This window comes from Rutidosis leptorrhynchoides, chromosome 2, assembly GCF_046630445.1.
Source record: "Rutidosis leptorrhynchoides isolate AG116_Rl617_1_P2 chromosome 2, CSIRO_AGI_Rlap_v1, whole genome shotgun sequence".
Classification (NCBI taxonomy): domain Eukaryota; kingdom Viridiplantae; phylum Streptophyta; class Magnoliopsida; order Asterales; family Asteraceae; genus Rutidosis; species Rutidosis leptorrhynchoides.
The window spans coordinates 211880150-211952238 of NC_092334.1; positions in this window are offsets into that span (position 1 = coordinate 211880150).

Consider the following 72089-nt stretch of genomic DNA (forward strand, 5'->3'; position numbering starts at 1 on the left):
CCATATATCGATGCATATAGCAATATAAAGACACGGGAGAACTAAAAACACTATAAAACCAAGAGTATAGTAGAAGTAAATAGATTCTTCCGGCGGTAGATGAAAAAGAAGAATGACAGATATGAAAGTTAGGAGTATATCAAGAATCAGAACTGGATGGAGCATATTGATGAATGATTTAAAGTATGAATTGAGGGAGGAAGAATAGAAGTTGTGAGCTGTGGAAATAAGGAAACGAAGAGAGTGGATTTATAGTAAAATATCCGACAGATCAATCGAAATAGATCATTGCATTTAACCAAAGAAGATCCTAATTTCCTTAATTACCGAAGAATCAAATCGTATTACGAAAATTTTCTCCAAATCCCTTGAACTCTGGAAATCAACCCTATCTACGTCAAAAGATATGACGAAACTTTACCTCTCTCATTTCACTCTTTTGTGATAACTTCACTCGTACGCTTCACATAAATAAATTGTTTTATCCATATTACTCGCTGATGATAAAACTCCAATTTTCAGCTCATATGCGTCATGAAAACATACTTATTGTTAGCCATGACCATCCCAATCAAATTTCGGGATGAAATTTCTTTAACGGGTAGGTACTGTGACAACCCGGAAATTTCTGACCAAATTTAAACTTTATCTTCATATTATTCCGACATGATAAGCAAAGTTGTTAAGTTAAATCTCAAGAATTTTAAACTGTGTTCATACATTCATTTAACCTGGACCAAACTCCGATGATTCATGAACCAATATATAAATGGATATGATTATATGTGTATATATGTTATAACTTGAAAATGTAAACAAAGTATTAGGTATAATACTTTACATGATCGTATTTATCGACGGAATTAAAAGATGATATCAAATGATTGAGTTATCGAGATTCATGATTTACGTGTCTCTGTTGAGAGGTCCACTTTGATTTAGGAAACCTTTCATTTTAACGATATTTGGAATAATTGGTAAAGTGATTTTACAAATTGGAATAAAGTATCATTAACGAGAGTTAGTCAAAAGTTAGTGGAGGTTCCCGTTTAATTTTCAAAAGCATGATTTACAGTGATTGCTTCGTGTCACCTGGTAAATTAATTATTTAGTTTACATATTATTAAAAATATTATTTGATATAATAACTTCTATTATTTAAACGAGTTAAAAATATATAAAACAGACTTTGAAATATAATTGGTTTTGAAAAACTAAATATTATATTTCAATTATATATAAATTATATTCCTAAAATAAAGATATATATATATATATATATATATATATATATATATATATATATATATATATTTAAAATGTAATATTAATATAGTTATAAAACGTTTTGATTTAAGTAATATTTTATATATATTATTAAATATATTTTAATAAACAACGAGAAGTTGATTTAAAGAAGCAAATGACCATAATACTCAAATGTATAAGTTACATTTCTTGAAATATTATTTATTGGCAAATAAGTCTAATTATTAATAAAGGTACGTGTTACGAGAAGTAGAGTACAAGTTTTCTAAGCGTACGAAACTTCGTTTGAAAAACCGTAACCGAGTCATAAACCATTTTCCAACGTATGAAAGGACCCGTTCATATCGATTATAAATGATTCACAATAGTTGATTACATCACGAGGTTCTGACCTCTATATTATACATTTTACAAACATTGCATTCGTTTTTAAAAGACAAACTTTCATCACATCGAAAGTTGACAGGCATGCATACCATTTCAGAATATATCCAATATATAATTGACTTAATAATAATCTTGTTGAACTCAACGACTCGAATGCAACGTCTTTTGAAATATGTCATGAATGACTCCAAGTAATATCTCTAATATGAGCAAATGCACAGTGGAAGATTTCTTTCATACCTGAGAATAAACATGCTTTCAAGTGTCAACCAAAAGGTTGGTGAGTTCATTAGTTTATCATAATCCATCATTTCTATATTTTTAATAGACCACAAGATTTAAAATCCATTTTTCATAAACATCATCTCGTATCAGGCATTTCGCACGGCATAGAGATAAAAGTCATTCATACGTAATATAAACACCTGGTAATCAACCTTAACAAATGCATATAGAATATCCCCCACATACCGGCATTCGGTCATGCAAAAAGCATACAAACAGGCCACTCTTTTAAATATGATGGTTGTGTACACCTCACAAACAGATCATATCTTTTAAAGCTGGCGGTTGTATACCAAAATCGAAGTACTAAAGCAGTTCAAATTCTCTGACTGGGGCTTGTTAGTGCCCATAGATCTATCTTTAGGATTCGCGTCAACTAGGGTGTCTGTTCCCTAATTCTTAGATTACCAGACTAAAAGGGGTGATATCCGGTGTACTCATAACTCATTTCGTAGAATGTTTTTAAGTATTTGTGTCTATTTCGTCAAACATTTATAAAAGTAGCGCATGTATTCTCAGTCCCAAAAATATATATTGCAAAAGCATTTAAAAAGGGAGTAATGAAACTCACAATACGGTATTTTGTAGTAAAAATACATATGACGACATTGAACAAGTATAGGGTTGGCCTTAGATTCACGAACCTATATCATTTGTATATATATTAACACACGTAATCGTAATCGAATAAGTTTATATATACAACTTACTAATGATATTATTTTTATATTAATAATATATTTATATTTCATATATTCCGTTTATATAATAAAATATTTTGTTATGTTATATGTGTTAAATATATATATTTATGTATTTCATTTGTTTATCCAAACAGTAGTTCTAATTATACTAAGTTAATATTAGTAGTGATAAAAATAATGATAATAACATTAATAATATACTTATGTTATTAATAATAGTTCTACTATTTTTTAAAATGATAATAATTCTATTTTTTATGAAAGTACTAATAAATTGTATCATTTTTATAATAATATTAATAATACTAATCATATTTATAATATTGATAATAATATTAAAATGGTAAGATTAATAATATTAGTATTTACTTTTAGTAATACTAATGATAATATTAATACTAATATTACTTAATAATAATACTAGTAATGATAATACTATTAGTAATAATGATAATAATAATAGTAGTCATATTTGTAACTTTTAATTGTTAGTAATAATAAATGGTAACTTTTATTATTTTCATCATAATACTAATAATAATGATAATCATAATAATAACCCTAAGTTTCATCATACAAAATAATAATACTTACAAATAATGATAATACTAACAATTATTAATTATAATACCAATAACAACAATAATAAAAATAATATTAACAATAATATTAATAATAGTAATAATAATAGTTTTTAAAAATTGAGAACTACCTCAAAAGCTTCCTCTAAAAATAAAACGCTCCGAACCGGGATTGAATCCGTGACCTCACGCTAACCGCTAACACCCCAAACCACTCCTCCGTATACGCTTTTCTGATTATTACCCATTTTAAAAATATATAACCAATCTTTTTCTGTTTCCCTTTCTCTTCTTCTTCACAGAATCAAATTAACCCAAGTACGATCCTAACATCAATCTAATAGTATGATTTATAATTTGTAAATGAAACATAAACAATCAGACCCTGGAGATTTAAATTACCAGGAAAGAAAAAAATTAAATAAAAAAAAAACACAGCAGCAGTGGCTGAATACGCGAGAGAAAAAAAACGAGTTCATAATTTGATTTTAAAATTAAGATATTTTGAGACCCCGATTCCTTCTTGAAATATCTTCCAATTCATCATCCTAATACTCTAGGATTATCAATCAAACCAGAAATAATGACACAGACTCAAATTTCTTCAAGAACAATACAGTTGACTTTTTGAATTAAAAGTTTGACTCAAAAATTCAAACTCGATAGAATAAATTGGACCCTGGAAACTTACGTATAGTTTGAATATAAGATTCTAAACACAATTGAATTTTTATATATTTTTCAAATTGATTTGAAAACAAGCTTTTGATACTTACAGTTTAAGAACATGAACTTCAACTTTTGAATATGAATTTAGGACTGTTTTAGATGTTAATTACTACATGAATTATGTGGAAAATCGTTTCTAAAATCTTCGGGGACCATCAGTTACAACAGAAACATCATTTAAATTACGAATTCAAAATAATAAGAATCGGTTGACTTTTTGGTTTAAAACTTTGACTCTCGAATTCGTAATCGATATAAGGAATTATAATTTGAAAATTTGCAGAAAGTTTGACATTAGGATTACTAACAAAATTGCATTTTTAGATTTTGAAAATTGGTTCAAAATCAAAATATGGCCAAAAAGAAACAAGAACAGAGGTTTACAGTGAAATGTCCCGTTCATATTGATTATAAACGTTCCATATTAATTGATTTCGTAGCGAGGTTTTGACCTCTATATGAGACGTTTTTCAAAGACTGCATTCATTTTTAAAACAACCATAACTTTTATTTTATCTATAAAGGTTTAAAAAGCATTACATAGATTATCAAATAATGATAATCTAAAATATACCGTTTACACACGACCATTACATAATGGTTTACAATAAGAATATATTACATTAAAAATAAGTTTCTTGAATGCAGTTTTTACATAATATCATACAAGCATGGACTCCAAATCTTGTCCTTATTTTAGTATACAACAGCGGAAGCTCTTAATAATCACCTGAGAATAAACATGTTTAAAACGTCAACAAAAATTTTGGTGAGTTATAGGTTTAACCTATATATTATCAAATCATAATAATAGACCACAAGATTTCATATTTCAATATACATCCCATACATAGAGATAAAAATCATTCATATGGTGAACACCTGGTAACCGACATTAACAAGATGCATATAAGAATATCCCCTATCATTCTGGGAAATCCTTCGGACATGATAAAAACGAATTCGAAGTACTAAAGCATCCGGTACTTTGGATGGGGTTCGTTAGGCCCAATAGATCTATCTTTAGGATTCGCGTTAATTAGTAGATCGGTTTACTAATTCTTAGGTTACTAAGCAAAAGGGGCATATTCGGCTTCGATCATTCACCCATATAATGTAGTTTCATTTACTTGTGTCTATTTCGTAAAATATTTATAAAACTGCATGTATTCTCATCCCAAAATATTAGATTTTAAAAGTGGGACTATAACTCACTTTCACATATTTTTACTTCGTCGGGAGTAAGACTTGGCCACTGGTCGATTCACGAACCTATAACAAATATATACATATATATATATATCAAAGTATGTTCAAAATATATTTACAATATTTTTAATACATTTTGATGTTTTAAGTTTATTAAGTCAGTTGTCCTCGTTAGTAACGTACAACTAGTTGTCCATAGTTAGATGTACAGAAATAAATTGATATATATTATCTTGAATCAATCCACGACCCAGTGTATACACGTCTCAGGCTAGATCATAACTCAAAATATATATATTTTTGAAATCAACCTCAACCCTCTATAGCTAACTCCAACATTACTGCATATAGAGTGTCTATGGTTGTTCCAAATAATATATATACATGGGTCGATATGATATGTCAAAACATTTGCATACGTGTCTATGGTATCCCAAGATTACATAATATATTAGAATACATGTATAATACAATATGAGTTAGCTAGGATATGATTAATATAGTTTTGTTACAATATTTCCCGTAGCTACAACAATAAAAAAATATCCAATCTTGTTTTACCCATAACTTCTTCGTTTTAAATCCGTTTTGAGTGAATCAAATTGCTATGGTTTCATATTGAACTCTATCTTAAGAATCTAAACAGAAAAATTATAAGTTTATAGTCGGAAAATACAGGTTATAAGTCGTTTTTGTAAAGGTAGTCATTTCAGTCGAAAGAACGACGTCTAGATGACCATTTTGGAAAACATACTTCCACGTTGAGTTTAACCATGATTTTTGGATATAGTTTCATGTTCATAAGAAAAATCATTTTCCTAGAAGAACAACTTTTAAATCAAAGTTTATCATAGTTTTTAATTAACTAACCCAAAACAGCCCGCGGTGTTACTACGACGGCGTATGTCCGGTTTTACGGTGTTTTTCGTGTTTCCAGGTTTTAAAACATAAAGTTAGCATATCATATAGATAGAGATCATGTATTTAGTTGATTTTAAAAGCCAAGTTAGAAGGATTAACTTTTGTTTGTGAACAAGTTTAGAATTAACTAAACTATGTTCTAGTGATTTCAAGTTTAAACCTTCGAATAAGGTAGTTTTATATATATGAATCGAATGATGTTATGAACATCATTACTACCTCAGGTTTTGTGGATAAACCTTCTGGAAATGAGAAAAATAGATCTAACTTCAAAGGATCCTTGGATGGCTTGAAAGTTCTTGAAGCAGAATCATGACACGAAAACAAGTTCAAGTAAGATTTCCACTCGAAATAAGATTGTTATAGTTATAGAAATTGAATCAAAGTTTGAATATGAGTATTACCTTGTATTAGAAAGATATCTTACTGTAAATAAGAAAGATTTCTTGAGGTTGGATGATCCCTTTACAAGATTGGAAGTAAGCTAGCAAACTTGGAAGTATTCTTGATTTTATGAAACTAGAACTTATAGAATTTATGAAGAACACTTAGAACTTGAAGATAGAACTTGAGAGAGATCAATTAGATGAAGAAAATTGAAGAATGAAAGTATTTGTAGGTGTTTTTGGTCGTTGGTATATGGATTAGATATAAAGGATGTGTAATTTTGTTTACATGTAAATAAGTCATGAATGATTACTAATATTTTTTTAATTTTATGAGATATTTCATGCTTGTTTTCAAATGATGGTTCCCACATGTGTTAGATGACTCACATGGGCTGCTAAGAGCTGATCATTGGAGTGTATATACCAATTGTACATACATCTAAAGGCTGTGTATTGTACGAGTATAAATACGGGTGCATACGAGTAGAATTGTTGATGAAACTGAACGAGGATGTAATTGTAAGCATTCTTGTTAAGTAGAAGTATATATATATATATATATATATATATATATATATATATATATATATATATATATATATATATATTGTAATGACCCGCATTTTTTCGATCGTTCTATACTTATAAGATTAATATTTACATAAATTAAACCTTACCAACATGATAAGCAATCCAAATTGTTGAGATTTATGTTTTCGAAAAGAGTTTTACACAACGTTTGACCGTCTAGTTTGACTGATGATATCACGAACTATATAATATATGATAATTATACGTTTGTGTATATATATATATATATACATACTTAACATGATCTAAGGATGTTTTAATACCTCATTTTGTATTAATAACAATAAGTTATAAGTATATTTTGAAACTACTAACTTAAGTTTTCAAAACAATAACCATACGTAACGTTATTTGACATAAATACTTATGACCTATAATGTTTATACATATATCGTATATGTAATGTATTTAATCACTTTTAAGGACTTAAATACATAAAAAAATATAAGTGTATTCACAAAAGATAGCTATATTTGAATCCTCGTTCCGTTTTCACAAGATTTCTATACGTATATCGAGGGTATATGTACCCGTATCATACCCAGCTTCTATACGTATTTACTATTGGTATATACACATCAAATCAACATCTAAATCAGCCATATTACTGCCCTACAAGAGAGGTAACCTTGATTGGATGCTAGCATGGAAAATTTCACAAGATTACAGCATAAAAATCTTGTTTTGTCCCCCCCCCCATTCACAAAATTTTCACCTTATATACCCCATCCATTTTTCAATTTTTACTACATCATTTCTCTAGCTAGGAACACACACTTACAAGCCTCATGCATCCCTAAGAAATCCAGCAAAAATCCTCTCAATAATCACCTTAATAACCACCATATCAAGATCAAACAAAAACACTACAAAATACTACTTTCATTTCAAGTTTATGTCCTAAGTTGCTTCCAATCTTTCATCCAATTCCATCACCCTTTTGGTTCTAGGTCTTTACTCCTCTTTTACAGCAATCTTGTCCAAGTAACTTGAGGTAGTAACTATGTTCATAACCTTATTCGATTCATATATGTATAGCTATCTTATTTTATGGTATAAAATTTTAACAACAAGAACATAGTTTGAATGTTTTCAAACTTGTTTGCAAACTAAATAGATCCTTCTAACTTAACTTTTAAAATACTTCAAGACCTGTAATATATCATAAATATATGCTAACTTAACAAGGTAAAACTTGGTTTTTTAAAGAACACCTTAAAAACTGAATTTACGACGTCGGAGTGCAACCGGGGGCTGTTTTGGGTTGGATAATTAAAAACTATTTTGAACTTTGAATTGGAGGCTTATTTTCTGGAAAATTGATATTTACTATGAATATGTTAACACATAAAAATTTCATGATTTAACTCAAAGTATAAGTATTTTTAGAAAAATAATCATTTAAGGTTGTTTACATGATGGAAAATGATCAACTTCATAAGTTTCACTAAAGTTTGACCTATGACCTGTGATTTCGAATACAAACTAAGGTATTTACAGTTCATAGTATTAAAGAGGGACTCGATCCAAGGAAGTGGCAAGTTGAATCAACGAAAACGGAGTTGTAACGAAGAAACTATGACCAAAACGAGATCGGATATCTAAGACTAGTTTAGCTACGAAAATAATTGGAGAAAATTAAATAAATCACATCTTTTTAAAATAACATGATATTTTATATATATATGTACTCATAATTTAATTTTATATGGTTCAGGATCACCCGTAAACAATACGAGAAGATTAATCATAAGACCTCATGTACGTACGCAACACGTCATTTGACAACACCGGTACTTTATGTACGCAACACGTCATTTGACAACACGGTACCATGGGTCAAGATTAATCCCGACCAATACAAATACGATGGGGGTTTTATTTATTTCGATGGGGGTTTTATTTATTTATTGAACACCTAAATATGAACCATTAAAATTGAATTGCTAACTACGGACTAAGAAGACATTAAAAGTATTATAAGTATATATACGTGACGATTGTTTAAAATAAAAATATATTGATATATTATATATGGATAGGTTCGTGATATCAACCGGAGACCAAGTCAAAATATATATATCTTCAAGGCAAAAGTGAGTATATAGTCCCACTTTTAAACTCTAAATATTTCGGGATGAGAATACATGTATTTTATGTTTTACGATATGGACACAAGTAACTGAAAAATATATTCTACGTTGAGTTGTACCACTGGCATACTTCCCTGTAGCTTGGTAACTACTATTTACAGCGGTATTGTAAACGCGAATCCTGTTGATAGATCTATCGGGCCTGACAACCCCAACCGGACTGGACGACCAGTATTCAACGGTTGCACAGTACTTCGTTTCGGTGACTACACTTGGTACGGTGTAGTAAGATTTCATAATAAAGGGAATATGCGACGTGATTAAATGTTAAGTATGGTTACCAAGTGCTCAACCACTTAGAATATTCTTATTAAAATGTTTACATATGAAATCTTGTGGTCTATATTTATATCGCTGCCGGCATTAAACCTATATCTCACCAACTTTATGTTGACGTTTTAAACATGTCTATTCTCAGGTGATAACTAAAAGCTTCCGCTGCAACATGTTGAATTTAAGCAAGATCTTGAGTATGCATATTTGTGTCAAAAATAAAACTGCATATCCGAGGAATTGTAATGTAAAATATGCTAGAAATCGTATTGTTATCATCACATGTAAAGTTTGTAAGTCTAAGATTATCGCTAAACGATAATCATCTTTATATTGTCTAAAGCTTGTATTAACATAAGAGTTATGGTTTGTAATGTAAAATAAATGCAGTTGTTCTTTTAAAAATGTCGCATATAGAGGTCAATACCTCGCAATGAAATCATACGTTATCTAACTCGTTCTTATGGTTAAGGACGGGTTATGACACATATGTATATATATATATATATATATATATATATATATATATATATATATATATATATATATCGATATTCATAATTATTGAATAAAAAATCATTTCTTGATCTTCAACTTTATTTTACATGTAATATCTCATTAATATATACTTATATACATATACTTTACATCTATATACTTATATTAATTTTGCATGCATTCTTGCATACGTAAATACATACATATATATATATATATATATATATATATATATATATATATATATATATATATATATATATATATATATATTCATAGTGTCTTGAAGTCTTTCAAATGTGTATAAATACATATTAAAACACCATATGTAAATACATTTTAACTGAGTCGTTAAGTCATCGGTAGTCGTTACATGTATATGTTGTTTTGAAACCTTTAGGTTAACGGTCTTGTTAAATGTTGTTAACCCATTGTTTATTATATCTAAAGAGATGTTAAATTTTTTCATTATCATGATATTATGATATATAATATATCTTAGTATGATATATATACAGTTAAATGTCGTTACAACGATAATCGTTACATATATGTTTCGTTTTGAAATCATTAAGTTAGTAGTCTTATTTTTATATATGTAGTTCGTTGTTAATACACTTAATGATATATTTACTTATCATTTAACATAATTAACCAAGTGTATCAATATCTTAATATGATTCATATGTACTTAGTAAGACGTTGTTATAACGATAATCGTTATATATATCATTTTCGTGTTTCTTAATTCAATAGTCTCATTTTTATGTATATAACTCATTGTTAAAATATATAATGAGATACTTACTTATCATAATATCATGTTAAATATATATATAACCATATATATGTCATCATATAGTTTTTACAAGTTTTAACGTTCGTGAATCACCGGTCAACTTGGGTGGTTAATTGTCTATATGAAACCTATTTCAATTAATCAAGTCATAACAAGTTTGATTGCTTAACATGTTGAAAATATTTAATCATGTAAATAACAATTTCATTTAATATATATAAATATGGAAAAGTTCGGGTCACTACATACGGTGTTTATTTCTTTATTTTCTATATGTTTTCTGTTTTTAGTTCCATGAATTGCAGTAGGTGCTATATAATGCGATTGAGGGAATGATGCAGTAACAAAATCGATCACCATTATTTATATTTGACAATTGACATCGACCCCTAACCAACTATCGACATAAACAAAAATAATAAAGCTGATATCAAATATAGTACGATCTCTTTAACAGTTTTTTGGATTGATTCAGTGATTGGTACGAGCTTAAAGATAGAAAACAAAAATCATCTACAGATTGATAATGATTTGAAACAGAATACGTATTTGCTTTATATATATATATATATATATATATATATATATATATATATATATATATATATATATATATATATATATATATATATATATATATATATATATATATATATATATATATATATATATATATATATATATATATATATATATATATATATATATATATATATATATATATATATATATATATATATCTGTATTTTATATATATGTTTATATATCTGCATTTATAAATTTATAAATTATAATTAATATTATCAATTAATAAATATATAAGTAATAATAATAATTCTAATGAATAATTATTATATTAACAATACAAATTAATAATAGAGATACTAATAATAATAATGCTAATATTATTAATAATAAAATGTTTAATAATAATACTAATTATAATAATATTAATAATAATAATAATTTAACAATTTATATACATCAAATTTCATATTTATATCATAATATTATTAATACTGATATTTATTTAATAATAATAATGAAAGTAATAATATTATAACAACTTTTTTTAATTTGTTTTATATTATATATATATATATACTATTACTTATGTAATATTTAATAATCATATATTATATAATAACTTTTTTTGATTATTTACATTTTATAAATAATACAATATTATAATAATCATATATATTTATATATAACTTCATTTTAAATTACACTTAATTATTTTATATCTTATCTTACATATTTAATTCTAATATTTAAATTATATTTTATACTTTCAATTTATTATATAATCCTGCATTAATATATATTTATATACATGTTTATTTACAAATAATTGCTCGTGAATCCTCGGGAATAGTCGAAGGTTAAATGAATCCATGTAAATAGTTCAAAAATTTCTGAGACTCAACATTACAGACTTTGCTTATCGTGTCGAAATCATATAAAGATTAAGTTTAAATTTGGTCGGAAATTTCCGGGTCGTCACAGTACCTACCCGTTAAAGAAATTTCGTCCCGAAATTTAATTTTGATGGTCATGGTTGACAATAAGTATGTTTTCATGACTCATATGAGTTGATAAAATAGGGTATATTTTTTTACCATAGAGTAATGTGGATAAAATGATTCGATTACTCGAAGCGTAGGAGTGAAGCTATCACAAAAGATTGAGATAGAGATCTAACTTTTGATGTAGTCACAGTGGATTTCCGGAATTCAAGGATTTTTAAAGAAATCTTTGAAATCTAAATAAGATCTGATTCTTCGGGATTTAAGGAAATTAAGATCTTTTTAATTAAAAGCGATTATCTGTCTTGATTGCTCTGTCTGGTATTTCCACTATAAATGAAGCTCTTTTGTTCCATTATTTCTACAACTCTCATATTTTATACTTCAATTCATATTTCCAAAACATTTGTCAAATTATCAAAAATCACTGGAAAGGATAGAACTATTAATAAAAATATGTTCTTGATTTGTTTAGAGATTTAGTAGAATGTAAGAGTCGTGTAATATGGCACATGATGACGTTATAGTCTGTGAATCATCATGTTTCATTAAAAACTCAGCATGACTTACTGTAATATAATCACGTTGTTCAAGTGTCATTATATTATACTAACTAATGCTTCAGTTTCCAACATTACTTCAAAAACATTCATAATTTAAACTCAAAGGTTTTCAGAATATAGAAACTAACAGTTTCCTTTATGATGTAATACAGATAGAGCGAAGAGATAATTGATTTCAGATAAGAACAGTTATGAAAATATCTTCAGAAATATCGAGGATATTTATAATGAAAGATTCGATGATATCTTAGAATTTCTAATATCGATGAATGATGATGAAGATTTGTCCGTAAAAGTTTAGAGTCAGGAGCAACGTATTCGTTAATGACTTCAGCAGATACTAAATCATTTGGATTCTTCGAAGGCAAGTTTAGTCTTTGTGATTTGTCTACGGCCTCCTTCAGAGTTTCGCATAATTCTCTTTTCGGTACTAAATTTTCTATTAAGCATTACCAACACACCATTCTTTAGCATCATATTTTGGCTGTTAAGGTTGTTTACAGTTTTTGCTGTTTCATTCAGCTTTTTCAACATTCCGTGTATTGATTCGTAGACTGGGTGCTTTTCAGAATTTCAGAATGGAAAATCATAATTCTGAGAGATAAATGTTATATGTATACATATAACTGTTGATGTAGAAACTCTGCGAGATTCGAAATACTGATTGCTAATTCTCGGTAATTGATATGGCAGCTCTCGTTATAAGATGCGGATGAGTATATGATAGGGTTTTAATGAACAAATATAATGGTTTTTCAGAAATACTTAAGCCAATGAGAAATGAAGTTGTTGGTAAGTTTACTGTTAATGCGGTGGGATATAAACGATTCCCCAATAACGATGACGAAAGGTAACTTATATATCGAGGTTATAATAAGGCAAATTCGAATGAAAAGTTGAAGTTGACTTGCTAGAGCTGTGACAAAATTGGCTACTTTGGAAAGGGATTGCAAAGTTATTTTCGGTAATAACAACGCCAAAGGAGCTAGCACAGATACGTGTTAAACGTTTACTCAGGTTCCGAGTGTTTTTAGGTGCATAACTATATGCATAAATCTTTTCTTCCGTAGATGAAGTACGGTTGGTTTATCCTCTCGATTGAGGTGTTTTCAAGAATTGTGAACAGTTTGAATGCAGATTGTAATTGTCAATATACAAATGAGGTTTAAGATGAAATCAAGTGGCAAACTTGAAGAAATATTTAGTTTCATATGTTATAATCAATATTTTAATTCATTTTAATTGTCTAATGTTAGTAGTCCACAGTTAATAGTCCACAATTAGAAATTCATATATATATAATATTCGAATTAATTAATACGTATCGTGAACCATTGTATGCATGTCTCAGACTCAATCACAACTCAAAGTATATATATTATTTTAGAATCAACATCAACCCTGTATAGCTAACTCGAACATTACCGCATATAGAGTGTCTATGGTTATTCCAAATAATATATATAGATGAAGTCGACATGATATGTTAAAACATTGTATATGTGTCCCGATTTATACAACGATATTTAAAGTGTGTAAAGTAAATAACAGAAATTAAATGACGATAAATAAAATTGCGATAAATAAAATGTAATCGGTTAGCTAGGAACAGTTAGCTAGGAACAGTTAGCGTAGATTCTTAACAAATTTTTATTTTGTCCAATGTTTTCTTCATTATGCCACTTATTGGATTCTGATAAATCAAAATCCAAATATGAAATTAGATGAAAATGTTTATTCTGTGGTGAGCGGATACGTATATCTATGGATGTAAGTAGAATAGTAAATGACCGTTGAATCAAATTCGGAGAATGTACAGTGTAACTTATTAATGTGAAATCTAAATATTCCTCGGGTATTACCTACCCGTTAAAATATTTTCACCATTAACAGTTTATACTAAAAGAATTTTTAATTATAATCTTTATGAAAACATATATACATATATATTTTCTTCATATGTAATCATGGATTTAATGAGTTAATATGATATTAAACTCATCTGGTTTACCATTAGAACTAGAATACATAATCTCTAAAACATTAGAGATTATATAATCGTCATGCAGAACGAAGATAAATGATGTAGAATGATTCGTAGAACGATGATTAAGTTCAAAGTATGGATTGTGATGTTAAGACGTGTGATGTTGAAACTTGGGTTGTTGGTGGTACTGGTGTTGATGTTGGTGGTACTGTTGGTGTCGGTGGTGTTGTTGAAGCTGGTAAGTTTTGCACCATATTCTCCAAATTAATTACTCGAGCGCGAAGTGTGTTGACTTCTTCCATTATTCCAAGATGATTGTCGGTCGAAATGAGCGGATGAATAAGGTTTAGAATTGTGGATAGAATATAATCGTGATGAGCTACCCTGTAAATGTGGCTGAAAATGGTGTTTCGGATAGGTTCGCCGGTAAATGCTTCAGGTTCTTCGCCAAGAGAGAAATGTGGTAGATGAAAGGGATCACCTTTTTCTTGTCTCCAATGATTAAGTTGACTACGAACCCATCCCAGTTCATCCAGAATTAGTGATGGCTGATTGGTTGATTCATTTCGGTGACGTTGCTTTCGGAGTTTAGGTGAACATCCATGTCGGAATAGCTATCGGATTCTGAAGAACTTGTACTAGTGGCGAGTTCCATTTCGTACGATTGAGTAAAGGTTTTTTTTCGGTATGCAATGATTTTCGGCTATCGAATGGTATTACAATTACATAGAACATCTATATATATAGAACAAAAGATTTCATAGATTACAAAGGAATCTACGGAATATGTCAAGCAAAGTTTACAATAACAGATACGCTAAGATATGAATTAGTAGATATGCTAAGATATGAATTTTGTCTATATACTATCATGCTATCAATGCATTAGGATGTGTCTTAGACTTAAGATGATAAGCAGGTATTTTTTGACACGAAATGATAAGCAAAACTTTTGACATGCAGACACGGTCGAAGTCCAGACTCACTAATGCATATAATCAACTATCAGTTAGACACACTAATGCAAAACCTGGTTCGCTAAGACCACCGCTCTGATACCAACTGAAAGGACCCGTTCATATCGATTATAAACGATTCACAATAATTGAATACATCGCGAGGTTCTGACCTCTATATGATATATTTTACAAACATTGCATTCGTTTTTAAAAGACAAACTTTCATCACATCGAAAGTTGACAGGCATGCATACCATTTCAGAATATATCCAATATATAATTGACTTAATAATAATCTTGTTGAACTCAACGACTCGAATGCAACGTCTTTTTAAATATGTCATGAATGACTCCAAGTAATATCACTAATATGAGCAAATTTACAGCGGAAGATTTCTTTCATACCTGAGAATAAACATGCTTTCAAGTGTCAACCAAAAGGTTGGTGAGTTCATTAGTTTATCATAATCCATCATTTCCATATTTTTAATAGACCACAAGATTTAAATTCCATTTTTCATGAACATCATCTCGTATCAGGCATTTCGCATGGCATAGAGATAAAAGTCATTCATACGAAATATAAACACCTGGTAATCGACCTTAACAAATGCATATAGAATATCCCCCGCATACCGACATTCCGCACGGTCATGCAAAAAGCATACAAACAGACCACTCTTTTAAATATGATGGTTGTGTACACCTCACAAATAGATCATATCTTTTAAAGCTGGCAGTTGTATACCAAAATTGAAGTACTAAAGCAGTTCAAATTCTCTGACTAGGGCTTATTAGTGCCCATAGATCTATCTTTAGGATTCGCGTCAACTAGGGTGTCTGTTTCCTAATTCTTAGATTACCAGACTAAAAGGGGTGATATCCGGTGTACTCATAACTCATTTCGTAGAATGTTTTTAAGTATTTGTGTCTATTCCGTCAAACATTTATAAAAGTAGCGCATGTATTCTCAGTCCCAAAAATATATATTGTAAAAGCATTTAAAAAAGGAGTAATGAAACTCACAATACTGTATTTTGTAGTAAAAATACATATGACGACATTGAACAAGTGTAGGGTTGGCCTTGGATTCAGGAACCTATATCATTTGTATATACACACGTAATTGTAATCGAATAAGTTTATATATACAACTTATTAATGATATTATTTTTATATTAATAATATATTAATATTTCATATATTTCGTTTATATAATAAAATATTTTGTTATGTTATATGTGTTAAATATATATATTTATGTATTTCATATGTTTATCCAAATAGTAGTTCTAATTATACTAAGTTAATATTAGTAGTGATAAAAATAATGATAATAACATTACTAATATACTTATGTTATTAATAATAGTTCTACTATTTTTAAAAACGATAATAATACTATTTTTTTATGAAAGTACTAATAAATTGTATCATTTTTATAATAATATTAATAATACTAATCATATTTATAATATTGATAATAATATTAAAATGGTAAGATTAATAATATAAGTATTTAATTTTAGTAATACTAATGATAATATTAATACTAATATTATTTAATAATAATACTAGTTATGATAATACTATTAGTAATAATGATAATAATAATAGTAGTCATATTTGTAACTTTTAATTGTTAGTAATAATAAATGGTAACTTTTATTATTTTCATCATAATACTAATAATAATTCTAATAATAATGATAATCATAATAATAACTCTAAGTTTCATCATACAATATAATAATACTAACAAATAATGATAATACTAACAATTATTAATTATAATACCAATAACAACAATAATAAAAATAATATTAACAATAATAGTAATAATAACAGTTTTTAAAAATTGAGAACTACCTCAAAAGCTTCCTCTAAAAATAAAACGCTCCGAACCGGGCTTGAACCCGTGACCTCACGCTAACCGCTAACACCCCAAACCACTCCTCCGTATCTGCTTTTCTGATTATTACCCGTTTTAAAAATATATAACCAATCTTTTTCTGTTTTCCTTTCTCTTCTTCTTCACAGAATCAAATTAAACCAAGTACGATCCTAACCTCAATCTAATAGTATGATTTATAATTTGTAAATGAAACATAAACAATCAGACCCTGGAGATTTAAATTTCTAGGAAAGAAAAAAATTAAATAAAAAAACACAGCAGCAGTAGCTGAATACGCGAGAGAAAAAAAATGAGTTCTTAATTTGATTTTAAAATTAAGATGTTTTGAGACCCCGATTCCTTCTTGAAATATCTTCCAATTCATCATCCTAATACTCTAGAATTATCAATCAAACCGGAAATAATGACACAGACTCAGATTTCTTCAAGAACAATACGGTTGACTTTTTAAATAAAAAGTTTGACTCAAAATTTCAAACTCGATCGAATAAATTGGACCCTGAAAACTTACATATAGTTTGAATATAAGATTCCAAACACAATTGCATTTATATATTTTTCAAATTGATTTGAAAACAAGCTTTTGATACTTACAGTTTAAGAACATGAACTTCAAATTTTGAATATGAATTTAGGACTGTTTTAGATGTTAATTACTACATGAATTATGTGGAAAATCGTTTCTAAAATCTTTGAGGACCATCAATTACAACATAAACATTATTTAAATTACGAATTCAAAATAATAAGAATCGGTTGACTTTTTGGTTTAAAACTTTGACTCTCGAATTAGTAATCGATATGAGGAATTATAATTTGAAAATTTGCAGAAAGTTTGACATTAGGATTACTAACAAAATTGCATTTTTAGATTTTGAAAATTGGTTCGAAATCGAAATATGGCTAAAAAGAAACAAGAACAGAGGTTTATGGTGTTTATTTCTTTATTTTCTATATGTTTTCTGTTTTTAGTTCCATGAATTGCAGTAGGTGCTATATAATGCGATTGAGGGAATGATGCAGTAACAAAATCGATCACCATTATTTGTATTTGACAATTGACATTGACCCCTAACCAACTGTCGACATAAACAAAAATAATAAAGCTGATATCGAATATAGTACGATCTCTTTAACAGTTTTTTGGATTGATTCAGTGATTGGTACGAGCTTAAAGACAGAAAACAAAAATCATCTACAGATTGATAATGATTTGAAATAGAATACGTATTTGCTTATATATTTTTTGTACATAATACTGTATATTCACATATATATACATATATATATCTGTATATGTATGTATATACTTATAGCTGTAATTTGTGTATGTATACGTATGTATATATATATATATATATATATATATATATATATATATATATATATATATATATATATATATATATATATATATATATATGTTTATATATATATATATGTTTATATATCTGCATTTATAAATTTATAACTTATAATTAATATTATCAATTAATAAATATATAAGTAATAATAATAATTCTAATGAATAATACTTATATTAACAATACAAATTAATAATAGAGATACTAATAATATTAATGCTAATATTATTAATAATAAAATGTTTAATAATAATACTAATTATAATAATATTAATATTAATAATAATTTAACAATTTATATACATCAAATTTCATATTTATATCATAATATTATTAATACTGATATTTATTTTAATAATAATAATGAAAGTAATAATATTATAACAACTTTATTTTAATTTGTTTTATATTTTATATATATATATATATATATATATATATATATATATATATATATATATATATATATATATATATATATATATATATATATATATTATTACTTATGTAATATTTAATAATCATATATTATATAATAACTTTTTTTTGATTATTTACATTTTATAAATAATACAATATTATAATAATCATATATATTTATATATAACTTCATTTTAAATTACACTTAATTATTTTATATCTTATCTTACATATTTAATTCTAATATTTAAATTATATTTTATACTTTCAATTTATGATATAATCCTGCGTTAATATATATTTATATACATGTTTATTTACAAACAATTACTCGTGAATCTTCGGGAACAGTCGAAGGTTAATTGAATCCATGTAAATAGTTAAAAAAATTTTGAGACTCAACATTACAGACTTTGCTTATCGTGTCAAAATCATATAAAGATTAAGTTTAAATTTGGTCAGAATTTTCCGGGTTGTCACAACATACGTCTCAGTGAAACCAATTTTACAAGTTAACTACGCTCGTAAATATAATATAATATATATATAATTATATAAATTAAATATATATATATTAAATATATAATAAAAGTGTTGGCAAGAAGAAGATCGTGCATATGAGCTGTTAGAGACGGCCATGAGATCGCATGGCAATCAACCTTCCAGCCCATGCGATCGCATGGGGTATGGTTGGCTGAAACATCTATAAATTGAACCCGATTTCTGTTTTAGTCGAACGCATTATCCTCCCATCTATCTCTCTCGATATTATATTTATATTATTAATATTATTATTATTATTTGAAACAACCCAACCCGTATTTAACACGAGTAAAAATTATTTTTTATTAATATAAATAAACACTTATGCGCCATTCAAAAGATGTAAACCATTCTATACGACCCATTAAAACATGTAACAAGTTTAATGTTTACAAAAGGTACGAAGGCTAATAATTAAATGTAATACAAGTTCGACCCATTTAAAATGATAGTTTTAATCCAAACTACACCCGAGCATGGTTTGGGCCTAAACTACCCAAAACGCTATGTCAACTTCAAAACTTCGACAATAATCCAACATGGGAAACTAGTATTCGACAACCCCCTTCCCTTTGTCCGCACCTGCATCTAAAAAGATAAACAACAAGAGGGGTAAGCTAATGCTTAGTGAGTGCAATAGTTATACATGTGCATATATAATCTATCTACTTGCAATCACTTACACAAAGCCGCATACAAGCTAGCAATTCAACAACCATGCAAACAACAAGCATAAACTACAATTCGCAATTCACATTAAGCTAGCAACATCAATAGCATATAGTTCAAAATTTAATATGCTAACACAATTTCACACAACCATGGTTAACCAATAGTACAAGGAATGGTACTCGAATTTCCCATCGGTGTTCATAACAACCGTTAGTGTACAACAACATATATCACTAACCCTTGGACAACACATATCCGTTCATAAAACCGTTAGTGTACAAAGACATATATCACTATCTTGGACAACACATATCCGTTCATAATCCGTTAGTGTACAACGACATATATCACCAACTCGGACAACACATATCCATTCATGAAAACCGTTAGTGTACAACGACATATATCACCAACTCGGACAACACATATTCGTTCATACTAATAAATACATTATATACATACATGTATACTTATCCCACTCACCTTAACACCGAGATGATGATTATGCACTTTCGAAAGCTTCAAAGCAAAGTACCTAATGAAATCTCCCGTTCATATTGATTATAAACGTTCCATATTAATTGATTTCGTCGCGAGGTTTTGACCTCTATATGAGACGTTTTTCAAAGACTGCATTCATTTTTAAAACAACCATAACATTTATTTTATCTATAAAGGTTTAAAAAGCATTACGTAGATTATCAAATAATGATAATCTAAAATATACCGTTTACACACGACCATTACATAATGGTTTACAATAAGAATATATTACATCAAAAATAAGTTTCTTGAATGCAGTTTTTACATAATATCATACAAGCATGGACTCCAAATCTTGTCCTTATTTTAGTATACAACAGCGGAAGCTCTTAATAATCACCTGAGAATAAACATGCTTAAAACGTCAAAAAAAATGTTGGTGAGTTATAGGTTTAACCTATATATTATCAAAACATAATAATAGACCACAAGATTTCATATTTCAATATACATCCCATACATAGAGATAAAAATCATTCATATGGTGAACACCTGGTAACCGACATTAACAAGATGCATATAAGAATATCCCCTATCATTCCGAGAAATTCTTCGGACATGATAAAAACGAATTCGAAGTACTAAAGCATCCGGTACTATGGATGGGGTTCGTTAGGCCCAATAGATCTATCTTTAGGATTCGCGTCAATTAGTAGATCGGTTTACTAATTCTTAGGTTACCAAGCAAAAGGGGCACATTCGGCTTCGATCATTCACCCATATAATGTAGTTTCATTTACTTGTGTCTATTTCGTAAAACATTTATAAAACTGCATGTATTCTCATCCCAAAATATTAGATTTTAAAAGTGGGACTATAACTCAGTTTCACAGATTTTTACTTCGTCGGGAGTAAGACTTGGCCACTGGTCGATTCACGAACCTATAACAAAATATATTTTGATGTTTTAAATTTATTAAGTCAGCTGTCCTCGTTAGTAACCTACAACTAGTTGTCCATAGTTAGATGTACATAAATAAATTGATATATATTATCTTGAATCAATCCACGACCCAGTGTATACACGTCTCAGGCTAGATCACAACTCAAAGTATATATATTTTTAGAATCAACCTCAATCCTGTATAGCTAACTCCAATATTACTGCATATAGAGTGTCTATGGTTGTTTCAAATAATATATATACATGGGTCGATATGATATGTCAAAACATTTGCATACGTGTCTATGGTATCCCAAGATTACATAATATATTAGAATACATGTATAATACAATATGATTTAGCTAGGATATGATTAATATAGATTTGTTACAATATTTCCCGTAGCTACAACAATCAAAAAATATCCAATCTTGTTTTACCCATAACTTCTTCGTTTTAAATTCGTTTTGAGTGAATAAAATTCTATGGTTTCATATTGAACTCTATTTTATGAATCTAAAAAGAAAAAGTATAAGTTTATAGTCAGAAATACAGGTTACACGTCATTTTTGTAAAGGTAGTCATTTTAGTCGAAAGAACGACGTCTAGATGACCATTTTGGAAAACATACTTTCACTTTGAGTTTAACCATGATTTTTGGATATAGTTTCATGTTCATAAGAAAAATCATTTTCCTATAAGAACAACTTTTAAATCAAACTTTATCATAGTTTTTAATTAACTAACCCAAAACAGCCCGCGGTGTTACTACGACGGCGTATGTCCAGTTTTACGGTGTTTTTCGTGTTTTCAGGTTTTAAATCATTAAGTTAGCATATAATATAGATATAGAACATATGTTTAGTTGATTTTAAAAGTCAAGTTAGAAGGATTAACTTTTGTTTGCGAACAAGTTTAGAATTAACTAAACTATGTTCTAGTGATTTCAAGTTTAAACCTTCGAATAAGGTAGTTTTATATATATGAATCGAATGATGTTATGAACATCATTACTACCTCAGATTTTGTGGATAAACCTACTGGAAATTAAAAAAATAGATCTAGCTTCAAAGGATCCTTGGATGGCTTGAAAGTTCTTGAAGCAGAATTATGACATGAAAACAAGTTCAAGTAAGATTTCCACTCGAAATAAGATTGTTATAGTTATAGAAATAGAATCAAAGTTTGAATATGAGTATTACCTTGTACTAGAAATATATCTTACTATAAATAAGAATGATTTCTTAAGGTTGGATGATCACTTTACAAGATTGGAAGTAAGCTAGCAAACTTGGAAGTATTCTTGATTTTATGAAACTAGAACTTATAGAATTTATGAAGAACACTTAGAACTTGAAGATAGAACTTGAGAGAGATCAATTAGATGAATAAAATTGAAGAATGAAAGTGTTTGTAGGTGTTTTTGGTCGTTGGTATATGGATTAGATATAAAGGATGTGTAATTTTGTTTACATGTAAATAAGTCACGAATGATTACTAATATTTTTGTAATTTTATGAGATATTTTATGCTAGTTGCCAAATGATGGTTCCCATATGTGTTAGGTGACTCACATGGGCTGCTAATAGCTGATCAATGGAGTGTATATACCAATAGTAAATACATCTAAAAGCTGTGTATTGTACGAGTACAAATACGGGTGCATACGAGTAGAATTGTTAATGAAACTGAACGAGGATATAATTGTAAGCATTTTTGTTAGGTAGAAGTATTTTTATAAGTGTCTTGAAGTCTTTCAAAAGTGTATAAATACATATTAAAACACTACATGTAAATACATTTTAACTGAGTCGTTAAATCATCGGTAGTCGTTACATGTATATGTTGTTTTGAAACCTTTAGGTTAACGGTCTTGTTAAATGTTATTAACCCATTGTTTATTATATCTAAAGAGATGTTAAATTGTTTCATTATCATGATATTATGATATATAATATATCTTAGTATGATATATATACAGTTAAATGTCATTACAACGATAAGCTTTACATATATGTCTCGTTTCGAAATCATTAAGTTAGTAGTCTTATTTTTATATATGTAGTTCATTGTTAATACACTTAATGAAATATTTACTTATAATTTAACATAATTAACCAAGTGTATCAATATCTTAATATGATTCATATGTACTTAGTAAGACGTTGTTATAACGATAATCGTTATATATATCATTTTCGTGTTTCTTAATTCAATAGTCTCATTTTTATGTATATAACTCATTGTTAAAATACCTAATGAGATACTTACTTATCATAATATCATGTTAACTATATATATAACCATATATATGTCATCATATAGTTTTTACAAGTTTTTAACGTTCGTGAATCACCGGTCAACTTGGGTGGTTAATTGTCTATATGAAACCTATTTCAATTAATCAAGTCTTAACAATTTTTATTGCTTAACATGTTGGAAATACTTAATCATGTAAATAACAATTTCATTTAATATATATAAACATAGAAAAGTTCGGGTCACTACAGTACCTACCTGTTAAATAAATTTCGTCCCGAAATTTTAAGCAGTTGGAGGTGTTGACGTATCTTCTGGAAATATGTGTGGGTATTTCTTCTTCATCTGATCTTCTTGTTCCCAGGTGAACTCGAGTCCTCTACGGGCATTCCATCGAACCTTAAAAATTGGTATTTTGTTTTGCTTAAGTCTTTTAACCTCACGATCCATTATTTCGACGGGTTCTTCGATGAATTAAAGTTTTTCGTTGATTTGGATTTTGTCTAACGGAATAGTTAGATCTTCTTTAGAAAAACATTTCTTTAAATTTGAGACGTGGAAAGTGTTATGTACAGCCGCGAGTTGTTGTGGTAATTCAAGTCGGTAAGCTACTGGTCCGACACGATCAAAAATCTTGAATGGTCCGATATACCTTGGATTTAATTTCCCTAGTTTACCAAATCGAACAACGCCTTTCCAAGGTGTAACCTTAAGCATGACCATCTCTCCAATTTCAAATTCTATATCTTTTCTTTTAATGTCGGCGTAGCTCTTTTGTTGACTTTGGGGCGGTTTTCAACCGTTGTTGAATTTGGATGATCTTCTCAGTAGTTTCTTGTATTATCTCCGGACCCGTAATCTGTCTATCCCCCACTTCACTCCAACAAATCGAAGACTTGCACTTTCTACCTCAAAGTGCTTCAAATGACGCCATCTCAATGCTTGAATGGTAGCTGTTGTTGTAGGAAAATTCTGCTAACGGTAGATGTCGATCCCAACTATTTCCGAAATCAATAACACATGCTCGTAGCATGTCTTCAAGAGTTTGTATCGTCCTTTCGCTCTGCCCATCAGTTTGTGGATGATAGACAGTAATCATGTCTAGACGAGTTCCTAATGCTTGCTGTAATGTCTGCCAGAATCTTGAAATAAATCTGCCATCCCTATCAGAGATAATAGAGATTGGTATTCCATGTCTGAAGATGACTTCCTTCAAATACAGTCGTGCTAACTTCTCCATCTTGTCATCTTCTCTTATTGGCAGGAAGTGTGATGATTTGGTGAGATGATCAACTATTACCCAAATAGTATCAAAACCACTTGCAGTCCTTGGCAATTTAGTGATGAAATCCATGGTAATGTTTTCTCATTTCCATTCTGGGATTTCGGGTTGTTGAAGTAGACCTGATGGTTTCTGATGCTCCGCTTTGTCCTTAGAACACGTCAAACATTCCCCTACGTATTTAGTAACATCGGCTTTCATACCTGGCCACCAAAAATGTTTTTTGAGATCCTTGTACATCTTCCCCGTTCCATGATGTATTGAGTATCTCGTTTTATGAGCTTCTCTAAGTACCATTTCTCTCATATCTCCAAATTTTGGTACCCAAATCCTTTCAACCCTATACCGGGTTCCGTCTTCCCGAATATTAAGATGCTTCTCCGATCCTTTGGGTATTTCATCCTTTAAATTTCCCTCTTTTAAAACTCCTTGTTGCGCCTCCTTTATTTGAGTAGTAAGGTTAGTGTGAATCATGATATTCATAGCTTTTACTCGAATGGGTTCTCTGTCCTTTCTGCTCAAGGCGTCGGCTACCACGTTTGCCTTTCCCGGGTGGTAACGAATCTCAAAGTCGTAATCATTCAACAAATCAATCCATCTGCGCTGCCTCATGTTCAGTTGTTTCTGATTAAATATGTGTTGAAGAATTTTGTGGTCGGTATATTGATAATGCTAAAAACGAACATATATTTCATAGCATTATTCCTCAAGAAAGACAAGCTTTTAGTTGCAATTGTTCTATTTACAAGTGATATTCGTTTAAATAATAAAAGGTGAAGACAAAAGACAGATTCGACGAATTGAAGACGCAAACGACCAAAAAGCTCAAAAGTACAAAAGACAATCAAAGAGGTTCCAATTATTGATAAAAAAACGTCTCAAAATTACAAGAGTACAAGATTCAAAACATAAAGTACAAGATATTAAATTGTACGCAAGTACGTTCGAAAATCCGGAACCGGGACCAGAGTCAACTCTCAACGCTCGACGCAGCGGACTAAAAATTACAAGTCAACTATACACATAAATATAATATAATATTTAAATAATTCTTATAATTATTTAATATATTATATTATTTATAAAACCGTCGGCAGAAGAAAACAACCAAATATGAGCCTCCCCAGCTGGCCATGCGATCGCATGGCCTGGAAGGCATAAATCCATGCGATCGCATGAGCCCCAGTTCCAGCCCACATGCCTATAAAAATCGAGCTTTGGTGCACCACAAAATCATCTATCTTTCTCTTTTCTCCATTCATACGATATATTTATATTTATAATTTATATTTTAATTTTAATTTTAATTATAATTCTAATAATAAGGGTATGTTAGCGAATGTTGTAAGGGTGTAAGTCGAAATTCTGTCCGTGTAACGCTACGCTATTTTTAATCATTGTAAGTTATGTTCAACCTTTTTACATTAATGTCTCGTAGCTAAGTTATTATTATGCTTATTTAATCCGAAGTAATCATGATGTTGGGCTAATTACTAAAATTGGGTAATTGGGCTTTGTATCATAATTGGGGTTTGGACAAAAGAACGACACTTGTGGAAATTAGACTATGGGCTATTAATGGGCTTTATATTTGTTTAACTAAATGATAGTTTGTTAATGTTAATATAAAGATTTACAATTGGGCGTCCCTATAAATTGCCATATACACTCGATCGGACACGATGGGCGGGGTATTTATATGTACGAATAATCGTTCATTTAACCGGACACGGGAATGGATTAATAGCCACTAGAATAATTAAAACAGGGGTGAAATTATGTACAAGGACACTTGGTATAATTGATAACAAAATATTAAAATTTTGGGTTACACTCAGTCGACATCCTGGTGTAATTATTAAACAAAGTATTAAAATCTTGTTACAGTTTAAGTCCCCAATTAGTTGGAATATTTAACTTCGGGTATAAGGATAATTTGACGAGGACACTCGCACTTTATATTTATGACTGATGGACTGTTATGGACAAAAACCAGACGGACATATTAAATAATCCAGGACAAAGGACAATTAACCCATGGGCATAAAACTAAAATCAACACGTCAAACATCATGATTACGGAAGTTTAAATAAGCATAATTCTTTTATTTCATATTTAATTTCCTTTATTTTATATTTAATTGCAATTCTAATTATCTCATTTTTATTGTTATTGTATTTAATTGCACTTTTAATTATCGTACTTTTTAATTATCGGAAGTTTATTTTATCGCACTTTTATTATTCGCAATTTCATTATCGTTATTTACTTTATGCTTTAATTTAAGTCTTGTATTTATTTTTAATATTTTACATTTGGTTTTAACTGCGACTAAAGTTTTAAAATCGACAAACCGGTCATTAGACGGTAAAAACCCCCCATTTATAATAATAATATTACTTATATATATATATATTTGTATTTTTATAAAAGTAAACTAATATAGCGTTAAGCTTTGCTTAAAAAGATTCCCTGTGGAACGAACCGGACTTACTAAAAACTACACTACTGTACGATTAGGTACACTACCTATAAGTGTTGTAGCAATGTTTAAGTATATCCATTCTATAAATAAATAAATATCTTGTGTAAAATTGTATCGTATTTAATAGTATTTTCTGTAAAAATATAAGCTATTTTATATACTACTCTGCTAAAACATCAAGTATTTTTTGCGCCGCTGCCGGGGAACATCATTCTAGCTTAAAAGCCGGAAGCGCAACGCTAATATAAAAAAAAAAGATTTTTATTTTTAGTACGCTTTTGTAAAAATACGTTTTAAATATTCAAAAATATTAAAAGAAAAACAAAAATATAAATATTTTTTTAAGAGTTTGGTAAATATTTAAGTTTTATAAAGTTTCTTTAGTTTGTAAAAATATAAGTTTTATTTAATTTATTTTATAAATATATTTTATAAATATAAAAACCGAAAAAAAAATATATATTTATATATATATAAATCTATTTTTAAGATATTTTTAAATTTATAAAGAAGTTCTATTTTTATTTAAGTTTTTAAATATAAGTTTTTTTTATACAAATATTTTGATATAAACATAAATTATAAAACAGAAAATTATAAAAAAGAAAATAAAAATAAATAAATAAAGAAAAACGCGTTGAATTTAAATAACCTGTCAGTTGAAAACTGGAACCCCGCGACTCACGGGGTTTGATGCATTAAATACCGCAACTCGCGGAGTAATCCTGACACGCTGACAGAAACCCTAAACTGAATTAATTAAGGGGTAATTAATTATTATTATTATTATTTAACCCTAATTATTATTATTATTATAATTAGTTTCATTTTAACTTTTACTTTTTATTTAATTTATGTATTTAGTATTAATTAGTTTTATTAAATTGTAAAATTAATAGTTTTAATAAATAAATAATATAAAAATAATATTTTTATAAAAAATTGTAATTTTTACAACTTTTTATATATTTTTATATTTTGTCCCTTTTTAATCGTTTTAGCATAATATTTTTATTTTTCGCTCATATTTAGTTTTAATTCATAGTTTTTGCCATAATTATTTTTACTTCTAGATTTTTAGGCTTTGCCGTAGAATTCCTTAAGTGCTTTTTCTTTAGACTAAGATTTAAGTGCTTTAGAATTTTGCGACGCCTTTTTAAGTTTTAGTTTCTTTTTAAGTTATTTCCATTTGGGATTTAGTTTTTCCTGTAAGCTTTAATATTTTTAGACACCTTTTACTATGTATCAATTATCATTCCAATTAGTAATCTCAATTTGCGATTATAATTTTAAGTTAGTTGTAGTAATAAGGTTAGGTTAGTCAAGTGTTTTAAGTTTTATAAGTTTCTTTTATTTTTCCGTCACCTTTTATTTTTCAACCATTTTTCTTTTTCGACCTTTTTCGACGAGCTCTTTTTCTTTCTTATTTCTCGCTATTCTAGTTTTAGGACATAGATTTTTATTCTACTTCTTATCTAAATTTCTTAAAATTACGAAAATTTATTTTGAGTGGTTAAATTGATAGACATCAAAATTTTCTGGTTCGTAGTAATAGTTGGATTTGTACGTGGACCGGGTTATTGGAGCCAAACAGTCCTCAATTATATTGAGACCAAACGAATCCTGCCCCTCTGCTGCATCTTTTGGTTATTCGAAACGTGGGCAAAATCAGAAAAGTCTATTGATTGGATAACTTATTATAATTTTTCTTTCCTTTTAAAAACTAATAGGATATTCACTGAATGCACCGAGCAAGACGTTCACCACCTTTTGTACGTTCACCACCTGTAACTAGATCAAGACATTTAGCAAATATAACCGCCGTTGATTTCTCTTTAGAATCGTCATCCAGTCGACCAAGTACTTCAGTTCAAATTTCCGATAATCCATTTTTTGAACCCGACCTCACAATTGAGAATCCGGAGAATATTTAGGAACGGTTCGTAGATCCTGAACCACTAAACTTTCCTCCGGAACCACCAATCATTCAAACAGAGATTGTTGAGGAACGAACCATTAAATCAGAATCCTCTAGTGATTCCGATTCAACAAATTCAATTATGGAGAATCTGGAACCTTTAAGTATGGAAGACCGAATGAGAGCTAAACGCACTGGCCAAGGTCACGCAATTACTCATCCAGACATTAATGCGCCAGATTATGAAATCAAAGGACAAATTCTACACATGGTGACTAATCAATGCCAATTTAGTGGTGCGCCGAAGGAAGATCCAAATGAACATCTACGTACCTTTAATAGGATCTGCACACTATTTAAAATCCGAGAAGTAGAGGATGAATAGATATATCTCATGTTATTTCCCTGGACTTTAAAGGGAGAAGCCAAAGATTGGTTGGAATCGTTACCTGAAGGGGCGATCGATACATGGGACGTTTTAGTTGAAAAATTTCTTAAACAATTCTTTCCTGCATCTAAAGCCGTAAGACTTCAAGCAGAAATTGTTACGTTTACACAGAAACCAAATAAAACTCTATATGAGGCATGGACAAGATATGGAAAGTTATTAATAGGATGTCCGCAACATGGTTTAGACACCTGTCAAATAGTACAAATATTCTACCAAGGATGCGACATCACTACAAGGAAAGACATAGATATAGTGCTGGTGGCTCTATTATGAAGAAAACCAAAACTGATGCTTACAAAATTATTGATAACACTGCTTCCCACTCACATGAGTGGCACCAAGAAAAAGATATCATTAGATCATCTAAAGCAGCTAGAGCCGATTCTAGCCATGACTTAGATTCCATTTTCGCAAAGATAGATGCTGTGGAGAGACGAATGGAAAAGATGACTAAAGATATTCACTCAATACGAATTAGTTGTGAGCAGTGTGGAGGACCACATTTGACAAAAGATTGTCTCAGTATTGAATTAACAATGGAACAAAGAGAGAATATTTCATACATAAACCAAAGGCCTGGAAATAATTATCAGAATAATTATCAACCGCCAAGACCGATTTACAATCAAAACCAGAATTATAACAGAAATATTTCATACAACAATCAACAAGCTTCTATTCAAAATCTGGAACAAGAAGTATGTAACCTAGCAAGGTTAATAGGTGAAAGAAAACCGGGAAGTCTACCTAGTGATACAAATGCTAACCCCCGGAATGAAACAGCTAAAGCCATTACCACAAGAAGTGGTACAACACTTAAACCACCTGAAATACCTGTAACTTCTGATGAAGCTATTCCTACTCCACAAGAACCACAACCTGATCAAGATAAGGAAAAAGAACCGATAGTTGAAAAGGTTAATGAAGATAACACAGCTAAGGCTAAACCTTATGTTAAACCATACCAACCACCACTTCCTTACCCGAGTAAAATGAAGAAAGAGAAACTTGAAGCCGAGCAATCCAAATTTTTGGATATGTTTAAACAGATAAATGTAAATCTTCCTTTCATTGATGTGATTTCAGGAATGCCTAGATATGCTAAATTCTTGAAAGATCTAATCTCAAATAGAAAGAAAATAGAAGAACTCTCGGATGTTACTATGAATGCTAATTGTTCAGCAGTGCTGTTGAATAAGATACCAGAAAAATTATCTGATCCAGGAAGTTTCACAATTCCATGTTTTCTGGGTAGTCTTAGTTCAATAGAAGCATTGGCAGACTTAGGTGCTAGTATAAATTTAATGCCGTATTCACTATACACTAAACTAGACCTTGGAGAATTGAAACCAACCAGAATAAGCATACAACTAGCCGATAGATCAATAAAATATCCTAGAGGGATAATGGAGAACATGCTAGTTAAAGTTGGTACTTTAGTATTTCCAGTAGATTTTGTTGTTTTAGACATGGAAGAAGATTCTCAAGTTCCTCTCATATTAGGAAGACCATTCTTAAACACGGCTAAAGCAATGATAGACGTGTTCGGTAAGAAATTGACCCTAAGTATAGAGGATGAGAGTGTTACCTTTTCAGTTGATAGAGCAATGCAACAACCACAATCTGCAGATGATACATGTTATTATATTCAAACTATAGATGCACATGCAGAATTATTAGAAGAATTTCCAGAATTACAAGGAACAGGAGAATGTTCTTTAGGAGAAGGTAATGAACCAATTGATGAAGCTGAAATGTTAGCTACACTTATAGCTAATGGATATGAACCAACAATAGAAGAAATTCAAATGCTAAAAGAAGAAGACAGATATCGATACAAATCATCGATAGAAGAACCTCCGAAATTAGAGTTAAAGCCACTTCCAAACCATTTGGAATACGCTTATTTACATGGTGAATCTGAATTACCTGTAATAATATCGTCTTCTCTTACTGAAAATGAGAAATCACAACTCATTTCTGTGTTGAAAGCTCATAAACCAGCCATTGCATGGAAGATTCATGATATTAAAGGAATAAGTCCTTCGTATTGCACACATAAAATCCTTATGGAAGAAGGTCATAAAACGTATGTGCAACGCCAACGAAGACTAAATCCTAATATGCAAGATGTAGTTAAGAAAGAGATTATTAAACTGCTAGACGCAGGTCTAATTTATCCAATCTCTGATAGTCCATGGGTAAGCCCAGTTCAATGCGTGCCTAAGAAGGGTGGCATGACTGTCATTACAAATGATAAAAATGAGCTTATTCCTACTAGGACCGTAACAGGATGGCGTGTATGTATTGATTATAGAAAATTAAATGATGCCACCAGAAAAGATCACTTTCCCTTACCTTTCATAGATCAAATGTTGGAAAGATTAGCCGGAAATAGTTATTATTGTTTTCTAGATGGATTTTCCGGATATTTTCAAATTCCAATAGCACCCGAGGACCAAGAGAAAACCACATTCACGTGCCCTTATGGTATTTTTGCTTACAAACGCATGCCATTTGGACTTTGCAACGCCCCTGCAACCTTTCAAAGGTGTATGATGGCGATTTTTCACGACATGATAGAAGAATGCATGGAAGTTTTCATGGATGACTTTTCAGTCTTCGGTGATACATTTGAATCATGTCTAGTTAATCTGGAACGAATGCTTATTAGATGCGAACAATCAAATCTAGTACTTAATTGAGAGAAATGCCATTTCATGGTTAAAGAAGGCATCGTTCTTGGACATAAAATTTCAAAAGAAGGAATTGAAGTGGATAGAGCTAAAGTAGATGTAATTGCTAAACTTCCACATCCCACCAATGTTAGAGGAATTAGGAGTTTTCTAGGGCATGCCGGTTTTTACCGACGTTTCATAAAAGATTTTTCTAAAATTGCCACTCCTATGAATAAACTCCTAGAAAAGGATGCTCCATTCAACTTTTCAGATGAGTGTATCAAATCTTTTAATATTCTTAAAGAAAAACTCACTAATGCGCCGATCATGATAACACCAAATTGGAATCTACCATTTGAACTAATGTGCGATGCAAGTGATTTTGCAATGGGAGCCGTTTTAGGACAAAGGATTGAAAAATGATTTCAACCTATATATTATGCTAGTAAGACGTTACAAGGAGCACAAACAAACTATACAACTACTGAAAAAGAACTCCTTGCTATTGTCTTTGCTTTTGACAAATTTCGATCATATCTCGTTCTAGCAAAAACGGTGGTCTATACCGACCATTCTGCTCTTAGATACCTATTTTCAAAACAAGATGCTAAACCAAGATTAATCCGTTGGATCTTACTCTTACAAGAGTTTGATATTGAAATCCGAGATAAAAGAGGAGCAGAAAATCTCGCCGCTGATCATCTTTCTCGTCTTGAAAATCCCGAATTAGAAGTTCTAAATGAATCGGCCATACAAGACAACTTTCCTGATGAATATCTATTGAAGATAGATTATAAAGAAATCCCATGGTTTGCAGACTATGCAAACTACTTAGTTTGTGGATTCCTTGAAAAAGGATTATCGTACCAAAAACGAAAGAAATTCTTCAGTGATATAAAACACTATTTCTGGGAAGATCCACATTTGTTTAAAAGTTGTCCCGATGGAATAATACGCCGATGTGTATTTGGAAATGAAGCCAGTAAAATATTAAACCATTGTCACACAGGACCAACAGGAGGGTATTATGGGCCTCAACTAACAGCAAGAAAAGTTTATGATGCTGGATTCTATTGGCCTACAATTTACAAAGACGCACACCTTCTTTGCAAATCCTGTGATGCTTGTCAAAGAGCCGGAAAAATAAGTCAACGTGATGAAATGCCACAAAATGTCATCCAAGTATGTGAAGTATTTGATATTTGGGGTATTGACTTTATGGGTCCATTTCCAAAATCTCATAATAATCTATATATACTCATAGCCATTGATTATGTATCTAAATGGGCGGAAGCACAAGCTCTCCCAACTAACGATGCACGAGTTGTAGTCAACTTTTTAAAACGTCTTTTTGCAAGGTTTGGAACACCGAAAGCTTTGATAAGTGATCGGGGTACTCATTTCTGTAATAATCAACTTGAGAAAGTTCTTAAAAGATATGGAGTAACTCATAAAATCTCCACCGCATATCATCCACAAACAAGTGGACAAGTTGAAAATACCAACCGAGCCTTAAAACGTATTCTAGAGAAAACCGTAGGATCAAATCCGAAGGAATGGTCCATTAAATTGGAGGATGCACTCTGGGCTTTTAGAACAGCCTACAAAACACCAATTGGAAGCACACCTTTTAAACTTGTTTATGGAAAAGCATGTCATCTTCCAGTAGAAATTGAACACAAAGCGTTTTGGGCTTTGAAGACATGTAATCTTGATTTACATGAAGCCGGACGTCTACGATTAAGTCAACTAAACGAATTAGAAGAATTAAGACATGAAGCATACGAAAATTCGTTAATCTATAAAGAAAGAACGAAGAAATGGCATGATAAAAGAATCAGAAGTTCAAAAGAATTTAAGGAAGGAGACAGAGTTCTTCTTTTCAATTCACGATTCAAGCTATTTCCTGGAAAATTGAAATCAAGATGGTCTGGACCATTCATAGTCAAAAGAGTTTTTCCATACGGAACGATAGAATTAATAAATTCAAATGGGATTGAATTTAAAGTTAATGGTCACAGAGTTAAACATTACATACATGGTCCGATGGAAGTCGACAACGAAGTTAATCACAATTTCGACACCACAGCTAACTAAGTGTGGGGAGAATCAAGTCTTTAAAGGATAATATGTATTTCTGTTAGAGTTAGATTGTCTGTTTTCGTGTAGTTCTCGAAAATGGAACCCGAATGGTCTTTCCCTAGCAGACCCTAAAGAACTAGTCTTCTCCCCCCATTCTGAATTTTTAATTTTTTTTAGGTTTTTACGAAATGAAGACTGCCTGTGAACTAAACCATGGTCTAATGCTACACGCTTTGATCACTAAACGTAATAATGACATACTACCGAGTGAACTAGTATCAGTAATCAGAGAAAGAATGGACGGAGTTAGAAAAGAATCCAGATGCGAAGATAATAAGTTAAAATTTGGTAAAGGAAAATCAAAATCCGCAGCAAAAAGAAGAGCACGACACCTAGAAAAATGTCACAAATGCGGAAAATGGTCACATGGAGGTAAATGTTCAAATAATCAAACCTATTCAAACACCGAATTTGTTACTTTATGCAGAGACGGACCGTTCATATGTTTAGATGAAAAGACACTAAATGCTCGAGGTTACGCCTATGTAGCTATGGAAAACCAATTAAACCGACTATCTTATGAATGGGATAGATCATATAACTAAGAAATCTATTTCACAGGTATGTTTGTACAGTTTTTATTTTTTTTTATTTTTAACCTTTTGATAATAAACGCTAATTTGTTCGCTATAAAGTATTAAATTGGTATTGAATAAAATTAGGTTTGGCGACCGAAATTATTGATATCATTCAAAAATTTATTACATCACTGCGAAATTTAACGTTTATTCTTAAGGTATAAATATCTTTAATCAATCAACCCAAAATATTTCAAAAATTCGTCATGAGTTAAATTAGGTCTTGGAACCGAAATTACTTTACCGAAAAGAGGGGCGCATATTTTTGATAATATTTGATTGATTAAAGTGGGATAAAAAGCCAAAAAGATTTTTAATTTTATTTTTACCATGTTTTTAAAATTAATATTTAAATCTTAAATTAATATTGTAAACTTTGTAAAAACAATATTTTTAAAAATGTAAATATTTGAAAAATTAATATAAGTTTGGTGTGAATTTATAATGTGAATTTTTAAAATTAAGTTTGGTGTGAATTTTTAATTTTTAAAATATGAATTTTTAATTTTATGCATTTCAAATTTTAAGTTTGGTGTGAATTTTTAATATTAATTTTGAATTTTATATTTAAGTTGTGTGAATTTAAAAACAAAAATTTACTTTAACTCATTAAGTTAAAAATATGATTTTTAAAATTCTTCGTAAGTTGAAGACTAGGTCTTTGAACCGAAATTGCTTTACCCGAGGAAGGGACGAGAACTTTTATTATCATTATTTTTAATCTTATTGAATTAAAGTATACCAAAGACATTAAAAAAACCAAAAATCTTTACTTTCAAAAACCGCGCTTTGATTTTTCAAATTTTAAAATTTTGTCGAGGGACAGACTAGGACAACGATCCGAAACGCCCTCGCTCCTAAAGAAAAACAAAATTTTTAAAATTTAATTAATTATAAGTTTTATAAAGCATAAGGTTTTATAAAAAAAAAAAAAAAGCTGAAAACACTGTAGCCGGCACCCCATGCGATCGCATGGGTTTTACACTTCAACTCCATGCGATCGCATGGAGCTGAAATCCAGGCCAGAAACAAATACAGCAGCGAGTTCTGCTCTTCACCACAACACACACACATTCACGAACCAACTCCAAAAATTCACCAATTTTCGCCATTTTTCCACCGTAATTCGTCATTTTTCTTGCTCTAATCATGCCTAGATTCTCATTCTTCAGCAAATTGGTAAAAATTACACCCCTAAACTCTATAAATTCCTAGTTTTTGTGATAATTACCAATTTTTTACCTAATGCAATTTTGTTAATTTCTAGTGTAATTAGTGTTAAATTATTAGTATTTTATGCATGTATAACCTAGATTGATGCTATTTAACATGATTTGAAGCCAAAAACTTCAAAAATTTTAGAAATCTAGGGTTTGTGTTCTTGAGAAATTTGGGGCTTTTTGATATAAACAGGTTATGGCCGATTTTGTCATGAATTATTGCTAAATTGAGTAGTGTAACATGTTTAGATAGTTAAATGATCCAAACAATGATCCTAAACATGATTTTTGGAGATTAAAGTGGACTTTTTAAGTCCAAAATTCATGAACTTGATTAATTTGATATATTTGCCATTTGAGACTTGTTTAATTATTAATAATGAATATTTTGACATGTTATTTGAGTTAAATGCTTATGAATTTTGTATACATTTTCATATGTGCTTATTTGAAAAGTGTAGAATTGTGAAAAATTGTGAAAATGTGTATAAGTTTAATTTTGATTTAACATGTTATAGTGATTGTTTTAAGTTGTTATTTTGCTAACACTAATGCATATTTGGATGCACAAATTTTGTGTTTAATGTGTTTTACAGAGAGCCGATACTGGAGGTTCAGGAGCATCATCATCTAGACGACCAGCACCAGCACCAGAACCAGAACCAGAAATGCAACACGAACAAGAACCACAACAGGAACAACAACAGCCTGATCAGCACATACCTTATTATGATCCGGTACAGTTTGTTGATGAATTCATAGTATTCCCAATGAGGCCGCCAGTAGAATTCCCAACGATTCCTGAGCACACTCTACATCCTAATCTGAGATTTGATAGAAGATGGAGAGATTACGAGACATATCAAAGGAACAAATTCAAATTGGTAACAAAAAATGTAGAGGTGCCAAGGGTAATTGATTGGGCCCCTTTGGAAACGGTCCATCTAGCTGACCGTGTTAGACAGCTTTTAGTTCAAAGGTATGGCAGTTCTTCTTTTACAGATTGGGAACGTCTTTTCACCATTCGTAGACCTGTATATAAGGAATGGTGTGCTGAGTTGATAAGTACTGTATCACTTGATACAAATATAGTTAGAATAGATGATAGAAGATTTCTTAGGTTTATCCTTGGTGGTAGGATGTACAGAATGTCCATGCTGGACATGGCCAGGGCCTTACAGATATATACTCCTGGTGAGTTGCTATTACCCGATTGTACAAACTTGATTCATTATGGTGAACGGGTAGATAGTAACTTTGACGCTGACGCCATTTGGAGGCGTATGTCACATTTTGATGTTTTTACACGAGCAGGAGGACACTCCTATACACATATTGACAGAGCCGAGCTTCGTATTATTCATAGATTTTTGGCTAACTCGATTACACAAAGAGGTCATAATAAAGAAAAAATTAACTTATATGATTTATTCTACCTAAAGTGTATTCGGGATCCTAGAAGCTTTGTCAATATCCCTTACTGTGTTGCTTTTTATTTATCTAAAATGGTAGTGGGAATGCAGGACGGGAGTATAATAGGAGGAGGTATTTTTGTTACTCTCATTGGAGAGTATTTAGGTGTTGATAGGAACCAAGGGGGTCCATTACAGATTTGTAGAGAACAGGTTGAGCCCTTAGGATTGAAAGTTTATGTGGGTGCTAAGGTATTGAAAAGTAGACGTAACCAGGCAGTACCCTATGAGGGATCTCATCCTCAGGTAGAGAGAGGCTCAGACGAGGAAATGGAGGAGGCGGAAGACATTAGGGATGTCTTTCGAGATGCTATTCTTGACGTCCACGTTCGTATAGATGAGGAAGCAATGACGAACGCGGCCAGACATAGTATGTATGAGCAGTGGAACTCCGAGCGAGTATACGAGGATTATAGGCGACGCCAACACGATAGCTGGTTAGTTCATCAGCACCAAATCATGAGCCAGCTATCATATCAGATACCAAATAACTATGTACCTACTCGACCTGCTCATTTTCCGCCACATAGCCCCGATATCCTACCACCCTTTAACCGGTATGACTATGACCAAGCCTATCAGAACACCTATAACCAACAATGGAACCCACCCGATGAGATGAACTAGAACCCCTATCCAGACTGATTTAGTTCCATTTGGTTATTTTTATGATTTTTATGTTTTTATCTTTTGACTTTTTCATGTTTAAACTTATGTTATTGGATATATTTGTGTAATTTTTATTATTATTGTGTACTAATATTTCATATTTAGAATTTGAAAGTGGGATATTAAGTCCCATTTCAAATTGCCATGCATGATTATATTTGTATGTATGTATACTGTCGATTGTACAAAACAGGATAAAACAGCGCATTTTCAAAGACTGGCATTAAGTTCAGCAAAATCTACTAATTTTGACGACAAGATGACAAATAAATGTGATGTAACAACAGACGAAATGAACAAATGATATGCACCATTTATCATTCAGCAAACAAACGCCAATATGTTTGGAAACTTTGGTAAAATTTAATCATTTCTACGCTAATCACCCTCAATAATTTAAATTGTACTGATTTCTTGCAAATGAGGGCATTGCAAGATATTAAGTGTGGGAAGGGGTTAAATTCTTTCGGATTTTTAAAAATTTTTATCTTTATACACTTGGTTACCATTAAAAATACTAGTAACGTAGTAGTTGTATTAGAATCTAGTGCTCTCTAATAAAGAACAGCCCTAGTCTTATATACTGACTACCCAATTCTAGTAAAATTTTTCAAAATTTTCAATTAAATGAACTCAAAATCATGTTTATACATATTTATGAACGATAAAACTAGGTGTTAACACCGAAATTATTGTAACCTCGGAAAGGACATAAATTGAGAAACAAACCAAAATGTTAAAATTCATTCAAAATGGAATAGAGGACGATAAAAAGGAAAATAAAAGCCAAGTGTGGGAAAATTTACCAAGTTATCTTAAACGTATGTCACATATATCTGTGACAAATAACTGAAAATACTTTTGCTTTGAACTAAACTAAACTGTTTTACCCGATGAAAGAAAAGAAAAGATGGATCTACACGATGAATCAATTCCATCATTAAAAGGAAGTAAAGTCTTCCGAAAAAGACACGCGCTTCTTGATTTAGGTCAAGAAGTTGTCGTCCAGACCAGCTGTAGGTTGACGAAAAATCTAGAAAAGTCATCACTAAAATCAGCAGGAAATCCACGGACCTCAGCATTAAACAGGGTCGCCAAGTGGTCAGATTTATCCTAACCATGAGAAGGATTTATCTCGTAAAATGGGGGGGCACCGTGCAAATTAGCTGGATAAGACTAATGAATCAGATCCCCAGAAAGGATAATCTCCTTAAAGATTAAAAATCAGCTTTTAAGCCTGATATTACTCAATCCTAGAGATTGACCTTAAAGATTGAGAATTCAAACTCATGGAATTCAATGATATCTAAACTCGAGCTTGAACGAGAAAATATTTTGATCAAAATTACAAACCGATTTGTTTTCTGAAAACCCTATTTTCAATGCGTTCATTACCATTGAACGTAAAATCCTAGGAATTCACCTGGAATTCATTAGGTCACCTGAACCAAATCGGGTGTCAACCGTAAGAACGGTGGTTGCATAGCATGGTCAAAGACAGGACCTTGTGCCAGACCGAAAAATCATAAGGGTGAGCTTTACTATTGCTCCTACCAAGGATAGTAATTGCGTCCAACACGTTATAGACCATAATTAAAAGCATGTCAGGGGACATTGCCTTAACAGTTGCTTATTCAACGCTTTCCTTTACAACCGGACGGTAGTTTACCGAAAGGTAATATACGGGACAAGTAAACTGGACGTGTTGCTTTCCTAATACAAGGTTAGCAAGTGGGTGACACAAAACCGCAAGTTTTGAGCTAAAATTTTCAAATCTGAAACCCACCAAACCCACAAAAATATTTTGCAAACACCGGTGAAGGGTTAATCCGGAAAACTTATCTAGGGTAAAAACTAGATTTAATTTTCAAAAGATCAAATGTTTTCATAAAGATCTAATTTCCTTAATGGATCTAAATTTTTATAGTCATGTGGGACTGTAAACCATATCGTTACTACCATTGTTTATACCGCCGTATAGAAATCACTGATGTACAAAGTGTGAAGAATAAAGAAGTGATTCTAGTATTTCAAGACGATATTGCTTGAGGATAAGCAACGCTCAAGTGTGGGAATATTTGATAATGCTAAAAACGAACATATATTTCATAGCATTATTCCTCAAGAAAGACAAGCTTTTAGTTGCAATTGTTCTATTTACAAGTGATATTCGTTTAAATAATAAAAGGTGAAGACAAAAGACAGATTCGACGAATTGAAGACGCAAACGACCAAAAAGCTCAAAAGTACAAAATACAATCAAAGAGGTTCCAATTATTGATAAGAAACATCTCAAAATTACAAGAGTACAAGATTCAAAACATAAAGTACAAGATATTAAATTGTACGCAAGTACGTTTGAAAATCCGGAACCGGGACCAGAGTCAACTCTCAACGCTCGATGCAACGGACTAAAAATTACAAGTCAACTATGCACATAAATATAATATAATATTTAAATAATTCTTATAATTATTTAATATATTATATTATTTATAAAACCGTCGGCAGAAGAAAACAACCAAATATGAGCCTCCCCAGCTGGCCATACGATCGCATGGCCTGGAAGGCATAAATCCATGCGATCGCATGAGCCCCAGTTCCAGCCCACATGCCTATAAAAATCGAGCTTTGGTGCACCACAAAATCATCTATCTTTCTCTTTTCTCCATTCATACGATATATTTATATTTATAATTTATATTTTAATTTTAATTTTAATTATAATTCTAATAATAAGGGTATGTTAGCGAATGTTGTAAGGGTGTAAGTCGAAATTCTGTCCGTGTAACGCTACGCTATTTTTAATCATTGTAAGTTATGTTCAACCTTTTTACATTAATGTCTCGTAGCTAAGTTATTATTATGCTTATTTAATCCGAAGTAATCATAATGTTGGGCTAATTACTAAAATTGGGTAATTGGGCTTTGTATCATAATTGGGGTTTGGACAAAAGAACGACACTTGTGGAAATTAGACTATGGGCTATTAATGGGCTTTATATTTGTTTAACTAAATGATAGTTTGTTAATGTTAATATAAAGATTTACAATTGGGCGTCCCTATAAATTGCCATATACACTCGATCGGACACGATAGGCGGGGTATTTATATGTACGAATAATCGTTCATTTAACCGGACACGGGAATGGATTAATAGCCACTAGAATAATTAAAACAGGGGTGAAATTATGTACAAGGACACTTGGTATAATTGATAACAAAATATTAAAATTTTGGGTTACACTCAGTCGACATCCTAGTGTAATTATTAAACAAAGTATTAAAATCTTGTTACAGTTTAAGTCCCCGATTAGTTGGAATATTTAACTTCGGGTATAAGGATAATTTGACGAGGACACTCGCACTTTATATTTATGACTGATGGACTGTTATGGACAAAAACCAGACGGACATATTAAATAATCCAGGACAAAGGACAATTAACCCATGGGCATAAAACTAAAATCAACACGTCAAACATCATGATTACGGAAGTTTAAATAAGCATAATTCTTTTATTTCATATTTAATTTCCTTTATTTTATATTTAATTGCACTTCTAATTATCGCATTTTTATTGTTATTGTATTTAATTGCACTTTTAATTATCGTACTTTTTAATTATCGCAAGTTTATTTTATCGCACTTTTATTATTCGCAATTTCATTATCGTTATTTACTTTATGCTTTAATTTAATTCTTGTATTTATTTTTAATATTTTACATTTGGTTTTAACTGCGACTAAAGTTTTAAAATCGACAAACCGGTCATTAAACGGTAAAAACCCCCAATTAATAATAATAATATTACTTATATATATATATATATATATTTGTATTTTTTTAAAAGTAAACTAATATAGCGTTAAGCTTTGTTTAAAAAGATTCCCTGTGGAACGAACCGGACTTACTAAAACTACACTACTGTACGATTAGGTACACTGCCTATAAGTGTTGTAGCAAGGTTTAAGTATATCCATTCTATAAATAAATAAATATCTTGTGTAAAATTGTATCGTATTTAATAGTATTTTCTGTAAAAATATAAGCTATTTTATATACTACTCTGCCAAAACATCATATATATAATACTTTTGACCCCATATAAGTAGTGCCTCCAAGTTTTTAATGCAAAAACAACCGCGCCTAATTCCAAATCATGCGTCGTATAATTCTGCTCGTGAATCTTCAATTGTCTAGACGCATAAGCAATTACTTTCATTCGTTGCATTAATACACAACCGAGACCTTGCTTTGAGGCGTCACAATATATCACAAAATCATCATTCCCTTCAGGTAATGACAATATAGGTGCCGTAGTTAACTTTTTCTTCAACAATTGAAACGCTTTTTCTTGTTCATCCTTCCATTCAAATTTCCTCCCTTTATGCGTTAATGCAGTCAAGGGTTTTGTTATTTTGGAAAAATCTTGGAGGAATCTCCTGTAATAACCAGCTAGCCCTAAAAATTGGCATATGTGTTTCGGAGTTTTCGGGGTTTCCCACTTTTCAACGGTTTCAATCTTTGCTGGATCCACCTGAATACCTTCTTTGTTCACTATATGACCTAGGAATTGAACTTCTTCCAACCAAAATGCACACTTTGAAAACTTAGCGTACAGTTTTTCTTTTCTCAGCAACTCTAGCACTTTTCTCAAATGTTCTTCGTGCTCTTGATCATTCTTCGAGTAAATAAGTATGTCATCGATTAAAACAATGACAAACTTGTCAAGATATGGCCCACATTCTCAGTTCATGAGGTCCATGAACACAGCTGGTGCATTAGTCAATCCAAACGGCATAACCATAAACTCGTAATGACCGTAATGCGTCCTAAAAGCAGTCTTTAGAATATCATCCTCCTTCATCCGCATTTGATGATATCCAGAACGTAAATCGATCTTCGAATAAATAGACGAGCCTTGTAGTTAATCAAATAAGTCGTCGATTCTCGGTAGTAGGTAGCGGTTCTTGATGGTAAGTTTGTTCAACTCTCGGTAGTCGATATAAAACCTGAATGTACGATCTTTATTCTTGACAAACAAAACAGGAGCTCTCCATGGTGATGTGCTTGGTCGAATGAAACCACGCTCTAAAAGTTCCTGTAACTGACTTTGTAATTCTTTCATTTCGCTGGGTGCGAGTCTGTATGGAGCACGAGCTATTGGTGCAACTCCTGGTACAAGGTCTATTTGAAATTCAACGGATCGATGTGGGGGTAATCCCAGTAATTCTTTCTTAAAATACATCGGGAAATTCTTTTGCGACGGGAACATCACTGATGTTCTTTTCTTCAGGTTTAACTTCCTCGATGTGTGCTAGAATGACGTAAAAACTTTTTCTTATTAGTTTTTGCGCCTTCGAACTACTAATAAGATTTAACTTCGCGTTGTTTTTTTCTCTGTACACCATTAAAGGTTTTCCTTTTTCACGCATAATGCGAATCGCATTTTTGTAACAAACGACCTCTGCTCTTACCTTCTTTAACCAGTCCATGCAAATTATTACATCAAAACTCCCTAACTCCACTGGTATTAAATCAATCTTAAATGTTTCATCACCCAGTTTAATTTCTCTATCCCGACATATATTATCTGCTAAAATTAATTTACCATTTGCTAATTCGAGTAAAAAATTTATTATCCAAAGGCGTCAATGGGCAACTTAATTTAGCACAAAATTCTCTACTCATATAGCTTCTATCCGCACCCGAATCAAAAAAAATATAAGCAGATTTATCGTCAATAAGAAATGTACCCGTAACAAGCTCTGGGTCTTCCTGTGCTTCTGCTGCATTAATATTGAAAACTCTTCCACGGCCCTGCCCATTAGTATTCCCCTTATTCGGGAAATTTTTAATAATGTGGCGTGGTTTTCCACATTTATAACAAACAGCGTTGGTATTACTTGCTTCGACACTATTCGTTCCGGCATTACTTGTTCTGACACTATTTGTTCCTTTAGTTCTGTTAAACTTTGGTCCGTAGACCACACACTTTGTCACGATATGACCATTTCTTTTACACCTGTTGCAAAATGTCGTGCAAACCCCCTGATGATTTTCTTCACACCTATGACATGGCTGTTTTTGGTTTTTGTTGCCGTTGTTGTTATTGAGGTTTTTGTTGGGATTATTATTGTTGTTGAAACGGTTGTTGTAGTTGTTGGGATGTTTGTTGTAGTTATTGTTAGGATTGCGGTTATTGTTGAGATTGTTGTTGCGGTTGTTGGGATAGTTGTTGCGATTGTGGTTGTAATTGTTATTGTTGTTGTACTGGTGACTCTTGTCACCGTTTTCCTCCCACTTCCTCTTGAGTTGTTTCGTGTTAGCTTCTTCAGCCGCCTGCTCTTTAATTCTTCCCTCAATCTAATTTATGAGTTTATGAGCCATTCGACTTGCCTTTTGTATGGAAGCGGGCTCGTGTGAACTCACATCTTCTTGAATCCTTACTGGTAACCCTTTTACAAACGCGTCGATCTTCTCTTCTTCATTTTCGAATGCTCCCGGACACAATAGGCACAACTCTGTCAATCGTCGTTCATATGTGGTAATATCAAACCCTCATTTTCGTAACTCTCTAAGCTCTACCTTAAGCTTATTGACTTCTTTTCTAGGACGGTACTGCCCGTTCATCAATTGCTTGAATGCCTTCCACGGTAGTGCGTAAGCAGCATTTTGTCCTACCTGTTCAAGATAGGTGTTCCACCACATTAACGCAGTACCTGTGAAGGTATGCGTAGCGTACTTAACTTTGTCCTCTTCAGTACACTTACTTATGGCAAACACCGATTCGACTTTCTCGGTTCACCGTTTCAATCCAATTGGTCCTTCGATTCCATCAAATTCCAAAGGTTTGCAGGCAGTGAATTCTTTGTAGGAGCATCCTACACGATTTCTTGCACCATTAGCTGCATTGCTAGATTCAGAGTTATTGTTGGTATGTAGCGCAGCCTGTACTGCGGCTATGTTTGCAGCAAGAAAGGTACGAAATTCCTCTTCGCTCATATTCATGGTGTGTCGAGTAGTCGGTGCCATTTCCTTCAAAATAGCCAACTAAATCGAGTTAATCATACAGAATATTAAGAGTAGTCAATAGTATTTGGTAGCATAATATGAACTCATTTATAAAAGCTTTTTCTTCATATTAGCGTTTTATAAGTTTAAATTCGGGTACTACCTACCCGTTAAGTTCATACTTAGTAGCTAATATATAATTCAACTACTACAATTCCATATGAAAAACTGATTATAATAATATATCACATACAAATATTCTTCAAACTTACAACTTCGCTATATTACATGTAACATGAAATATAGTACACTTTGATACATGATAGTTTTTGAAGATATATCTAGTTAATACGCAAGTTGTTCAGCAAAGAAAATAAAGACACGAATTCATAAGTCCAGAAACAAGTCATGCATTCTGGTTTTACTAAGATGACTTCCCATCCTTGGTCTTGTGGAAAATAACCGTTATGACCATTGGCTAGGCAGCATGTTGTAATGTCGTCAAAAGGATGAGGGTTTCGTAATGTCCAACAGCCCTGTAATAATCTAAAAACCTTTTTTCTCACCCCAACTACTGAATCCATCACTTGTGGGAAGGTTTTATTTAAAAGCTGCAATCCGATGTTTTTTTTCTCACTTTGGTAAGAAGCAAACATCACTAACTCGTAAGCATAACATGCTTCTTTATGTTGCATGTTAGAAGCTCTTTCTAATTCACGAAATCCTATGTTGGGATATGTTGAGTCAAAATAGGTTCTTAACCTGTGGCGTAAAATTGCATTTGGTTCCCTGCATTTAACGCTTTAAAGAAAACACGGCGTAACTTACGGTCTCCCCAATGTGATATACCCCACCTATCAAAGGAAAGCCTTTTATAAACTAAGGCATTTCTGAAAAGTCTTTCAAATGTTTGACAAGTTAATTTTGCCATAATTAATTGTGCTGTTGAATTCTGACCGACTCTAGACAAGATTTCCTCAATCATATCCTCTGGTAGATCTTCTAAAATATTCAGTTGTCTACCCTTAACATCTATTTTGTTTTTATACTGTAAAATAGACAAGGATTAGATTCGTAAAAGATAATTAACAAACAATACAAGTAATTTTTACATAGAACATAGAAGTATAAGCACACTACAATACATATAATACACAACATGATTACAACCCTCTAATTTGAATCACTGGTTTCTTCTTTTTCGGACTTGGTTCGTTTTCCTAATTTTCTAGGAATATATGGTGTTCCTCTAATACGAGCCGTCATTTTCCATAATGGTTTAGAAAAACCTGGTGGTTTAGAGGTTCCCGGGTCATTGTTACATTTTAGGAAATATGGATGTTGTCGATACATATAAAGTTCATCAAGGTTGGTAGGAAATGTGTTTAGTTGATTTTAAAAGTCAAGTTAGAAGGATTAACTTTTGTTTGCGAACAAGTTTAGAATTAACTAAACTATGTTCTAGTGATTTCAAGTTTAAACCTTCGAATAAGATAGCTTTATATGTATGAATCGAATGATGTTATGAACATCATTACTATCTCAAGTTTTGTGGATAAACCTACTGGAAAAGAGACAAATGGATCTAGCTTCAAAGGATCCTTGGATGGCTTGAAAGTTCTTGAAGCAGAATCATGACACGAAAACAAGTTCAAGTAAGATTTCCACTCGAAATAAGATTGTTATAGTTATAGAAATTGAATCAAAGTTTGAATATGAGTATTACCTTATATTAGAAAGATATCTTACTGTAAATAAGAAAGATTTCTTGAGGTTGGATAATCACTTTACAAGATTGGAAGTAAGCTAGCAAACTTGGAAGTATTCTTGATTTTATGAAACTAGAACTTATATAATTTATGAAGAACACTTAGAACTTGAAGATAGAACTTGAGAGAGATCAATTAGATGAATAAAATTGAAGAATGAAAGTGTTTGTAGGTGTTTTTGGTCGTTGGTATATGGATTAGATATAAAGGATGTGTAATTTTGTTTACATGTAAATAAGTCATGAATGATTACTAATATTTTTGTAATTTTATGAGATATTTCATGCTAGTTGCCAAATGATGGTTCCCACATGTGTTAGGTGACTCACATGGGCTGCTAAGAGCTGATCATTGGAGTGTATATACCAATATTACATACATCTAAAAGTTGTGTATTGTACGAGTATGAATACAGGTGCATACGAGTAGAATTGTTGATGAAACTGAACGAGGATGTAATTGTATGCATTTTTGTTAAGTAGAAGTATTTTGATAAGTGTCTTGAAGTCTTTCAAAAGTGTATGAATACATATTAAAACACTACATGTATATACCTTTTAACTAAGTCGTTAAGTCATCGTTAGTCGTTACATGTAAATATTGTTTTGAAACCTTTAGGTTAACGATCTTGTTAAATGTTGTTAACACATTGTTTATTATATCTAAAGAGATGTTAAATTATTACATTGTTAATACACTTAATGATATATTTACTTATCATTTAACATAATTAACCAAGTGTATCAATATCTTAATATGATTCATATGTACTTAGTAAGACGTTGTTATAACGATAATCATTATATATATCGTTTTCGTGTTTCTTAATTCAATAGTCTCATTTTTATGTATATAACTCATTGTTAAAATACCTAATGAGATACTTACTTATCATAATATCATGTTAACTATATATATAACCATATATATGTCATCATATAGTTTTTACAAGTTTTTAACATTCGTGAATCACCGGTCAACTTGGGTGGTTAATTGTCTATATGAAACCTATTTCAATTAATCAAGTCTTAACAAGTTTGATTGCTTAACATGTTGGAAATACTTAATCATGTAAATAACAATTTCATTTAATATATATAAACATGGAAAATTTTGGGTCACTACACCTAATACATTAAGTACACTTTAAATACACATACTAGTTGGACTGGACACCAACGTTTAACACTTGAGCATTTAATGACCTAATGCATTAAATGACTCTCATCCACCAAAACCGCCCATTAATGGCCATGACTCATCATAAATCACTAAAAGCTAGTGATTTGAGCCTACTAACACCAACTAACACAATTTATGGGTATTTCATACCCATCTCATCCAACTAGGTCAACAATCACCCATTTGACCCATTTTAATACTTAGACTTACAATTTTAGTCAAACATGACCCATTAATAAGTCTTTCATCATTTTACAAGTATATTAGTGACTAACAACACAATTAACACTTACATAATCCTAATTACATGACTAAACCCTATATTAACTCCATTTGGGTTTCCTTACATCAAATTAACCCAAATTCACCCATTAAATCCCCAAATGGGTCTTACAAGTCTCAAATGGCCAACACTATCCACTCGTAGCTAAGAACGAGGAGAACAACTTTACTTCTTGCTCCCAAGATCAAATCTCAAATCTTCACTCTCAAATCTCACTTTGAAATTAAATGGGTTTTTATGTTTTGAGAGGAAATAGAGAAAGAAAATGGAAAAGAAATGAATAACAATGGATAAGTGGTTGATATTTAATGCCCCCATCAGATCTACACGCGAAAAGACAAAATTACCCTCGAACTACTCTTTTTAAAACTGAAAATCGGATTAGTTGGCCCAGCGGGTCGCGTCGCGACACCCAAATGCCGCGGCACGGCATTACACCTTTTTCTGAACTGTTTTTGCCTCCTCCTGATTTTGGTTTATGTAGATCATCGCGGCGCGACCAGCCCCCTCGCGGCGCGACATTTGCCTAAGGCTGACCAGTTTCGACAACATTAACCCAACAATTAATTATTTGACTTTTCGTTCTCGATTCCTATATACGCCTAAACTTCATCTTTAAGTATCACATGACTTAACACCATCAAAATGAAATGTCCCGTTCATATTGATTATAAACGTTCCATATTAATTGATTTCGTCGCGAGGTTTTGACCTCTATATGAGACGTTTTTCAAAGACTGCATTCATTTTTAAAACAACCATAACCTTTATTTTATCTATAAAGTTTTAAAAAGCATTACGTAGATTATCATTAAAATATACCATTTACACATGACCATTACATAATGGTTTACAATAAGAATATATTACATCAAAAATAAGTTTCTTGAATGCAGTTTTTACATAATATCATACAAGCATGGACTCCATATCTTGTCCTTATTTTAGTATGTGTGACAACCCGGAAATTTCCAATAAAATTTAAACTTTATCTTTATATTATTCCGACACGATAAACAAAGTTTGTTAAGTTAAATCTCAAGAATTTTAAACTGTGTTCATACATTCATTATAACCTCGACCAAATTCTGACGATTCATGAACCGTTATATATAAATAGATATGTATATATATGTATATACATACATATATATATATATATATATATATATATATATATATATATATATATATATATATATATATATATATATATATATATATATATATATATATATATTATAACTTGAGAATATTAATAAAGTATTAAACGTATATTACTTTACACGAACGTATTTGTTTCAATATGTTTATCGATGGAATTAGAAGATAATATCAAATGATTGATTTATCAGATACATTGTGATATGATTACGGGTCGATGTTATGAGGTCCACTGTGATTTAAGAAATCTATTCTTTTTGACAACATTCGGAAAATGGTAAAGTGATTTATAAGTAAGAACGTGGAGTGTAAATAACTTAGCTGTTGGATATCGACAAGTTAAGTAACTCGACATTTTTCATACGTTTATTTAACCTTTGGACTTTATCCCATGCTTCACCAACAGACCGTAATTTAAAAACTTGAAACCTATTATGAATATATATGATTCTACTTTTCTAAAACGTTTTATTATATAACGATTTCCATTATTTTAACCTTTTAACAAAATGATTCTTAAATATATTTAGTTTTGGTAAACAAAATTATCATATTTATTTGATTTATTTTCAAACGTACAAAAATGTTTTTAGTTTAAAAAGAACTTTATTATTAAAACGTATATAACTTTTATAAATATCTAGAACCACTTTTGACAACTCATTACTTAACCAGTATGATAAAGATAACGATATTTATATTTTATTTTATTAAATATAAATAATGATTTAAATTAATTTTATATATATTTATAGCGTATTATACGTACATAGTTTTATACTTTTACTATACTTTAACTTTACCTTTACTTTACTTTTACTTTACTTTAACTTTAATAATTTACTTTAATAATTCATACATTAATAATTCACTTTAATAATTCATACTTTAATAATCCACTTTAATAATTCATACTTTAATAATTCACTTTAATAATTCATACTTTAATAATTCACTTTAATAATTCAAAAATCTATTATAAATAGAATTCAATAGGTTTCATTATTTCATAGAAACTTGAAATATATTTCTCTAAACTCTCTCAATTGACTTACATATATATATTTACTCAGTATTATTTCAAGATATTATTAGTATACATAAAATACTACGACGAGGTCATGAGCGTATTATTTCAAAATGGATTTTTCGAGCGGGATAGAGCTAAGGAAAACATGGGTTATAGCTATGGAGGTGATGGGTATGGTTCATGGGTATGCTTGTGAGGTCAATCTAGTGTTTATCGTCTCCATTGCGTCTACGTACCTTTCCTGCAATATTGAATCTCAATATTGATACGTGAGTACTCGTAAATTATTTTTACATATTAATAGTGTATCCCTGACTAGTGCTCGAGAATATAGGATTATGCATGCTTGTACTTTTGATATTGCCCTTAGATAGGTTATGTTGAATACTGAATTAGTTACACTTGCGGTTGAGATAAGGTATAAGATATGCATGTCCTTGGAAGGCTAGCGAAAAATTGAGAACTTTTCATTTAGATATCGAATGGGTTCGATGAACGGATTAGAAGTTATAGTCAATTGAATTTTTATAAAAGTGATTATTATTATCGTCGTTATTACCGTCGTTCTAGTTTTATCTTATTATTATCATTATTAATAAATGGAATTATCATTAAAAATTGTTATTTTTATTATTATTACTATTGTTATCATCGTTAAAGTTATAATTAGTATTATTATTATTATTATTATTATTATTATTACTATTATCTTATTATTATTATTATTATTATTATTATTATTATTATTATTATTATTATTATTATTATTATTATTATTATTATTATTATTATTATTATTATTATTATTATTATCATTATTAATATATATATCACTATTTAAAAATGGTTATTGTTATTGTTATTATTATTATTATTATCATTAAAATAGTTATTAGTATTATTAATAATATCATAGTAATTATCATTATTAGTATTATTGTAATTAAAACTAATATTAGTAACACCTAATTCTTTTTAGTACTATTATTATTAGTATTATGAACACAACATAAAAGACGATTAAAAGCTATTAAACAAAACGATTAGGAAATAATGAGTATGAGTATCATTATAAAATTAAAATATTATAAGATATTGATCTAGATAATATTATCATTCTAATTATTTTTATCATTACTATTATTATTAAAAGTATCGTTAGTATTAAAACTATCATTTTAACAAAAAATATCATTTTAATAGAAATGTCATTGTTATTATAAAATATCATTATTATTATCATTTTAAATAGAATTATTATTTTAAAGTTAATATTAAAAAGTATCGTAAATATTAAAGTTATCATAATTAGAATTATCGTTTTATTATAATATCATTATTAGTAAATATAAATATTGATATTTTTATTAAAAGAATAATAATTTTTATTATTGCAAAATAATACAACTTTTACTTATTATTATTATCAATGTTATTTTATCAAATAAATATGTAATACAAATAATATAATTACCTTAATAAAACCTATCATAATATTTTTTTAAATTAACTTTATAAATTTTATTACTTAAGATATATAAAAGTATATTTTTATATAAAATTTTATTTATTAATAAATGAATTATATTATTTACTCTATTAAATCTTTTAAAAATATTTAAAAATATAAAACGACGATATTTAAACTATATAATAATCATGTATAAATTTTGGAAATCATTTTGAGTCAAATTAACTTTTGTTGACCTTTGCATATTAGTCTCGAGCATTAGGATTGTGGTACACTATGACTTGACCTAATTTGCTAGACAAATATTGACCAGCACATATATATACATAATTAATTTAGGTTCGTGAATCCGAGGCCAACCTTGCACTTGTTCAATGACGTTATATGTATTTTTACTACGAAATACAGTATGGTGAGTTTCATTGGCCTTTTTACCCTTTATATTATTGGGCTGAGAATACATGCGCAATTTTTATAAATGATTTACAAAATAGGCACAAGTACGTGAAACTACATTCTATGATTGAATTATCGAAATCGAATATGCCCCTTTTTATTAAGTCTGGTAATCTAAGAATTAGGGAACAGGCACCCTAATTGACGCGAATCCTAAAGATAGATCTATTGGGCCTAACAAACCCCATCCAAAGTACCGGATGCTTTAGTACTTCGAAATTTATATCATGTCTGAAGGAGGATCCTGGAATGATGGGGATATTCTTATATGCATATTGTTAATGTCGGTTACCAGGTGTTCAATCCATATGAATGATTATTTTTGTCTCTATGCATGGGACGTATATTTATGAGAACTGGAAATGAAATTCTTGTGGTCTATTAAAATGATGGAAATGAATGATTATGATAAACTAATGAACTCACCAACCTTTTGGTTGACACTTTAAAGCATGTTTATTCTCAGGATTAAAAGAAATCTTCCGCTGTGCATTTGCTTGTTTTAAAGATATTACTTGGAGTACTTCATGGCATATTTCGAAGAACGTTGAATTCGAGTCATTGAGTTCATCAAAGATTACTATTAAGTTAGTTTATAATTGGATAGTGGATATTATGAAATGGTATGCATGCCTGTCAATTTTCGATGTAAAGAAAGTTTGTCTTTTAAAAACGAATGCAATGTTTGTAATATGTATCATATAGAGGTCAAATACCTCGCTATGTAATCAACTATTGTGAATCGTTTATAATGTATATGAACGGGTCCTTTCAGTTGGTATCAGAGCGGTGGTCTTAGCGAACCAGGTCTGCATTAGTGTGTCTAACTGATAAGTCGTTAGGATGCATTAGTGAGTCTGGACTTCGACCGTGTCTGCATGTCAAAAGTTTTGCTTATCATTTCTAGTCGGAAATCATCTGCTTATCATCCTTAGGAAATTACCTGCTTATCATTATTAGTCTAGACAAGTCTTGCTACATTAATTGCATGAGTAGTGTATAGACAAAATTCATATCTTAGCGTATCTACTAAATCATATCTTATCATATCTATTACTGTAAACTTTGCCTGACATATTCCATAAATTTCTCCGTAATCTACGAAATCTTTTGATCTATATACATATATGGATATCCTATGTAAATATAATACCACCCGATAGCCATAAAATCATTTTATATCGAAAAATCCTTTATCCAATCGTACGAAATGGAAGTTGTCATCTGTTCAAGTCACTCGGATTCTGAAATGGAATCTCACTCAAGCTCCGAAAGCAGTGTGACCGGAATGGATCAACCAATCTGTCATCATCTATTCTGGATGAATTGGGGATGGGTTGGTAGTCTCCTCAATCATTGGAGACAAGAAGAAGGCGATCCTTTCCATCCACCACATTGCCCTCTTGACGAAGAACCTGAAGCACTTACCGGCGAAACCTGTCCGAAACACCATTTTCTCTCTCATTTCCAGAGTATCTCGTCACGATTATATACTCCATCAAATTCTAGATTTTATTTATCCGCTCGTCCGAACCGACAATCACCCCGGTGTAATAGAAGAAGTCAACGAGCTTCACGCTCGGGTCGTGGCTTTGGAGAATATGGTGCAGAATTTACAAACACCAGCAGCAGCACCAGCAGCATAACCAGTACCACCATCATCAACGCCAACAGTACCATTACCACCTCCAACCACAACTGCGTCGTAAACCTCAACTTCATAATCTGTCCCACGAGCATCAACGTCATACGCACCATAGATATCAAGGAATACCAGCAACAATAACTGACGATGTATTAATTCATAACTTCATTGGAGAAACATTCCACGGAGATTATGTAATCTCTAAAGTCTTAGAGATTATCTAATCTAGCCCTAACCATAAATCAGTTAAGCGAACCAAAATGATAGAAGGAAGAGTAGAAACCCTGACAAAAATGGTGTGTGATTAACAAGCTAAACTTGTTTTACCAACAGCATCAACAGTACCGTCAGCGTCACCAGCATCGTCATTACAGTCAACATCAGAATCAACAACACCTATAACATCACAAACTCCGTCAGTTCAAGAATCTCTGTGGACATCATTACGAATCAATAACGCATATATTGTATCAAGGAGTTATGAAGAGTTAACTCATTCCCTCTGAAGAAATTATATGTATATTTTATATATACATATTTTGAAATAAAAATAAATCTTTCCGTGCTAAGCTATTGTGTGTGAATCTTAACTACTCGGTTAATTCATCTTACAAATATGCAATAATGTACGTCCTTCACCCGCAACTTAACCATCGTTAACTACAATCTCTGTCTCAATTCAACAAATTCCAATTCATAATAAATCAAGTATATATTTGATTTTACACTTTCATCATCGATGTAACCGAAACTTCTCAGATACCATCACTCGTACTTTGCGAAGTTCACAAGAATTTAACAAAAATCAACATCACGCCGAAACAAATAACGAAGTATTGATTCGTAATTTCAATATTATTGAAGAAATACTTATGTAATCTCTAAAGCCTTCAAGGGATTATTCAATTCTAGTTTCAACCGTAAATCGAATGAGTTTAATTTAGTATTAACTCATTAAAATTTATGTTATATCTGAGGAGAATATATACATATATATTTTCACAAAGACTGTAATAAAATTCTTATGTACAAAATATTAATTGTGAAATTTTTTAACGGGTAGGTAATACCCAAGAGATATATATATTCACAATTAATATGTTACATTCTTCGAATCTGATCAAGCAAATTATCAACTATACTTCCTACTTTCACAATAATATACATTCTTTCATAGAGATCAAAACAACCATACTCATTCAAACCCAATTACAAATTTTGATTTTGAAACCTCAGAATTCAATTCGAGATATAACCGGTATCATCACTTTTAGATTCCTACATCTTTCAAAGCTATACTTTGACTTCAAAACTGTGTTAGAACATCAAATGTATATTAACGATTACAATTTGTGTTCAAACCCTTCGAAAATATCTGAAGACACTTCAAATAATGAGCAATCGAGATGATGATCCAACCACATATTACCCACAGTTAGGTACTTAAAAAGCACTCGAAACCAAAGTCATAATTTCACACATATCTGTGTCAGATTCTTTGACATTTATTAGCAAAAATAACTTTGCAATTCCTTTTCAAAGTAGCCAGTTTTGTCACAGCTCCAGCAAGTCAACTTCGATTTTTCAGTCAGACTAACCTTATTATAACCTTGAGATATACACCATCGTTACCAGGGAACCTTTTACATCCCACCACATTATTAGCAGATGTACCAACAAGTTCATTACCCTTTGACTTTAACCTCTCCAAAAAGTCATTATAGTTATTCATTGAAACCCCACCATTTACTCATTCGCATCTTGTAACAAGAATTTCCATACGAATCATCGGGAATTAGCAATCATTAATTTGAAATCTCGCAGCATGTCTACGCCAACAGTTATATGTGTACGTACAACGTCTATCTCCTGGACTTACATTCTTTGAATGTGAAGTTTCTGAAAAACACCTTGAACTGCGAACTAGTTCTTGAAATGCTGACGAAGCAGCAACAACTGTAAACGATCTTAACAGTAAAAAGTTTGATGATAAAGAATAGTGTATTGGAAAAGCTCAGAAAAAGAGAAGTTTTGGAACTGGAAAACGGATTGAGCAAAGTATGAAAGAGGCTGTGGACAAATCACATGGGCGAAACATGCCTTCAAAGAATCTAAATGATTCAGTACCTGCTGAAGTCATTAAAGGAATACCTTGCTCTTGACTCTAAACCCCTGCGGACAATATTCTTCATCATCCTCTGATATTAGAAATTCTAAGATATCATCATATCTTTCATTATAAATATCCTCCATATTTCTGAAGATATTTTATTAATTATTCTTATCCGAAATCATTTACCTCTTCGCGCTATCTGTATTACATCATAAAAGAAACTATTTTAGTTTCTAAATTCTGAAACATTCGAGTTTAAAATAGGAATATTTTTTTTTTTGAAGTAGTGTTGGGAGCTGAAGCATGAGTTAGTATAATATAATGACACTTTATCAACGTGATTATATTACAGTAATTCATGCTGAGTTTCTAAATGGAACGTGATGATTCACAGATCATAACGTCATCATGTGTCATGTTACACGACTCCTATATTCTATTTAATCTCTAAAATATCAAGAAAATATTTCTTGATGATTCGGTCTTTTCTAGGGTATTCTGGTAACTTAACAAATCAAGATCGTGCCATTACAATTTCCTTCTTAGAACATTAACTATGTTCATTCAGAAATTCATATCTACGAATTCTGTACCATTACATACGGTGCTTAATCTCAAGAAGAGGAAACGAAAGAATGAAGCTCCGAAATAGAAATAGGAGTATAAATCGCAGCAAATAGAAGGGAGCATTAACTGTGGATGACAATAATTATAGAAGATAGAAGCAGGGACTTCGAAATATAAAGGAGGATATAAAGCCCAACGACGACCCAGAAATTATAAACCATATATATCGATGCATATAGTAATATAAAGACACGGGAGAACTAAAAACACTATAAAACTAAGAGTATAGTAAAAGTAAATAGATTCTTCCGGTGGCAGATGAAAGAAAAGAATGACAGATATGAAAGTTAGGAGTATATCAAGAATCAGAACTGGATGGAGCATATTAGTGAATAAAAGGTGTGAGTTGTGAAAATAAGAAAACGAAGGGGGTGGATATATAGTAAAATATCCGATAGAGCAATCAAAACATATTATCGCATTTAATCAAAGCTGATCTTAACTTCCTTAATTTCCGAAGAACTAAATCTTATTACGAAGATTTTCTCTAAATTCCTAGAATTTCGGAAATCAACCGTGACTATGTCATTGGTTAAAAAGAACGTGCATTTACTCATTTCATTTTTTTGTGATAACTTCACTCGTACCCTTCACAAAAATCAAATTGCTTTATCTATATTACTTGATGATAATAAAACTCTAATTTTCAACTCGTATACGTCATGAAAACATACTTATTGTCAGCCATGACCATTCCATTCAAATTTCGGGACGAAATTTCTTTAACGGGTAGGTACTGTGACAACCCGGAAATTTCCAATCAAATTTAAACTTTATCTTTATATTATTCCGACACGATAAACAAAGTTTGTTAAGTTAAATCTCAAGAATTTTAAACTGTGTTCATACATTCATTATAACCTCGACCAAATTTCGACGATTCATGAACCGTTATATATAAATAGATATGTATATATATGCATATATATATATATATATATATATATATATATATATATATATATATATATATATATATATATATATATATATTATAACTTGAGAATATTAATAAAGTATTAAACGTATATTACTTTACACGAACGTACTTGTTTCAATATGTTTATCGATGGAATTAGAAGATAATATCAAATGATTGATTTATCAGATACATTGTGATATGATTACGGGTCTATGTTATGAGGTCCACTGTGATTTAAGAAATCTATTCTTTTTGACAACATTCGAAAAATGGTAAAGTGATTTATAAGTAAGAACGTGGAGTGTAAATCACTTAGCTGTTGGATATCGACAAGTTAAGTAACTCGACATTTTTCATACGTTTATTTAACCTTTGGACTTTATCCCATGCTTCACCAACAGACCGTAATTTAAAAACTTGAAACCTATTATGAATATATATGATTCTACTTTTCTAAAACGTTTTATTATATAACGATTTCCATTATTTTAACCTTTTAACAAAATGATTCTTAAATATATTTAGTTTTGGAAAACAAAATTATCATATTTATTTGATTTATTTTCAAACATACAAAAACGTTTTTAGTTTAAAAAGAACTTTATTATTAAAACGTATATAACTTTTATAAATATCTAGAACCACTTTTGACAACTCATTACTTAACCAGTATGATAAAGATAACGATATTTATATTTTATTTTATTAAATATAAATAATGATTTAAATTAATTTTATATATATTTATAGCGTATTATACGTACATAGTTTTATACTTTTACTATACTTTAACTTTACCTTTACTTTACTTTTACTTTACTTTAACTTTAATAATTTACTTTAATAATTCATACATTAATAATTCACTTTAATAATTCATACTTTAATAATCCACTTTAATAATTCATACTTTAATAATTCACTTTAATAATTCATACTTTAATAATTCACTTTAATAATTCATACTTTAATAATTCACTTTAATAATTCAAAAATCTATTATAAATAGAATTCAATAGGTTTCATTATTTCATAGAAACTTGAAATATATTTCTCTAAACTCTCTCAATCGACTTACATATATATATTTACTCAGTATTATTTCAAGATATTATTAGTATACATAAAATACTACGACGAGGTCATGAGCGTATTATTTCAAAATGGATTTTTCGAGCGGGATAGAGCTAAGGAAAACATGGGTTATAGCTATGGAGGTGATGGGTATGGTTCATGGGTATGCTTGTGAGGTCAATCTAGTGTTTATCATCTCCGTTGCGTCTACGTACCTTTCCTGCAATATTGAATCTCAATATTGATACGTGAGTACTCGTAAATTATTTTTACATATTAATAGTGTATCCCTGACTAGTGCTCGAGAATATAGGATTATGCTGTGACAACCCGAAAATTTCCAACCAAATTAAACTTTAATCTTTATATGTTTCCGACACGATAAACAATATTTGTTAAGTTAAATTTCAAGAATTTTAAACTATGTTCATACATTCATTCAACCTCGATCAAGTTCCAACGATTCACGAACCTTTAAACGAATATGATTATATATGTATATGTGTATATATATTATAACTTGAAACGTAAACAAAATATTAGATTAAATACTTTATATGATTATATCTGTTTCAAAATGTTTATCAATGGAATTAGAAGATAAGATCAAATGATTGAATTATCAGATATATTAAATTATGATTACAAGTCTCTGTTGAAAGGCCCACGTTGATTTGAGAAATCTTTTCATTTTAACAATATTCGGAAAATGGTAAAGTGATTTATAAATAAGAACAAATTGTCAATCATTGAGAACTAAATAAAGGATAGTGGAAGATTGGATCTCATAAAGACTCGATTGATCTATTTAGTTTCAAACGTACAAAAACGTTTTCAGTTTAAAAAGAACTTTATTATTAAAACGTATATAACTTTTATAAATATCTACAACCACTTTTGACAACTCATTACTTAACTAGTATGATAAAGATAACGATATTTATATTTTATTTTATTAAATATATATAACGATTTAAATTAATATTATATATATTTATACGCGTATTATACGTACATAGTTTTATACTTTTACTATACTTAAACTTTACCTTTACTTTACTTTTACTTTACTTTAACTTTAATAATTTACTTTAATAATTCATACTTTAATAATTAACTTTAATAATTCATACTTTAATAATTCACTTTAATAATTCATACTTTAATAATTTACTTTAATAATTCATACTTTAATAATTCACTTTAATAATTCATACTTTAATAATTCACTTTAATAATTCAAAAATCTATTATAAATAGAATTTAATAGGTTTCATTATTTCATAGAAACTTGAAAATATTTTTCTCTAAACTCTCTCAATCGATTTACATATATATATTTACTCCGTATTATTTCAAGATATTATTAGTATACATAAAATATTACGACGGAGTGCTGTCCGAGTGATTTCGAAATTGTTTTTCGAGTGGGATAGGATTAAGGAAATTATGGGTTATAGCTATGGAGGTGATTGAGTATGGTTCATGGGTATGCTCATGAGATCAATATAGTGTTTATCATTTCCGTTGCGTCTACGTACCTTTCCTGCAATATTGAATCTCAATATTGATACGTGAGTACTCATAATTTAACTTTTACATACTAATAGTGTATCCCTGACTAGTGCTCGAGTATTTAGGATTATGCATGCTTGTACTTTTGATATTGCCCTTAGACAGGTTAGGTTGAATCTTGAATTAGTTACACTTGCGGTTGAGATAAGGTATAAGATATGCATGTCCTTGGAAAGCTAGCAAAAAATTAAGAACTTTTCCTTTAGATATCGAATAGTTTTGATGAACGGATTAGAAGTTATAATCAATTGAATTTTCGATATTTTTATTAAAAATGATTATTATTATCGTCGTTTTTATCGTCGTTCTAGTTTTATCTTATTATTATCATTATTATTATCTTTATCAATAAAAGGGATTTATCATTAAAAATTGTTATTTTTTTTATTATTACTATCGTTATTATCGTTAAAGTTATAATTAGTATTATTATTATTATCCAATTATTATTATTATTATTATTATTATTATTATTATTATTAGTATTATTATTATTATTATCATTATTAATATATATATCATTATTTAAAAATGGTTATTGTTATTGTAATTATTATTATTATTACTATATTATCATTAAGATAATTATTAGTATTATCGTTAATAATGTTATAGTAACTATCATTATTAATATTAGTGTAATTAAAACAAATATTTGTAACACCTAATTATTTTGATTACTATTATTATCATTATTATGAACACGATATAAAAGATGATTAAAAGCTATTAAACAAAACGATTAGGAAATAATGAGTAAGAGTATCATGATGAAATTAAAATATTATAAGATATTGATTTAGATAAAATTATCGTTCTTATTATTTTTATCATTACTATTATTATTAAAAGTATCGTTAGTATTAAAACTATCATTTTAACAAAAATTATCATTTTAATAGAAATGTCATTGTTACTATAAAATATCATTATTATTATTATTTTAAATAGAATTATTATTTTAAAGATAATATTAAAAATTATCGTAAATATTAAAGTTATCATAATTAGAATTATCGTTTTATCATAATGTCATCTTAGTAATTATAAATATTGATATTTTTATAATAATTATTATTATTACAAAATAATATAACTTTTACTTACTATCATTATAGATATTATTTTATCAAATAAATATGTGATACAAACACATTTTACTACGTGTAATAACTTACTTTAATAATACCTATCATATTATCTTTATGATATTAAATGAACCCTATAAATTTTATTACTTAATATATATAAAAGTATATTTTATTATATAAATTTAATATAAAATTTTATTTATTAATAAATAAATTATATTATTTACTCTAATAAATCTTTTAAAAATATTTAAAAATATAAAACGACGATATTTAAACTATATATTAATCATGTATAGATTTTTGGAAATTATTTTGAGTCAAATTTACTTTTGTTGACTTTTACATATTAGTCTCGAGCATTAGGATTGTGGTACACTATGACTTGACCTAATTTGTTAGACAAATATTGACCAACACATAAATATATAATTAATTTAGGTTCGTGAATTCGAGGCCAACCTTGCACTTGTTCAATGACGTTATATGTATTTTTACTACGAAATACAGTATGGTGAGTTTCATTTGCCTTTTTACCCTTTATATTTTTGGGACTGAGAATACATGCACTTTTATAAATGTTTGACGAAATAGACACAAGTAATTGAAACTACATTCTATGGTTGAATTATCGAAATCGAATATGCCCCTTTTTATTAAAGTCTGGTAATCTAAGAATTAGGGAACAGACACCCTAATTGACGCGAATCCTAAAGATAGATCTATTGGGCCTAACAAACCCCATCCAAAGTACGGGATGCTTTAGTACTTCGAAATTTATATCATGTCCGAAGGAGGATCCCGGAATGATAGGGGATATTCTTATATGTATCTAGTTAATGTCGGTTACCAGGTGTTCACCATATGAATGATTATTTTTGTCTCTATGCATGGGACGTATATTTATGAGAACTGGAAATGAAATTCTTGTGGTCTATTAAAATGATGGAAATAAATAATTATGATAAACTAATGAACTCACCAACCTTTTGGTTGACACTTTAAAGCATGTTTATTCTCAGGTGTTAAAGAAATCTTCCGCTGTGCATTTGCTCATTTTAAAGATATTACTTGGAGTCTTTCATAGTATATTTCGAAGAACGTTGCATTCGAGTCATTGAGTTCATCAAAGATTATTATTAAATCAATTTATAGTTAGATAGTGGATATTATGAAATGGTATGCATGCCTGTCAATTTTCGATGTAAATAAAGTTTGTCTTTTAAAAATGAATGCAATGTTTGTAAAATGTATCATATAGAGGTCAAATACCTCGCAATGTAATCAACTATTGTGAATCGTTTATAATGTATATGAACGGGTCCTTTCAGTTGGTATCAGAGCGGTGGTCTTAGCGAACCAGGTCTACATTAGTGTGTCTAACTGATAAGTCGTTAGGATGCATTAGTGAGTCTGGACTTCGACCGTGTCTGCATGTCAAAAGTTTTGCTTATCATTTTTAGTCGAAAATCATCTGCTTATCATTCTTAGGAAATTACATGCTTATCATTACTAGTCTAGACACGTCTTGCTACATTAATTGCATGAGTAGTGTATAGACAAAATTCATATCTTAGCGTATCTGCTAAATTATATCTTATCGTATCTGTTACTTTAAACTTTACCTGACATATCCCGCAAATTCCTCCGTAATCTACGAAATCTTTTGTTCTATATCTATGGATATTCTATGTAATTACAATACCATCTGATAACCGAAAATCATTTCATATCGAAAAATCCTTATTCAATCGTACGAAATGGAATTCATCATTAATTCAAGTTCCTCGGATTCCGAAATGGAATCCCACTCCAGCTCTGAAAGCAGTGTGACCGGAATGGATCAACCAATCAGCCATCATCTATTCTGGATGAATTGAGGATGGGTTCATAGCCTCCTCAATCATTGGAGCCAAGAAGAAGGTGATTCATTCCATCCACCCCATTGCCCTCTTGACGAAGAACCTGAAGCACTTATCGGCGAACCAATCCGAAACACCATTTTCTCTCTCATTTCCAGAGTATCTCGTCACGATTATATACTACATCAAATTCTAGATTTTATTTATCCACTCGTCCGAACCGACAGTCACCCCGGTGTAATAGAAGAAGTCAACGAGCTTCGCGCTCGGGTAGTGGCTTTGAAGAATATGGTGCAAAGATTATAAACACCAGCAGCAGCACCAGCAGCATAACCAGTACCACCATCATCAACGCCAACAGTACCATTACCACCTCCAACCACAACCGCGTCGTAAACCTCAACTTCACAATCTGTCCCACGAGCATCAACGTCATACGCACCATAGATACCAAGGAGTACCAACAACAATAACTGACGAAGTATTAATTCATAACTTCATTGGAGAAACATTCCGCGGCGATTATGTAATCTCTAAAGTCTTAGAGATTATCTAATCTAGCCATAACCATAAATCAGTTAAGCGTACCAAAATGATAGAAGGAAGAGTAGAAACCCTGACAAAAATGGTGTGTGATTAACAAGCTAAACTTGCTTTACCAACAGCATCAACAGTACCATCAGCATTACCAGCTTCGTCAGTACAGTCAACATCCGAATCAACAACACCGATAACATCATAAACTCCATCAGTTCAAGAATCACTGTGGACATCATTACGAATCAATAACGTGTATATTGTATCAACGAGTTATGAAGAATTAACTCATTCCCTCTGAAGAAATTATATGTATATTATATATATATATATATATATATATATATATATATATATATATATATATATATATATATATATATATATATATATATTGAAATAAATCTTTCCGTGCTAAGCTATTGTGTGTGAATCTTAATTACTCGGTTAATTCATATTACAAATATGCAATAATGTACGTCATTCGGCCGCAACTTAACCAGCGTTAACTACAATCTCTGTCGCAATTCAACAAATTCCAATTCATAATAAATCAAGTATATATTTGATTTTACACTTTCATCATCGATGTACCCGAAACTTTTCAGATAACATCATTCGTACTTTGTGAAATTCACAAGAATTCCACGAACCGAACATCATACATGAAATGTCCCGTTCTTATTGATTAAAAACGTTCCATATTAATTGATTTCGTTGCGAGGTTTTGACCTCTATATGAGACGTTTTTCAAAGACTGCATTCATTTTAAAACAAACCATAACCTTTATTTCATCAATAAAGGTTTAAAAAGCTTTACGTAGATTATCAAATAATGATAATCTAAAATATCCTGTTTACACACGACCATTACATAATGGTTTACAATACAAATATGTTACAACAAAATAAGTTTCTTGAATGCAGTTTTTACACAATATCATACAAGCATGGACTCCAAATCTCGTCCTTATTTAAGTATGCGACAGCGGAAGCTCTTAATAATCACCTGAGAATAAACATGCTTAAAACATCAACAAAAATGTTGGTGAGTTATAGGTTTAACCTATATATATCAAATCATAATAATAGACCACAAGATTTCATATTTCAATACACATCCCATACATAGAGATAAAAATCATTCATATGGTAAACACCTGGTAACCGACATTAACAAGATGCATATATAAGAATATCCCCATCATTCCGGGACACCCTTCGGATATGATATAAATTTAGAAGTACTAAAGCATCCAGTACTTTGGATGGGGTTTGTTAGGCCCAATAGATCTATCTTTAGGATTCGCGTCAATTAGGGTGTCTGTTCCCTAATTCTTAGATTACCAGACTTAATAAAAAGGGGCATATTCGATTTCGATAATTCAACCATAGAATGTAGTTTCACGTACTTGTGTCTATTTTGTAAATCATTTATAAAACCTGCATGTATTCTTATCCCAAAAATATTAGATTTTAAAAGTGGGACTATAACTCACTTTCACAGATTTTTACTTCGTCGGGAAGTAAGACTTGGCCACTGGTTGATTCACGAACCTATAACAATATATACATATATATCAAAGTATGTTTAAAATATATTTACAACACTTTTAATATATTTTGATGTTTTAAGTTTATTAAGTCAGCTGTCCTCGTTAGTAACCTAAAACTAGTTATCCACAGTTAGATGTACAGAAATAAATCGATAAATATTATCTTGAATCAATCCACGACCCAGTGTATACGTAACTCAGTATTGATCACAACTCAAACTATATATATTTTGGAATCAACCTCAACCCTGTATAGCTAACTCCAACATTCACATATAGAGTGTCTATGGTTGTTCCGAAATATATATAGATGTGTTGACATGATAGGTCGAAATATTGTATACGTGTCTATGGTATCTCAAGATCACATAATATACAATACAAGTTGATTAAGTTATGGTTGGAATAGATTTGTTACCAATTTTCACGTAGCTAAAATGAGAAAAATTATCCAATCTTGTTTTACCCATAACTTCTTCATTTTAAATCCGTTTTGAGTGAATAAAATTGCTATGGTTTCATATTGAACTCTATTTTATGAATCTAAACAGAAAAAGTATAGGTTTATAGTCGGAAAAAATAAGTTACAGTCGTTTTTGTAAAGGTAGTCATTTCAGTCGAAAGAACAACGTCTAGATGACCATTTTAGAAAACATACTTCCACTTTGAGTTTAACCATAATTTTTGGATATAGTTTCATGTTCATAATAAAAATCATTTTCTCAGAATAACAACTTTTAAATCAAAGTTTATCATAGTTTTTAATTAACTAACCCAAAACAGCCCGCGGTGTTACTACGACGGCGTAAATCCGGTTTTACGGTGTTTTTCGTGTTTCCAGGTTTTAAATCATTAAGTTAGCATATCATATAGATATAGAACATGTGTTTAGTTGATTTTAAAAGTCAAGTTAGAAGGATTAACTTTTGTTTGCGAACAAGTTTAGAATTAACTAAACTATGTTCTAGTGATTACAAGTTTAAACTTTCGAATAAGATAGCTTTATATGTATGAATCGAATGATGTTATGAACATCATTACTACCTTAATTTCCTTGGATAAACCTACTGGAAAATAGAAAAATGGATCTAGCTTCAATGGATCCTTGGATGGCTCGAAGTTCTTGAAGCAGAATCATGACACGAAAACAAGTTCAAGTAAGATCATCACTTGAAATAAGATTGTTATAGTTATAGAAATTGAACCAAAGTTTGAATATGATTATTACCTTATATTAGAATGATAACCTACTGTAAGAAACAAAGATTTCTTGAGGTTGGATGATCACCTTACAAGATTGGAAGTGAGCTAGCAAACTTGAAAGTATTCTTGATTTTATGAAACTAGAACTTTTGGAATTTATGAAGAACACTTAGAACTTGAAGATAGAACTTGAGAGAGATCAATTAGATGAAGAAAATTGAAGAATGAAAGTGTTTGTAGGTGTTTTTGGTCGTTGGTGTATGGATTAGATATAAAGGATATGTAATTTTGTTTTCATGTAAATAAGTCATGAATGATTACTCATATTTTTGTAATTTTATGAGATATTTCATGCTAGTTGCCAAATGATGGTTCCCACATGTGTTAGGTGACTCACATGGGCTGCTAAGATCTGATCATTGGAGTGTATATACCAATAGTACATACATCTAAAAGCTGTGTATTGTACGAGTACGAATACGGGTGCATACGAGTAGAATTGTTGATGAAACTGAACGAGGATGTAATTGTAAGAATTTTTGTTAAGTAGAAGTATTTTGATAAGTGTATTGAAGTCTTTCAAAAGTGTATAAATACATATTAAAACACTACATGTATATACATTTTAACTGAGTCGTTAAGTCATCGTTAGTCGTTACATGTAAATGTTGTTTTGAAACCTTTAGGTTAACGATCTTGTTAAATGTTGTTAACCCAATGTTTATAATATCAAAAGAGATTTTAAATTATTATTTTATCATGATATTATGATGTACGAACATCTCTTGATATGATATATATACATTAAATGTCGTTACAACGATAATCGTTACATATATGTCTCGTTTCAAAATTATTAAGTTAGTAGTCTTGTTTTTACATATGTAGTTCATTGTTAATATACTTAATGATATGTTTAATTATCATAATATAATGTTAACTATATATATAACCATATATATGTCATCATATAGTTTTTACAAGTTTTAACGTTCGTGAATCACCGGTCAACTTGGGTGGTCAATTGTCTATATGAAACCTATTTCAATTAATCAAGTCTTAACAAGTTTGATTGCTTAACATGTTGGAAACATTTAATCATGTAAATATCAATCTCAATTAATATATATAAACATGGAAAAGTTCGGGTCACTACAGTACCTACCCGTTAAACAAATTTCGTCCCGAAATTTTAAGCTGTTGAAGGTGTTGACGAATCTTCTGGAAATAGATGTGGGTATTTCTTCTTCATCTGATCTTCACGCTCCCAGGTGAACTCGGGTCCTCTACAAGCATTCCATCGAACCTTAACAATTGGTATCTTGTTTTGCTTAAGTCTTTTAACCTCACGATCCATTATTTCGACGGGTTCTTCGATGAATTGAAGTTTTTCGTTGATTTGGATTTCATCTAATGGAATAGTGAGATCTTCTTTAGCAAAACATTTCTTCAAATTTGAGACGTGGAAAGTGTTATGTACAGCCGCGAGTTGTTGAGGTAACTCAAGTCGGTAAGCTACTGGTCCGACACGATCAATAATCTTGAATGGTCCAATATACCTTGGATTTAATTTCCCTCGTTTACCAAATCGAACAACGCCTTTCCAAGGTGCAACTTTAAGCATGACCATCTCTCCAATTTCAAATTCTATATCTTTTCTTTTAATGTCAGCGTAGCTCTTTTGTCGACTTTGGGCGGTTTTCAACCGTTTTTGAATTTGGATGATCTTCTCGGTAGTTTCTTGTATAATCTCCGGACCCGTAATCTGTCTATCCCCCACTTCACTCCAACAAATCGGAGACCTGCACTTTCTACCATAAAGTGCTTCAAACGGCGCCATCTCAATGCTTGAATGGTAGCTGTTGTTGTAGGAAAATTCTGCTAACGGTAGATGTCGATCCCAACTATTTCCGAAATCAATAACACATGCTCGTAGGATGTCTTCAAGCGTTTGTATCGTCCTTTCGCTCTGCCCATCAGTTTGTGGATGATAGACAGTACTCATGTCTAGACGAGTTCCTAATGCTTGCTGTAATGTCTGCCAGAATCTTGAAATAAATCTGCCATCCCTATCAGAGATAATAGAGATTGGTATTCCATGTCTGGAGACGACTTCTTTCAAATACAGTCGTGCTAACTTCTCCATCTTGTCATCTTCTCTTATTGGCAGGAAGTGTGCTGATTTGGTGAGACGATCAACTATTACCCAAATAGTATCAAAACCACTTGCAGTCCTTGGCAATTTAGTGATGAAATCCATGGTAATGTTTTCCCATTTCCATTCCGGGATTTCGGGTTGTTGAAGTAGACCTGATGGTTTCTGATGCTCAGCTTTGACCTTAGAACACGTCAAACATTCTCCTACGTATTTAGCAACATCGGCTTTCATACCCGGCCACCAAAAATGTTTCTTGAGATCCTTGTACATCTTCCCCGTTCCAGGATGTATTGAGTATCTGGTTTTATGAGCTTCTCTAAGTACCATTTCTCTCATATCTCCAAATTTTGGTACCCAAATCCTTTCAGCCCTATACCGGGTTCCGTCTTCCCGAATATTAAGATGCTTCTCCGATCCTTTGGGTATTTCATCCTTTAAATTTCCCTCTTTTAAAACTCCTTGTTGCGCCTCCTTTATTTGAGTAGTAAGGTTATTATGAATCATTATATTCATATATTTTACTCGAATGGGTTCTCTGTCCTTCCTGCTCAAGGCATCGGCTACCACATTTGCCTTCCCCGGGTGGTAACGAATCTCAAAGTCGTAATCATTCAATAATTCAATCCACCTACGCTGCCTCATATTCAGTTGTTTCTGATTAAATATGTGTTGAAGACTTTTGTGGTCGGTATATATAATACTTTTGACCCCATATAAGTAGTGCCTCCAAGTCTTTAATGCAAAAACAACCGCGCCTAATTCCAAATCATGCGTCGTATAATTTTGTTCGTGAATCTTCAATTGTCTAGACGCATAAGCAATCACCTTCGTTCGTTGCATTAATACACAACCGAGACCTTGCTTTGATGCGTCACAATAAATCACAAAATCATCATTCCCTTCAGGCAATGACAATATAGGTGCCGTAGTTAGCTTTTTCTTCAATAACTGAAACGCTTTCTCTTGTTCATCATTCCATTCAAATTTCTTCCCTTTATGCGTTAATGCAGTCAAGGGTTTTGCTATTATGGAAAAGTCTTGGATGAACCTTCTGTAGTAACCAGCTAGTCCTAAAAACTGGCGTATGTGTTTCGGAGTTTTCGGGGTTTCCCACTTTTTAACAGTTTCTATCTTTGCCGGATCCACCTTAATACCTTCTTTGTTCAATATGTGACCGAGGAATTGAACTTCTTCCAACCAAAATGCACACTTTGAAAACTTAGCGTACAATTCTTCCTTCCTCAATACTTCTAACACCTTTCTCAAATGTTCACCGTGTTCTTGGTCATTCTTTGAGTAAATAAGTATGTCATCAATGAAAACAATGACAAACTTGTCAAGGTATGGTCCACACACTCGGTTCATAAGGTCCATGAACACAGCTGGTGCATTAGTTAAACCAAACGGCATGACCATAAACTCGTAATGACCGTAACGTGTTCTGAAAGCAGTCTTTGGAATATCATCTTCTTTCACCCACATTTGATGATACCCGGAACGTAAGTCAATCTTTGAATAAACAGACGAGCCTTGTAGTTGATCAAATAAGTCGTCGATTCTCGGTAGTGGGTAGCGGTTCTTGATGGTAAGTTTGTTCAACTCTCGGTAGTCGATACACAACCTGAATGTACCATCTTTCTTCTTGACAAACAAAATAGGAGCTCCCCACGGTGATGTACTTGGTTGAATGAAACCACGCTCTAAAAGTTCTTGTAATTGGCTTTGCAGTTCTTTCATCTCGCTGGGTGCGAGTCTGTAAGGAGCACGAGCTATTGGTGCAGCTCCTGGTACAAGATCTATTTGAAATTCAACGGATCGATGTGGGGGTAATCCCGGTAATTCTTTCGGAAATACATCGGGAAATTCTTTTGCAATGGGAACATCATTGATGCTCTTTTCTTCAGTTTGTACTTTCTCGACGTGTGCTAGAACAGCATAGCAACCTTTTCTTATTAGTTTTTGTGCCTTCAAATTACTAATAAGATGTAGCTTCGTGTTGCCCTTTTCTCCGTACACCATTAAGGGTTTTCC